This window comes from Ascaphus truei, chromosome 12 (genome assembly GCF_040206685.1).
Source record: "Ascaphus truei isolate aAscTru1 chromosome 12, aAscTru1.hap1, whole genome shotgun sequence".
NCBI classification, from domain to species: domain Eukaryota; kingdom Metazoa; phylum Chordata; class Amphibia; order Anura; family Ascaphidae; genus Ascaphus; species Ascaphus truei.
Window position 1 is genome coordinate 44,567,554 of NC_134494.1, and position 72,089 is coordinate 44,639,642.

The following is a 72,089-nucleotide window of genomic DNA, read 5'->3' on the forward strand; positions in this document are numbered from 1 at the left end:
CTTGCAGGACCCCCACTCACAGACAGCACTCACAACCCACGCGCCACCCGCCGCCTCACACCCTAGCAGGACCCCCACTCACAGACAGCACTCACAACCCACGCACCACCCGCCGCCTCACACCCTAGCAGGACCCCCACTCGCACACAGCACTCACAACCCACACGCCACCCGCCGCCTCACACCCTAGCAGGACACACGACTCAGATTTTTACATCACTTATGGCACCAAAATATACATTGTACTGTGGTGTGGTTACAATAAACCATTTTTATACAACATCGTATTACATTTTCTTCCATCTTTCTTTTCAATATTATTATCCAACCTTTACAACAAACAGTCACCTATTGTTCCACGATTTATAAATAATACTACCTATTACGCATTTACATCCCGGGCAACGCCGGGTCTCTCAGCTAGTATATATATATAAATGTAAATACAACTGTATGCTCATCTGCATGTCTTAGACAGGTCTGCAACCCCGCCTTTCCCCATTATCACCCAGCACACAGCACTTCCACTGCAGCAAGGGATTCTGGGAAATTACATGCAAATGAGCACACAGTGCCACTTTTTGCTTCAAAAACCATTTTTAACATGGTTCCCTATATATATATATATATATATATATATATATATATATATATATATATACACTGGCGACACACTTTATTCGAGCTCGGCTAGTCCCACGAATTCGGGTATACCCGGGTGTATTGAGGTTTGTGACTGTTTTCTGCCCGAGTGCATTGAGGTATTTTCCAGGCAGGGATTGAAGCATTTTATTCCCGCTGGCTGCAATACTGCACAGTATATATATATATACTGCATTACAATTCATGAATTTATGCCATCTGGTAGACACGCGAAGCATTGCAGCCTATTAAATCCTAATCATTATCATTTAACAGATCAGCCGCCCGTCAGCCAGGCATGAACCCAGGCTGGGAAGGCAAACGCAACGGGGCTTGTCAGAGGTGAGGAGCGGCGCATTCCAGGTATCTGCCAGGTACATACTGGGTATTTGCTCGAATAAAGTGTGTCGGTGCAATATATATATATATATATATATATATATATATATATATATATATATATATATATATATATATATATATATATATTGTGAGTGTGTGTATATATTTATATGTATGTGTGTAAATATTTATATGTATGTGTGTGTATATATATATATATATATGTGTATATATAGATATATAGATGTAGAGGTATCTGTATCGTGTTAGCCGAGCTTAATAATCAAAAATGAATAGACGATACTGTTCTGTGGCTAACAAAATGCTTTTATTTGAGCGAGCTTTCCAGATACACTGATTTTTGATTTAATTTATATATAGCAAAAAAAATCAGGGCACACAATAAAAGGAATAACCCCGAGGACAGGAGAGCGCGTCGCAGCGCCCGCCGCTGCGGAACTGTTACATACAAATGCAGAAAATCAGGCTCAGCAAAAAAAAGCACCAGGCGTGTCTTTAATGCCTCAACGTTTACAGACCGCACGGTGAGGACTTGTACACCCCAATACCTCCGTAGCCTAAAAAAACTGAATAGTAAAAATATAGGGCACCAAAAGAATGCATAGAGTGATGATTTCCCTCCCAACAAGATACAACTGGCAACAAGTGTGGAACGGCTGTGTGAGATTCTCTCTCTCATACAGTGTGTGTGTGTATATATTTATATACACACCCACACCCACCCACACCCACCCAGCCACACCCACACCCACCCACCCACACCCACCCACTTCAGTATCCGGTGATACCTTTTTTATTTGGACAAGCTTTCGAGAGTTCTCCTCTCTTCCTCAGGTCAGTAATACTGCTAAACCAGTAAACCAGTATTGCTGACCTGAGGAAGAGAGGAGAACTCTCGAAAGTTTGTCCTATGACATAAATTGTTAGTCCAAATAAAAAAGGTATCACCTAGTACTGCATAACTCATTTATTCTGCACTATCGCAACTGGACTAACAAAGCTATTTCCGTCACACACACACACACACACACACACCTCTCCCTATGCAAAACCTCCTTCACTGGAAAGGTTCTGGAGACGTAAGGACTCATTCCTATTCCCGATATTGCTGGGCATTGAGCAGATTCCTCCCCGCTCAGCTCTGGATGTGGGGTCTCCTCCCTCTTCAGGCAGCGGCTCCATCCTTGTATTATTTAGGAGACGCGTCTGTGCCTGTAGCTCCACAATAGAGGCTGTGAGAACAAAGCGGAAGACAGAAGCAGAAGCTGGAAATGGTGCAGATACCGGCACAGAGCAAGCATCCTCTCCCTGTGGAAACAGAACGTAACAATGAGACATTAAACCGTTAACAGCAGCTACTGACATTAGTGACATAACCCAACGGACAAAGAACAATCTGTAACATCTCCAGTGTAAGGCTACCAAGGTCGGCCAAGGTCACCCTTCAGTGCATGCTCATCTAGTCAAGGGCTTCACTGTGGCATTCAGGGCAGAGTGAGACCCTTTCTGTGTCTCTGTTACACGGAGTGCGAGGAAGGGGAAAGGGGGCGGAAAGGATGTCACAAATGGCATTAGAGATGTATTAGAAAATAATACAAAGGGATGCTTTATACGCAGCACAGCCTGGGACTGCGTTAGGGCATTTTTAGGGGACGTTTCCCAGTGTGAGCTTCCCTTCTGGTGACATTGTTTCCAGCATTAAAGCAGCATTCTGCTCTCCTCACCAGAACAAAACAATGTCTCCTTTCTTATTGCCTTTGCAAGGCCCTCTTGCTGCTGCATTTAGCAATCACTCCCTTTTTTTCATTTTGTAGCTGGATTCTGGAGATATTAGTTGCTGTCATTGTTCCTCCCTGGGAAGTTAAAATGGCCACCCCTATTCACACTCATTAAGAAAACAGAGGTTGCCCTGGTAACAGCCATCAGGGGGGGACAAAAGGTTCAAACCCAGCAACAAAATGAAACTTTAGAAATTATTTTAACTTAGAAACATCAGGAGAATGTGAACTATCAGGGGATGTTATTACCTCATTTTTGGGGGGCAGGACGGGGCCGCTGTTTTTAGGCAACATGTAGATTGTAAGCTCCTTAGGTCAGAGATCTCCTTGGTGGCAGAAGTGGGATAGTAATAGTGTGTACACGCTTACCGGTGTGCACAAGTATGTGTGTGGAAGGGGTTTCTAACTGGCCGCCCAGTTGCCTTATTCAGCGTCCCGCCAGGCACTAGTTGAGCAATCCCACCTCCAAACAGTCACACTACTCGCCAATTACCCTGCCATCACCAAGGTTAATTGAAGGACTTCAGGAGCCCCCAGAACAATATATAAGTTAAACAAAAACCCAATTTAGCTGAACGTGTTCGCAAATGATGGCAACCTCCTCAAAAGGTACTAGAATAGAGCGGAAAGACCAGACTCGTCACATTTTTAGTGTTATAAAAAGGCGTACGATACTTGTTATAGGGAAAAAAGTTACAAAAAGTACGTAAAGTATAGGATCAGAGAGTATATCAAATAAAAAGTATCAGGTTCTTCAATGGGTCATGAAGAGAAAATATGAGCTCTACACACACGTATGTCCCCCCCCAACTAGATTTTATTAGTAAATTTCAGATACAAACTCTTAAGAATTAAGGTCATTAATTTGTGAGAAAGATAACCATTGTCTGACAAGCCTTGTGAGGTTGGTTTACCCCTCTCTCTGTCACCCTCTCCCCTGAGAGAGACACCTTTACTACCTGCTGACAAGAGGTCCACCCAGATACTTTAGAATGATTTCATTTACAATTTAAGCCGATTTAAGTATACAATAATCCGTAACCCTCTCCCCATAATCGCCAGATTGATGGCCCCCGCACCCTTGCATTCGGGGGATTGTGACGATTGCATACAGACGTGTAGCACGAAGCATGTGCTGTACATGCAAAATCAGTAACATACATATATTACCAAAATGTAAACATGAATATACCCAGAGGGGCTATAGCACTCACTCCCCCCACCCCCCTACTTGCAGCCCCCATGCATACATATCACAGCTAACAACCCTCTTTATATACTTGAATGTGAACTCATGTATCTGATACTTATACACAGTATATTACTATTTGCCCATGTTTTACATGTATTTTTGCTAGTGACATATTTTTGATATGACCGAGGGTGGTACTGAACATGTATTGTCTTATAGAACATCACTCTGTAATGATGCAGATACAATGTCCTACAAATGACCTCCAGGATGTCTGGATTTGATGGAGGCACAGCCTGCCTTTCAGGCCTGGCCCACCAGCTAAGTATCTTTCCCCTTGACACCTCTGAATCTATTTAAAGCCATACACGGTCCACCATTGCCAGTTTAATATAAACAGTGATACATGTAACGAGTTCCTAACAGAAATGCAGAATAAATTTCCCTCATTGTTGGAGTACCTCCCAACCCATAAAATAGTACCGTTTTACAGCACACATCTGCACTGCTAGGAAACACACACAATAAACAGGCCTCTTAGAGAAAAGGTTAACCTCTCGTTTGCTACACTGCCCACGAGTTGTAACTCTTACCTGGGATTATCGTGACAGGGGGCCTTCATGTCGTGAGCTGAAGCGTCCAGGTGCTGGGGCGTCAGGGGGGGTTTGTCTTCCCTGCAGGCAAAATATATAACAGCATCAGTGAGCATCTCAGGGGAAGAATACAGACAAGCACTGACAATATATGTTATAGCAACATCATAGCACATCAACATTACGGCCCACAGGTGGCTGCTACCTGTTCCTGCCAATTTCACACGGGGCCTTTATTTTCCTGTACTCCTAGTGCTAAATACGGCTTCCATATTTTATGTATACAAATGTTTTCCCAGGAAGTAATACATCTCGTTTTCACGTATATCCTGGGCACAGAGTTATAACAATACATGGTTACATTAAATGAGCAGGGTATACATTATATATAAGACATTGCATGCACAGTTACAGATAATATATTATAGGCGTATGTAACAGTTACAGACCAGATTAACATGTGAGACAGCTTTAGTTATGAAAGAACTTAGACTGGTGGCGGCTGTGAGAGTCTCCGGTAGCCTGTTTGGGCTGTAAGGGGTCTTTCAGTGCCGGAAGGTGATCTATTGCAAAATATATGGCCTTTTATCTCTTTTTGCATGAGCCTTATTCAATATGCTGAAATCCAGTCAGTGATAGGGCGATTGAAAAAGGGGTTAAAAATGAAGCAGTCCCCCGCTCTCAGAGGTTTCCTTCTCGCTGATACATATTGGTGCACGGAGTGCTGTATTTTGCACACACCGTGGTGTATTAGTGCACGGAGTGCTGTATTTTGCACACGGTGGTGTATTAGTGCACGGTGTGCTGTATTTTGTGCACACCGTGGTGTATTAGTGCACTGAGTGCTTTATTTTGCACGTGTGGTGATGTATTAGTGCACGGAGTGCTGTATTTTGCACACACGGTGGTGTATTAGTGCACTGAGTGCTTTATATTGCACGTGTGGTGATGTATTAGTGCGCTGAGTGCTTTATTTTGCACGTGTGGTGATGTATTAGTGCACGGAGGGGTGTATTTTGCACACACGGTGGTGTATTAGTGCACTGAGTGTTTTATATTGCACGTGTGGTGATGTATTAGTGCGCTGAGTGCTTTATTTTGCACGTGTGGTGATGTATTAGTGCACGGAGGGGTGTATTTTGCACACACAGTGGTGTATTAGTGCACTGAGTGCTTTATTTTGCACGTGTGGTGATGTATTAGTGCACAGAGAGCTGTATTTTGCACACACGGTGGTGGATTAGTGCACGGAGTGCTGTATTTTGCACACCCTGTGGGTGTATTTGTGCACGGATTGCTGTATTTTGCACACATGGTGGTGTATTAGTGCTGTATTTGGCACGCGCGGTGATGTACTGGTGCAGAGTGCACGTGTGGTGCTGTATTTGTGCATAGAGTGCTGTATTTTGCACGCACAGTGATGTATATGTGCACGCGCAGTGACGTTCTCGCACATTTCTCGCGCGCTCGGACTAGTGAGCCTTCCAATGCTTCTTCTCACACCCACAGAAATAAAGTGTATATAACAAGCGGAGTCATTCGTTACCAGGAAGAATTCAGTAGGAAGTTGGGGTCACACACAGTCAAATCCACCACTTGGATTTTGGGGGGGTTTACCCTTTGCTGTAAGTGGGGCATATGATGCATTGTATGTTGCAGATCCTTCTGGCAGCAGAGGGGTTAAGCTCCTTATTTAACCTACAAGCATATTCTGTAGGAGGAACCTGCCGTGCCCTGGAAATGCCCTTATTTAGATGCCTGGGAGACCATCATTTCTACCCAAACATCTGCTGTGTATTCTTTTTGACAAACTAATTAATCTTCTGTCCCTGCGACTAAGAATGTTCCTGTGAACATTTCCATCATCTCCGTCCTCCCTCTGCCTTTCATCTCTGAGCTGCGGCCTGTGAAGGGACAATACCCCCCAGCACACGCTCAGGGAGCCCTAAATGAACCCTGGGGGGAGAGGAGAGACATGTGGGATGTGCGATGAGCCAGCTCCACGGCGAGGCGTTTGCCAGTGCGGTGAGGAAAGTCCCACGGCTTATCCAGCATACTCCACTACACTCAAGGGCGCTGCTTCTTATTGGGATGTAACGGTCAGCTGGAGCCAAGGTCAACTGATGTGGGAACAGCTGTCACCAGTCCATTTTGGGTTCATATGTCATGCACTAATGGTTTGTTGTAGTCTTACTTACAGCCTAATATATATATATATGTCTGTCCCAAATCCATCCAACCCGCTGCTGCCAGACTCATCTACTGTACCCCACTCACCGCGACACCTCTGCGGCTTCACTACGCAGATCCCTACACTGGCTTCCCGCAGCCCCTAGAATCAAATGTAAAACCCTTATTTTGAATGACAAAGCTCTCAATGACGCTGCCCCCCCCTTACATCTCAGCCCTCATCCCCAAATATACCCCTAGACGCCCCCTATGTTCTGTCCATGACATCCGCCTCTCCTCCTGCCTTATTACTTCCCCTCACTCCCGCGCTGCCCGCTGCCTGGGATTCCCTGCCACGGCTGGACCTTACCCCGTCCTGAGGCGCACTCCGTCCCACAATGAGCGGCCACTTTACCTTGTGTTCCAACATTTCCCCTTATCCCCTCTAGAGTGTAAGCTCCCAGGATCAGGGCTCTCATTAGCTTCTGTATCGGTTTGTCCTTTGTGGCGATGTCATTCTGTGTATGTAACATACATAACTCTGCCCCCCCTTTGTACCGCGCTGCAGGCACGTTGGTGCTTTGTACACACAGAAGTACTATATCCCTTAATCTCTTCCTATTCATCCATATTTCAAACTGAAACTCCCCTGTGTAATCTGCCGGTAGCTTTAGAAATATATTGTGGTTATTTTTAATGCGCTCGGCTGTTATTCCGCTGTGCTGCGCAGTGTGGGGTGCACCCCTGTATAGGGTGCGCCCATGTATAGGGTGCGCCCCTGTATAGAGCAGCCTCCCTCGCTGGCAGCAGCTGCACTGGATTTTGCTCACTTTGGGATATCGGGGAGGGAATTACAGGGAATTGTTAATGGAGAAACGAAAACATGAGACTCCTTTCATTTGCTCACAACGTCTCTCTGTGTAAGATGTGCAAGATAAAGCTGCACGCAGGCACAGTGTACGGGGCGCAGCGTACGGGGCACAGCGTACGGGGCGCAGCGTACGGGGCGCAGCGTACGGGGCGCAGCGTACGGGGCGCAGCGTGCGGGGCGCAGCGTGCGGGGCGCAGCGTGCGGGGCGCAGCGTGCGGGGCGCAGCGTGCGGGGCGCAGCGTGCGGGGCGCAGCATACGGGCGCAGCATACGGCGCAGCGTGCGGGGCACAGCGTACGGGGCACAGGGCGCAGCATACGGCACAGCGTGCGGGGCACAGCGTACGGGGCAGCATACGGCACAGCGTGCGGGGCGCAGCGTGCGGGGCGCAGCGTGCGGGGCGCAGCGTACGGGGCGCAGCATACGGGGCACAGCATACGGGGCACAGCATACGGGGCACAGGGCGCAGCATACGGGCGCAGCATACGGGGCACAGCGTACGGGGCACAGGGCGCAACATACGGGGCACAGGGCGCAGCATACGGGCGCAGCATACGGGGCACAGCGTACGGGGCACAGGGCGCAGCATACGGGCGCAGCATACGGGCGCAGCGTACGGGGCACAGCGTACGGGGCACAGCATACGGGGCACAGCATACGGGGCACAGGGCGCAGCATACGGGGCACAGCGTACGGGGCACAGGGCGCAACGTACGGGGCACAGCGTACGGGGCACAGGGCGCAGCATGCGGGCGCAGCATACGGGGCAGCATACGGGGCACAGCATACGGCGCAGCGTGCGGGGCACAGCATACGGCGCAGCGTACGGGGCACAGGGCGCAGTATACAGGGCACAGCGTACGGGGCACAGCGTACGGGGCAGCATACGGCGCAGCGTGCGGGGCGCAGCGTACAGGGCACAGCGTACGGGGCACAGCGTACGGGGCACAGCGTACGGGGCACAGCGTACGGGGCACAGCGTACGGGGCACAGCAATACGCAGACACGGAGCTTACTTCCAAGAGGTAGAACTGTGAAGTCTTCGGGGTTTATTCTATTTTATTCCCTATTCTCCTCAGGTTATTTTGTGCTCACTGGGACCTCACAGACTACAACATGTAATGCTTTACAAAGTAAAATATAGAAATTCACCCACTGAAACATACTTCTCTGTATAATGGTGCAGAGTATCTCTATATATTCCTAGCAGTTACATTTAATATGTGTCGTAGGTGCAAAGTGCATAGTGTTGATTCGACGTGGGGCCCTAAGACCCCCAATTATTAGTAAAACCCGCGGAGCGACTCCCTGTGATATAAGTGTTCCTGCTGCTTTATCATTGTTATTTTATTTCGCGATAAAGAGGATTATCAGCAGTACACGGGGGGCCCAATCATGGTTTGTGGGCTACTCCCTAATGGCGTTGCTTATCTATGTAGGATCTGTCATCTGACTGCTATGGGAGGGGCGGCTATCTCTAACAAGAGACAGATGCTGTTGGGGAGTGTCTGGTAATACTCAGCACTGCTCTGCACTGCACTATAAGGCCTGGGACATAGTGGAATCAGCGTTGCTGAGGCGGGCTGAGGCGCGCTGAACAGATGCACAAAGCCCCTGCATCTGTAATCAGCGCGGCTATAGTTTCTCCCTCCGCATGCGCGCTGATGCGTGCGGAGGCTGAGAAACTTCCCCGAGACAGGCACGTTTGAAATTTGCTGCTCGGGGAAGCGGAGGAGCGGTCACGTAACCGCTCCCATCCAATGGGGCTGCATCCGGCCCGGCATTTTAACTACAGAGCCACCAGACCAGACAGAGGCAGCACAGAGGTGTGTGTGTATACGTATGTGTGTGTGTATACACGTTTGTGTGTGTATGTGTGTGTATGTGTGTGTATGTGTGTGTATGTGTGTGTATATATTTATCAAAGTTGCACAATGTTAATAAATAATTTATTCTCACAACATGTCTTTTTAATTTTTTAAATATTATATAATACACACACACACACACACACACACGTTCCCCAGTGACACACACACACACACACACACACACACACACACACACACACACACTGACAGCTACCAAGTGACACACACACACACTGACAGCTACCAAGTGACACACACACACAGTGATACCCGCCTCCCAAGCGCGCTTGCTGTCTCCTCTGCCAGGACAGCAAAAAGCTCCTGGTAGAGCGAGCGGCAGCAATTTAACAGCGAGCAGCAGCACCTAAGCGCTTACTATGTCCCAGGCCTAATCCTTTTCCGCGTTGGGTTGAATATTTCCACTGAAGTAATATTGCAGAAACTGTGAAAGTCGTTTCAGTGCGTGATTGTGAGAATGAAAAGCCAATTGTAACCCTTTCGAGGCCTGCAAAGCATTGCAGAGTGATGGCGCCTTGGCACTGCAGGGGTTACTGCCCCCCAGTTCTCAGGCGGCCTGATGTCAGCAGGTTCCCATCCTGTGATCACTGTGGTATTCAGATTAAAGTCAGACAGAGCCTGACCTGCAGGAACAGCAGCAGCTTGAGGCTGTCAGATGGCGCTTAACCTATTCTGCGTTACTTCAAAATGACAGTTCCAGCGGCCCGGCCAGTGGCAGACACACGCGCTGAAGCATGTTCTGGTAGTAATGTCTTTGAAGTGGGTGAGGCATGCGTGTATCCCAGTGCCTGCTCACATTATCTCTCTGGGCTTCAGGCAGCAAAGGCAGACTGTAAGCTCGCGGGCGGGGGGGGGGGGGGGGCGGAGGGGGGGCACTTGTGTTTGGAAGGGACCTCTGCACTTCACATAATGAAAACGTTTAGTGAGGGGAGGGGCTCAAGGGTCACCAACAAGTCAGGTTTTCAGGATATCCCTGCTTCAGCACATGTGGCTCAAACAAAAAACAACCTCATGGACGGAGGTGACCCCCCCTCGTTTAGTGGCTCCGTTCAGGACATCTCACAGGGGAAGAGAAGTGTTCAAATCTTTTATACGTAATTTTACACAAGATAAAGGGGGAACAGATCCACGCTCATCTCGTGCACCACATTGCAGTGATACTTAGTATCACTTTTTATTACAGCATTTGTTCACTTTAAAGCCTCCAATGCATTTCAAAGCAACATGGGGGGGGGGGTTTGCGTGAAGAGAAATGCGCTGCATGTCCCTTTGGCAGTGCAGGTGTTAAATAAGATGTCCTCTTTCTGTAAACTCCCCCCCCCCCCCCTCCACATTACGTGTACAGTGTCCTCGTGAAATGGAGGATTTACAGAAACCTATGTAACCAGGACTGGTTTTCTGGCTACCAGTCTGCCCTCACTGGTAGTAATCGCTGGTAAGAGCAGGCCTGTCAGTATTTATCATGGGTTTTCCCCTCTCCCTGCAGTACCCTTGAGTGACAGGGGGAGGAGGTGAAACTAGGCCTGAGTATATCCAATCCTGGATCAGACCTGGTGCCCTCCTCCATGCTGTACTTAAGGGTGATTGCCGCCCAAATTCAGGCGTGCCTCTCCCCACTTGAGAGAGGAAAGTCTCACAGCAGAGAGCCTGAGCATTGGGCCTTCTCTGGTCCTCTTCCCCTCGGGGGAGAGTGAGTGTGGACCTTACCTCTGCCTCTGCTAGAGGGGCAGGGAAGAGCAAAGACCGCTGTGCAGGCCCTTGACCCGTAGTGGTTCTCCAGGGACCATGCTACAGCTGGGAAGCCGACCCAATAAAACCGTTCCTGTTTATATACCTCCTGCCTGGTGTGTGATCTTACTGGGGAAGGAGAGGGAGTATTTCTATTGTAGGAGATCGCCTCCATACATCTGGAGCCTGCGGCAGATGGAGGCGCTGCACTGCTAGAGAACCCTGTGGGGTACGTACCCCAGAAACCGGTCCTGTGTCCCCACAACCATCGGTAGACGACTCAGCTCTCCTGTTACCAACAGGTAGCAGGCACCACACACGAGGTGATGGCCGAATCTCCCACCGGGTGTGGAAACACCGTTACATCTACAAAACACACCGTGTGATTTTCTGCTGCTTTCAGTGACCAGGCGATGAGAGGAATGAACAGAAAAAAACAAGAAAGAGGCAGAAAGATTAAAAATAAGCGCACACTGGAGGAAAAAAATCAATGTTAAAAAAGGCAAAGTGTTATTAAACAAAGGCAGGCAAAAAGCTGAAAGGAGGCCCATCCATCAAAGTGGGACCCAGCGTGGAGAAGCACAGAGCTGTGTCTCTGACAATTGCCAGTCAATTCTCATTTATTGATGCAGAAGAGAGATGTTATTTAAAAAAAACACAACCTTCCCTTGCAGTGTTTTGTCAAGTGCTATTCTCGTGAAAAATACTGTCTGTAACCCTTTCTGCACCACAACACAGAGTATGTAGCGTGCAGGCCAACCGTCAGGGACCTCACAATAAGGGACGGGGGGAGGGGGGGGGGGAAATACTGCTCGAATTACAAAATGCAGACTTGTAACCGACTACAAATCAAATTCATGATCCCAGCCATTTTTAAGAATCCCCCCCAAAAACTGAAATGGCTGGTGGATTTAACAGGAACACAATCAGGATTTAAATTAAATGTGATGTGTAAAGTATCTATCTATATCTATATATATATCCACACAGCTAAGTGGAAATTGTAACAGAAGAGGTTACTCAGTTGTACAGTTTACGTTCAATACCTTCAATTTATCTTGCTAAATGGTACTGTCACCTAGAACAGTAAAAGGATCCTTTGTTTATGGGGAAAGATTATGGCATCTATTTATCAAACCCACAAAAACTTCAGCTTGATGCATGTTGCACCAAAGAGATTTACAACGAAGGCCCCAACACCATCACACATTGCGCATCACACACTGCGCATCACACATTGCGCATCACACATTGCGCATCGAGCCCACACTCACACATTGCGCATCACACATTGCACATCGAGCCCACACTCACACATTGCGCATCACACATTGCGCATCACACATTGCGCATCGAGCCCACACTCACACATTGCGCATCACACATTGCGCATCGAGCCCACACTCACACATTGCGCATCACACATTGCGCATCACACATTGCGCATCGAGCCCACACTCACAAACACTGAATATTCGCTTGCTGCATGGCACCCGGCGCCAAATGATGCCGCAGGGTCATGTGACGTCACCCAACCCCATTACGTCACCCCTGTATTAACCCATATAACCGCTCCCTATAACCCCTCATTTTGTCCCATATAGCCACTCCCTATTTCTCCTCCTATTATCCATATAACCTCTCCCTATAACTCCTCCAATTGCCCCATATGTCCCCTCCCATTGCCCCATATAACTACTCCTTATAACTCCATATAACCGCTCCCTATAACTCCTCCTATTGCCCCATATACCCCTACCTATAACTCCTCCTATTGCTCAATAGAACCACACACTATAATTCCTCCTATTACCCCATATAATCACTTCCAATAACTCCTTCTATTACTCCATATAACCGCTACTTATAACTCCTCCTAATGCTCCATATAACCTCTCCCTATAACTCCTCCTATTGCCCCATATACCCTCTCCCTATAACTCCTCCTATTACCCTATGTACCCCTCCTTATACCTTTATCTATACCCCGCTGCTGTCTGTTGGTCGACTGCAAAAAATCTGACACAGACCCTCATTCTCTCCCGTCTCGACTACTGTAACCTCCTGCTGTCCGGCCTTCCCGCCTCTCACCTGTCTCCCCTACAATCTATCCTAAACGCTGCTGCCAGAATCACTCTACTCTTTCCTAAATCTGTCTCCGCATCTCCCCTCCTGAAATCGCTCTCCTGGCTTCCTACCAAATCCTGTATCTCGCACTCAATTCTCCTGCTCACTTTTAAAGCTTTACACTCTTCTGCCCCTCATTACATCTCAGCCCTAATTTCTCGCTATGCACCATCCCGACTCTTGCGTTCTGCTCAAGGATGTCTTCTCTCTACCCCCTTTGTATTTAAAGCCCTCTCCCGCCTTAAACCTTTTTCACTGACTGCCCCACACCTCTGGAATGCCCTTCCCCTCAATACCCGACTAGCACCCTCTCTATCCACCTTTAAGGCCCACCTTAAAACACACCTGCTTAACGAAGCATATGCGTAGCTCCATGACTGATACTATACACCTCATACATTAACCTTGGCCCCTTGCAGACGCACTTACCAGAACACCCTCCTACTGTCTCTTAGTTCTTCCTACTTACCAATTAGATTGTAAGCTCTGCGGAGCAGGGACTCCTTTTCCTAAATGTTACTTTTATGTCTGAAGCGCTTCTTCCCATTATGTGTTATTTATATTATTTGTTATTTATATGATTATCACGTGTATTACTGCTGTGAAGCGCGATGTACATTAATGGCGCTATATAAATAAAGACATACATAAATAGAAATCTGTTAATCACAAAGTGCTTTTGGTTTAAATCTCCGCACCTTTTAAGATAATTTGCCAGACCCATGCATATAAAGCATTGGGACAATTACCTTTTCATCCCAACGCCACTCACACATTTAATGATCTCTCTACTCACCCTTCAAATCTGAGTGTCATCCCTGGGCAAATCCCCACCTCCCTTCCCGACAGGCACCAGTGTTACACCATAAAACAGACATAGCAGTGACCATAGCAGTGTCTGTAAACCCTACTTGGTGTGGCTGTATGTTTATTGTATGCGAATATACTAGTGATAGCATTATTACTGTATGAGAATATACTAGTGATGGCGTTATTACTGTATGAGAATATACTAGTGATGGCATTATTACTGTGTGAGAATATACTAGTGATGGCATTATTACTGTGTGAGAATATACTAGTGATGGCATTATTACTGTATGAGAATATACTAGTGATGGCATTATTACTGTGTGAGAATGTACCAGTGATGGCATTATTACTGTATGAGAATATACTAGTGATGGCATTATTACTGTGTGAGAATATACTAGTGATGGCATTATTACTGTATGAGAATATACTAGTGATGGCATTATTACTGTATGAGAATATACTAGTGATAGCATTATTACTGTATGAGAATATACTAGTGATGGCATTATTACTGTATGAGAATATATACTGATGGCATTATTACTGTGTGAGAATATACCAGTGATGGCATTATTACTGTGTGAGAATATACTAGTGATGGCATTATTACTGTGTGCGAATATACTAGTGATGGCATTATTACTGTGTGAGAATATACTAGTGATGGTATTATTACTGTATGAGAATATACTAGTGATGGCGTTATTACTGTGTGAGAATATACCAGTGATGGCATTATTACTGTATGAGAATATACTAGTGATGGCATTATTACTGTGTGAGAATATACTAGTGATGGCATTATTACTGTGTGAGAATATACTAGTGATGGCATTATTACTGTATGAGAATATACTAGTGATGGCATTATTACTGTGTGAGAATATACCAGTGATGGCATTATTACTGTATGAGAGTATACTAGTGATGGCATTATTACTGTATGAGAATATACTAGTGATAGCATTATTACTGTATGAGAATATACTAGTGATGGCATTATTACTGTGTGAGAATATACCAGTGATGGCATTATTACTGTGTGAGAGTATACAAGTGATGGCATTATTACTGTATGAGAATATACTAGTGATAGCATTATTACTGTATGAGAATATACTAGTGATGGCATTATTACTGTATGAGAATATACTAGTGATGGCATTATTACTGTATGAGAATATACTAGTGATGGCATTATTACTGTGTGAGAATATACTAGTGATGGCATTATTACTGTATGAGAATATATACTGATGGCATTATTACTGTATGAGAATATATACTGATGGCGTTTTGACTGTGTGAGAATATACTAGTGATGGCATTATTACTGTATGAGAATATACTAGTGATAGCATTATTACTGTATGAGAATATACTAGTGATGGCATTATTACTGTGTGACAATATACCAGTGATGGCATTATTACTGTATGAGAGTATACTAGTGATGGCATTATTACTGTATGAGAATATACCAGTGATGGCATTATTACTGTGTGAGAATATACCAGTGATGGCATTATTACTGTATGAGAGTATACTAGTGATGGCATTATTACTGTATGAGAATATACTAGTGATAGCATTATTACTGTATGAGAATATACCAGTGATGGCATTATTACTGTGTGAGAATATACCAGTGATGGCATTATTACTGTATGAGAGTATACCAGTGATGGCATTATTACTGTATGAGAATATACTAGTGATAGCATTATTACTGTATGAGAATATACTAGTGATGGCATTATTACTGTATGAGAATATACTAGTGATGGCATTATTACTGTATGAGAATATACTAGTGATGGCATTATTACTGTGTGAGAATATACTAGTGATGGCATTATTACTGTATGAGAATATATACTGATGGCATTATTACTGTATGAGAATATATACTGATGGCGTTTTGACTGTGTGAGAATATACTAGTGATGGCATTATTACTGTGTGAGAATATACTAGTGATGGCATTATTACTGTATGAGAATATACTAGTGATGGCATTATTACTGTATGAGAATATACTAGTGATGGCATTATTACTGTGTGAGAATATACCAGTGATGACATTATTACTGTATGAGAATATACTAGTGATGGCATTATTACTGTATGAGAGTATACCAGTGATGGCATTATTACTGTATGAGAGTATACCAGTGATGGCATTATTACTGTATGAGAATATACTAGTGATGGCATTATTACTGTGTGAGAATATACTAGTGATGGCATTATTACTGTGTGAGAATATACTAGTGATGGCATTATTACTGTGTGAGAATATACTAGTGATGGCATTATTACTGTATGAGAATATACTAGTGATGGCATTATTACTGTATGAGAATATACTAGTGATGGCATTATTACTGTGTGAGAATAAACTAGTGATGGCATTATTACTGTATGCGAATATACTAGTGATGGCATTATTACTGTATGCGAATATACTAGTGATGGCATTATTACTGTATGAGAATATACTAGTGATGGCATTATTACTGTATGAGAATATACTAGTGATGGCATTATTACTGTGTGAGAATATACTAGTGATGGCATTATTACTGTATGAGAATATACTAGTGATGGCATTATTACTGTGTGAGAATATACTAGTGATGGCATTATTACTGTGTGAGAATATACTAGTGATGGCATTATTACTGTGTGAGAATATACTAGTGATGGCATTATTACTGTGTGAGAATATACTAGTGATGGCATTATTACTGTGTGAGAATATACTAGTGATGGCATTATTACTGTATGAGAATATATACTGATGGCATTATTACTGTATGAGAATATATACTGATGGCGTTATTACTGTGTGAGAATATACTAGTGATGGCATTATTACTGTGTGCGAATATACTAGTGATGGCATTATTACTATATGAGAATATACTACTGATGGCATTATTACTGTATGAGAATATACTAGTGATGGCATTATTACTGTATGAGAATATATACTGATGGCATTATTACTGTATGAGAATATATACTGATGGCGTTATTACTGTGTGAGAATATACTAGTGATGGCATTATTACTGTGTGCGAATATACTAGTGATGGCATTATTACTGTGTGAGAATATACTAGTGATGGTATTATTACTGTATGAGAATATACTAGTGATGGCATTATTACTGTATGAGAATATATACTGATGGCATTATTACTGTATGAGAATATATACTGATGGCGTTATTACTGTGTGAGAATATACTAGTGATGGCATTATTACTGTGTGCGAATATACTAGTGATGGCATTATTACTGTGTGAGAATATACTAGTGATGGTATTATTACTGTATGAGAATATACTAGTGATGGCGTTATTACTGTGTGAGAATATACCAGTGATGGCATTATTACTGTATGAGAATATACTAGTGATGGCATTATTACTGTATGAGAATATACTAGTGATGGCATTATTACTGTGTGAGAATATACCAGTGATGGCATTATTACTGTGTGAGAGTATACTAGTGATGGCATTATTACTGTATGAGAATATACTAGTGATAGCATTATTACTGTATGAGAATATACTAGTGATGGCATTTTTACTGTGTGAGAATATACTAGTGATGGCATTATTACTGTATGAGAATATACTAGTGATGGCATTATTACTGTGTGAGAATATACCAGTGATGGCATTATTACTGTGTGAGAGTATACCAGTGATGGCATTATTACTGTATGAGAGTATACCAGTGATGGCATTATTACTGTATGAGAGTATACCAGTGATGGCATTATTACTGTATGAGAATATACCAGTGATAGCATTATTACTGTGTGAGAATATACCAGTGATGGCATTATTACTGTGTGAGAATATACCAGTGATGGCATTATTACTGTGTGAGAGTATACCAGTGATGGCATTATTACTGTGTGAGAGTATACCAGTGATGGCATTATTACTGTATGAGAGTATACCAGTGATGGCATTATTACTGTATGAGAATATACCAGTGATGGCATTATTACTGTATGAGAATATACCAGTGATGGCATTATTACTGTATGAGAATATACTAGTGATGGCATTATTACTGTATGAGAATATACCAGTGATGGCATTATTACTGTATGAGAATATACTAGTGATGGCATTATTACTGTATGAGAATATACTAGTGATGGCATTATTACTGTATGAGAATATACTAGTGATGGCATTATTACTGTATGAGAATATACTAGTGATGGCATTATTACTGTATGAGAATATACTAGTGATGGCATTATTACTGTATGAGAATATACTAGTGATGGCATTATTACTGTATGAGAATATACTAGTGATGGCATTATTACTGGGTGAGAATATACTAGTGATGGCATTATTACTGTATGAGAATATACTAGTGATGGCATTATTACTGTGTGAGAATATACTAGTGATGGCATTATTACTGTATGAGAATATACTAGTGATGGCATTATTACTGTATGAGAATATACTAGTGATGGCATTATTACTGTGTGAGAATATACTAGTGATGGCATTATTACTGTATGAGAATATACTAGTGATGGCATTATTACTGGGTGAGAATATACTAGTGATGGCATTATTACTGTATGAGAATATACTAGTGATGGCATTATTACTGTATGAGAATATACTAGTGATGGCATTATTACTGTATGAGAATATACTAGTGATGGCGTTATTACTGTGTGAGAATATACTAGTGATGGCGTTATTACTGTGTGAGAATATACCAGTGATGGCATTATTACTGTATGAGAATATACGAGTGATGGCATTATTACTGTGTGAGAATATACTAGTGATGGCGTTATTACTGTGTGAGAATATACTAGTGATGGCATTATTACTGTATGAGAATATACTAGTGATGGCATTATTACTGTATGAGAATATACCAGTGATGGCATTATTACTGTGTGAGAATATACTAGTGATGGCATTATTACTGTATGAGAATATACTAGTGATGGCATTATTACTGTATGAGAATATACTAGTGATGGCATTATTACTGTGTGAGAATATACTAGTGATGGCATTATTACTGTGTGAGAATATACTAGTGATGGCATTATTACTGTGTGAGAATATACTAGTGATGGCATTATTACTGTATGAGAATATACCAGTGATGGCATTATTACTGTATGAGAATATACTAGTGATGGCATTATTACTGTGTGAGAATATACTAGTGATGGCATTATTACTGTATGAGAATATACTAGTGATGGCATTATTACTGTATGAGAATATACTAGTGATGGCATTATTACTGTATGAGAATATACTAGTGATGGCATTATTACTGTGTGAGAATATACTAGTGATGGCATTATTACTGGGTGACAGTGTCCGGCTGGCAGGAGCCGCTCTTGGTCGGACTCAGACTTATAGGTATTGAGCTCTGTGCTCACTCATCAGTCCGCCCTACAGTACGCACACACAGTACACACACACAGTACACACACACAGTACACACACACAGACACTGTACATACATACACCGCACACACAGTACATACACACAGTGCACACACAGTGCACACACAGTGCACACACAGTGCACACACAGTACATACGCACACACACACCGTACACACACAGTGTCATTTGTTTGAATTTATCATGCTCTTTTAAAAGAGACAGAAGCCCGTCGGACAATTCGGAGCCAGGGGAGATTAAATGGGCCGATCCTCTTACAACATTCGCCTCAGTGTAATAATGGCAGTGACATGCTTTTTTTCTACATTTCTTTATTATCTGCGAGCAGATAACTACACGGCAGTGAGCACGGAGCCGGCCGACGAGGGAGAAGATGGTGAAAAGAATTCATTTGTGCCGCTACCGGCACTGTAATGTGTGTGTGTGTGTGTGTGTGTGTGCGTGTGCGTGTGTGTGCGTGTGCGTGTGTGACAAAGTTAAATAAATAAAAAAATTATTGTGCAACTTTTTTTTATTTAAAAAATATTATTGAATTCATTATTAACTCACACAATCTTCACACACACACACACACACACACACACACACACACACACACACACACACACACACACACACACTACCTTCGCTCACAGCATACACACAAAAAGCGTGCGTCACGTGCACATACGTTCGCACAGGTGCGCGCCCGCACCTACTACAGGACAAGCCTAACTCTATCCCAAGACCTGTGCAGCAGTGCGGTGGACACCCAGTCTGGCTATCTAAATGGGCCCATAACCTCTTTAAATGTAGGCAGTGACATGTTTAAGGGGCAATCCCTCCTAGGACCAAAGTGAAGCAGTCCCAGTGACATGTTCAGGGGTCTCCTGAAATCTGACACCTACAAGTATATTTAATTTACTTATTAAAGTGAGACTTGGTTTCCTCCAGCTGCTCCCATGTGTGTGATGTCACTGTGTGATGTCACTGTGTGATGAGCAGTCCCCAGCTCCCCTTATCTTTATTGGCTCTCTGATAAGGACAGGGGGGGATAAGGATAAAGAAAATGCTTCATTGACAAACCCCCCTCCCCCATTCAGAGCCCCACAGAGATGCAACTGTCCGCCTGGGTGGGATTGTACTTTCACGGCACAATCTGGGTGACTGATGTCTTTATCTAACCCAACGCCTATAAATAATTGTAAATCACTTTTAGTTCATTTGTGAACCAGCTCACTCGGAAGCGGTTTCCTGCGGCCTCTCCCTTTTGTCTAAGCCAGAGTTTGCCCCTGGGAAAGAATAGACTGGACGTGGCCCCGAGAGATGGAATCTGCCGGTCCTTTCCAGAGAAATAGAAACAGCCACATATTTTCTAACACGGACATCTGTGTCATGGAGATAATGACATTTTGACATTCCTTACAACATGGGGTCTCTGGGGCACTGTGTGGGGTTTGCACCTTGACCTATCTGTGCCGGACACTGTCAGTAACACTCCCTTTCTGTCCAGATAAAGCACAGTGTAATGAGAGGGGTCCCTGCCCTGAAGAGCTCACACTCTAAACACGTTATAGTGAGGAGGAGATCCCCTTATTGCTATTACTAGGTCACCAGATTATGTCCCAGCGGTCCTGTCTAGACGCCATGCGCAGGTTCATAAGCAATGTGTTTATTAAGCTCACCCGCCGGATAAACGAGTCGTTAGCTTCGCTGTAATAAAAGTGATTGTAACCCGGGGGGGGGCGGCTCAAAGCTTTCCCCGGGGCCCAGGACTACAACCCCCCCCCCCCCTGTGAGATCATCCCTCTTTCTCTCACACACCCTCGCTCTCACACCCCTCTATTACCCACCAATCCACCATGTATTTCTTTCCACACATTTTTCTCTCCCCTGCCCATCTTACACTTTACCTCTCTCTCTCCCTTTCTGTCCCCCTCTCATTCTCTACCCCCTCCTCACATAACACTTTATTCAATTCCCCCCCCCACACACACACACACAATACCCCCCTACACACACACACATATAACACACACACGCAATACCCCTCCACACACACGCAATACCCCTCCACACACACACACGCAATACCCCTCCACACACACACACAATACCCCTCCACACACACGCAATACCCCTCCACACACACACGCAATACCCCTCCACACACACACACACGCAATACCCCTCCACACACACACACACGCAATACCCCTCCACACACACACACACGCAATACCCCTCCACACACACACACACGCAATACCCCTCCACACACACACGCAATACCCCTCCACACACACACACACGCAATACCCCTCCACACACACACACACGCAATACCCCTCCACACACACACACACGCAATACCCCTCCACACACACACACACGCAATACCCCTCCACACACACACACACGCAATACCCCTCCACACACACACACACGCAATACCCCTCCACACACACACACACACACACGCAATACCCCTCCACACACACACACAAACCCCCCTACACACCATGGTTGTCACCTTCTACTGAACGCCAATTCTGAGAAAAAAATAAAAAATCCCCTTACATGGCGGCGTATCCCACCATCCTGCTGCAACTCCCCCTCCAACTGCAGTCAACATGGCTGCGCGGCGTCAAATGATACCGTGTTGCCATGGCAACTGGACGCCATGCGGCGTCGCGTAGCCATGGGAACATCATGTTGCGTAGCTTCACGACGCCACGTGGCGTCCGGTTGCCATTGCAACGCGGCATCATTTTACGCTGTGCAGCCATGTTTACTGCAGTAAGAGGGGGAATTGCAGGAAAATAACGGAGAATGACGGAGACGCTGCCGCACCCCGCTGCCACCCGCCGCACCCCGCCGCCCCCGCCGCACCCCGCCGCACCCCGGAGATTGACAACGGCAGCCCGAAACCCGGAGTCTCTGGGTCAAACCCGGAGAGGTGGCAACCCTCCTACACACACACACACACACACACAATACCCCCTACATACACAAACACACACACACACACACAATACCCTGTACATACACAAACACACACACACACAATGCCCCCTACACACACACACACAATACCCCCTACATACACAAACACACACACACACAATACCCTGTACATACACAAACACACACACACACACACATTGCCCCCTACACACACACAATACCCCCTACATACACAAACACACACACACACACACACACACACACAATACCCCCTACATACACAAACACACACACACACACACACACATAATACCCCCTATATACACAAACACACACACACACACACACACAATACCCCCTATATACACAAACACACACACACACACACAATGCCCCCTACACACACACACACACACACAGACACACACACACACACACAATACCCCCTACATACACAAACACAATACCCCCTACATACACAAACACATACACAATGCCCCCTACACACACACACACACACACACACACAATACCCCCTACACACACACACACACACACAGACACACACACAATACCCCCTACATACACAAACACATACACAATGCCCCCTACACACACACACACACACACACAATACCCCCTACACACACACACACACACACACACACACACAATGCCCCCTACACACACACACACACACACACACAATACCCCCTACATACACAAACACACACACAATTCCCCCTACACACACACACACAATACCCCCTACATACACAAACACACACACAATGCCCCCTACACACACACAATACCCCCTACATACACAAACACACACACACACACACAATGCCCTCCACACACACACACACACACACACACACACACACACACACACACACACACACACACACACACACACACACACACTACCCCCTACATACACACACAAACACACACACACAATGCCCCTACACACACACACAATGCCCCCTACACACACAAACACACACACAATGCCCCCTACACACACACACACACACACACACACACACACAATACCCCCTACACACACACACACACACACACACACAATACCCCCTACGCACACACACACACACACACACACACACACACAATACCCCCTATATACACAAACACACACACACAATGCCCCCTACACACACACACACACACACACACACACACACACACACACACACACACACAATGCCCCCTACACACACACACACACACACACAAATACCCCCTACATACAAACACACACACACACACACACACACAATGCCCCCTACACACACACACACACACACACACACACAATACCCCCCCCCCCCACACACACACACACACACACACACACACACAATACCCCCTACATACACAAACACACACACACACACACACACACAATGCCCCCTACACACACACACACACACACACAATACCCCCTACATACACAAACACACACACACACACACAATGCCCCCTACACACACACAATACCCCCTACATACACAAACACACACACACACACACAATACCTCCTACATACACAATAACACACACAATGCCCCCTACACACACACACACACACACACACACAATACCCCCTACACACACACAAACACACACACACACAATACCCCCTACATACACAAACACACACAATTCCCCCTACACACACAATACCCCCTACATACACAAACACACACACAATGCCCCCTACACACACACACACACAATACCCCCTACATACACAAACACACAATGCCCCCTACAAACGCACACACACACACACACACACACACACACACACACACACACACTACCCCTTACATACACAAACACACACACAATGCCCCTACACACACACACAATGCCCCCTACACACACACACACACAATGCCCCCTACACACACACACACACACAATACCCCCTACGCACACACACACACACACACACACGCACAATACCCCCCTAAGCACACACACAATACCCTCCCTACGCACATAAACATCAATATCCCTACACACACAGACAATACCCCCACAAAATGCACCTAACACACGCACACACACACCTTGCGAGTGGGGCTCCGGTGTCGTGCGTGGATGCGGCAGTTGGGCCCGACTTCCGGCGCTGACCAGAGTTATAGAGAGGCAGGCCCGGTGGGGAGAGGGGCTCTCTGACAGGGCCCAACTTCCAGCACCAGCCACCGGACAGTTGTCTTGGCTCTGCCACCCCTGTCAGCAGCCCTGCTGAGGGGTGAGGGGTGCAGATAGAAGGGTGCTAGGTGCTCAGGCCCAGATTCACTGAAGGGTGCTAAAGTTTAGCACGCCTTAGCTCCCTTTAGGGAATCTGGTCCGCGGTGAAGGACCATTTACAAACCTACACTTTGCGGCTAGGGCCGGGGTTTGTAACGGTGCAATCCCACGGAGCTGGCTAAAAGGCAATATTCTGTAAAGAATGGAACTGGTGCACTTACAGACATGGAACCAGGTGATAAAAATAACTTTACTGCTTCAGAAATGGAACATAACTATATGTTCTCCGTGGTCTCTGACTGGGGAAGTGTTTGTACGTCTTTTATTACCTTAATCCCACCCTGTCCTCATCAGAAAACCAATAAAGAGAAGGGGGATGGGGACCAGCCAGATGTGACCCCTTAAAACAGGTCAATGCTATAAGTAAACTTTGACCCCAAGAGGGTCTGCCCCATTGAGAGATATTAGCGTTACATCAGTAGATAGCAGAGAGGTAGCGTATGTTGTCCGAGAGCCTTCTCCATAAGGACCGGACCCTGTTTAAGCGCATTACAGACGCGCGTCTCTGCTCTTTGTCAGAGAGAGAAGTATCACAGTGAAAGCCCCGCGATATAATCCACCTCTAACGAGCAGGGAAATTACTTGTCCAGCAGCAATTCCCAAGTAATTAGCAGAACGTGCTAGAAATATGGAGGGTCCCTGTGTGAGTGCAGGCTGAGTGTGCAGGCTGTGAGTGTGCGCGGACTGAGAGTGGTACTGCCCCCGGGAGGGGGGGTAACCTGTGCTGTATCTGAACGGCACCTGCCCCTGGGAGGGGAGGGGGGGTAACCTGTGCTGTATCTGGGCGATACCTGCCCGTGGGAGGGGGGGGGGAGGAGGGTAACCTGTGCTGTATCTGGGCGATACCTGCCCGTGGGAGGGGGGGGGGGGGGAGGAGGGTAACCTGTGCTATATTTGCAAGTTTACCAGTCATGGGATATAATCAAACAGCCCCATCTGCATCAAGTCATAGCACATGCATCACTTAGATTGTAAGCTCTCCGGGGCAGGGATTTCCTTTCCTATTGTCGGACGTTGCTGCACTTACTGTATTATAATTCCCTGTACTGTATGGTCTCTTTTGTAAAGCGCTGAGTACACTGTGGCGCTATATAAAACGTATACATGCATCCGTGTTACTGCGCTCAGTCTGTGCGGAGACCCTTATTGAATATGTGGCTTCCCAGGACTGGAGAAGATTATTGCTCCATTTGTATCAATCTTTTTCTAGGAAGCGACTTGATGGTTTACTGAATAGGACATATATAGGGGATTTTACCCTACACATTCTGCGGGGATCATATTGACCCAGATCACAACACTCTGATGTCCGGGCTGCATTAACCTCTTTGGTGCCAGATGGTTACCTAACATTTTGATTAGTGAGCAATCTAAAATAGAGACTGCAAAATTGATTTCTTTTACAGAAAGGTTCCCTATTTTTCACAATACGACCTGTTATTTCCCCCCCTACCTGCGCCTCCAGATTTGGGGTCACACATGCCTGGCGGGTCACTTGGAAGCCTGCGCTTGGTGCGGTCTTGCCCTCACAGTTGCTGCGGTTACAAATATAGCCGGGAGATTCCTGGACCTTGGACAGTTGGGACTTTGGTCTCCCCCAGGAGTATATGGTGGCTGGTGAAAGAGGAGGAGGAGGCACCCACGCGTGTGATGACAGATACGCCTGTGATCCGGTTTCCAAGACCCTGTGCCTAAACGTATCACTCATCGCTGGTCAGAGGCGCGTGTCCCACTGGAGATTTCAGTCGACAAGTTCAGTGATGAGGAGTTTTAAACCTACTTACACATCCTGAACACGTACAAAGACACAGCGTGTGCGCTACAGAAGCAAAGAGCAGCCAGGGGCACATGAACTGCTCCCTTACTGGTGGCCAGCAAGGGGTCTCGATGCAGCCTCGAACGCTCAGTAACTAGTATGAAATATAATTAATAGGAACAAAGTACAATTTCTCACCGTAAAACTCACTGGCATGTTAATGTATATATGGTAGAGATGTTATAAATGCTGAATACACACTCAATTCTCCTCCTCACGTTTAAAGCCTTACACTCTTCTGCCCCTCCTTACATCTCAGCCCTAATTTCTCGCTATACACCTGCCCGACACTTGCGTTCGGCTCAAGGATGTCTTCTCTCTACCCATTTTGTATCTAAAGCCCTCTCCTGCCTTAAAACCTTTCTCACTGACTGCCCCGCACCTCTGGAATGCCCTTCCCCTCAATACCCGACTAGCACCCTCTCTATCCACCTTAAGGCTAAGTCCCCGCTAGCGCTGATCGGGCTGAGCGAGCGGCGCTTGCGGAGGAGACTTACATATATAGATATATGCAAGTCCCCGCTCACGCGGTGCGCGCAGCGCTCGTGCACACACGCTCAGCAGCAATCGGCGCTTAGCAAAACAAAAAAATCTATACTTACCGCGCGCTCAGCTGGCCCGCATTTGACGCAGCTCTAAAGTAGGGAGGGGGGTGCGGGCGACGCAGCAGGGAAGACAGGGAGGCGCAGCACAAAAAGTTTGCGCTCCCCTGCTCTGGAACAGGATTACACATTTTCTGTGTCCTTTTGCAGCTTTCACGTAAACTGTCTCCATAGTTATTAAGCTGCATGTTTTTCTCCTGTTCCAGCAGCTAGCTGCCTGTGTGAAATGCAACATTATTGCTACACATGCCCTTTACACAGCCCTAGTTGGTTGCCCTGGCTACCTTCCAATCTTGATAGCCAGGAGTTTGGTTCAGTCCTGCTCGCTCCCCTGTCTTTCTGGCAGTTACATTGGTCCTTAGACTGTTCCTGCCTGCCACAGGAAAGTGTCTTTCTTTCCCTACAAGCTGGCTTTGTGAGTATATTCTCCCTCCATTACACCCCTGCAAGGCCATCCTTTTTTACCTTCCCCCCATGTACCAAGGCACCTTCATCTAGAGAAGCTCTCTCTCGCTACATACCACCATCAGCAAGTACCTTTTATATTTCTGTTGACTCCCCTAATAAAGTTGAAGAAAATAGAAGGACTTTGTGTGCTTTCAAAAGGGGACGACTTAAACCACTGGAGTCATTCACATCCTACATGTGACCCCGGTTCCAGAAGATACACCCACAAAACGGACACACTGCAGACACACACACACCAACAAAACAGTCTCTGCTGCCACCTCTACACCCACACCCCAACAAAAACACACCCTGCAGCCGTCCTCCATCCTCTACACCAGCGGTGCGCAAACTGGGGGCGCGGGGTTTACAGAGGTCCCCAAACGCTTCCCGAATACATTTAAATTAATGCCGGAGGAGCTGCAAGACCTCCGTATACTTCTACTTACCTTGTTTCAGACGCTCCTGGTCACGCGTCGGCGCGGGGTCATGTGACATTGCGTTGCCAGGACGTCTGAAGCAAGGTAAGCAGGGACACACACACAAACAGACTCTCTTGCCCTCACTTCACACACACAGAGACACACAACTTTCCCCTCACTCTCCTGTGCGGAGCTCTCTGCAGGCAGGGTGGGGGAGGAGTCAGTGCCTGGCTGCAGGTGGCAGGGTGGGGGGAGGAGTCAGTGCCTGGCTGCAGGTGGCAGGGAGGGGGAGGAGACAGTGCCTGGTTGCAGGCAGGGTGGGGGAGGAGTCAGTATCTGGTTGCAGGCAGGGTGGGGGAGGAGTCGGTGCCTGGCTGCAGGGAGGGGGAGGAGTCAGTGCCTGGTTGCAGGCAGGGTGGGGGGGAGGAGTCAGTGCCTGGCTGCAGGCAGGGTGGGGGAGGAGTCAGTGCCTGGCTGCAGGCAGGGTGGGGGAGGAGTCAGTGCCTGGCTGCAGGGAGGGGAGGAGTCAGTGCCTGGCTGCAGGGAGGGGAGGAGTCAGTGCCTGGCTGCAGGGAGGGGAGGAGTCAGTGCCTGGCTGCAGGGAGGGGAGGAGTCAGTGCCTGGCTGCAGGCAGGGTGGGGGAGGAGTCAGTGCCTGGCTGCAGGGAGGGGGGAGGAGTCAGTGCCTGGCTGCAGGGAGGGGGAGGAGTCAGTGCCTGGCTGCAGGGAGGGGGAGGAGTCAGTGCCTGGCTGCAGGGAGGGGGGAGGAGTCAGTGCTTGGCTGCAGGCAGGGTGGGGGAGGAGCCAGTGTCTGGCTGCAGGGAGGGGGAGGAGTCAGTGCCTGGCTGCAGGGAGGGGGAGGAGTCAGTGCCTGGCTGCAGGCAGGGTGGGGAGGAGTCAGTGCCTGGCTGCAGGGAGGGGGAGGAGTCAGTGCCTGGCTGCAGGCAGGGAGGGGGAGGAGTCAGTGCCTGGCTGCAGGCAGGGAGGGGGAGGAGTCAGTGCCTGGCTGCAGGGAGGGGGAGGAGTCAGTGCCTGGCTGCAGGCAGGGTGGGGGAGGAGTCAATGTTGCAATAAAGTCATTCAATATTACACCTTCCCCAGCTTTAAACATTTGTTATTACATTCAAATAGCAAATAGTGGGAACAATTAAATGACACGGGGTCGTGCGTTACACACGGTATACGTTACACGGGGGCGTGCGACACATGGGGTATACGTTACACAAACTACACACACTGCCGTGGAGTGGAATGGAATAACACTGCAGTAGGAGCAGCACTGCCCCTCAGTCCACACAAATCAGGACAAAATAATGCAAATGCACAGTATGTTTTTACCTGGACTCCTCTTCTGGGTTCTGTGAAGAAAAAGAAAAAAAACACTTAGCACCAAGTCAGAATCAGTCTCAGCGCCCAACACCCTGCGCCCAGCATCCAACACCCTGCGCCTAGCATCCCACACCCTGCGCCCAGCATCCCACACCCTGCGCCCAGCATCCAACACCCTGCGCCTAGCATCCCACACCCTGCGCCTAGCATCCGACACCCTGCGCCTAGCATCCGACACCCTGCGCCTAGCACCCGACACCCTGCGCCTAGCATCCGACACCCTGCGCCTAGCATCCGACGCCCTGCGCCCAGCATCCGACACCCTGCGCCCAGCATCCCACACCCTGCGCCCAGCATCCCACACCCTGCGCCCAGCATCCGACGCCCTGCGCCCAGCATCCGACGCCCTGCGCCCAGCATCCGACACCCTGCGCCCAGCATCCCACACCCTGCGCCCAGCATCCCACACCCTGCGCCCAGCATCCCACACCCTGCGCCTAGCATCCCACACCCTGCGCCTAGCATCCCACACCCTGCGCCCAGCATCCGACGCCCTGCGCCTAGCATCCAACACCCTGCGCCTAGCATCCCACACCCTGCGCCTAGCATCCCACACCCTGCGCCTAGCATCCAACACCCTGCGCCTAGCATCCCACACCCTGCGCCTAGCATCCAACACCCTGCGCCTAGCATCCCACACCCTGCGCCTAGCATCCAACACCCTGCCCCTAGCATCCAACACCCTGCGCCTAGCATCCGACGCCCTGCGCCCAGCATCCCACACCCTGCGCCTAGCATCCCACACCCTGCGCCTAGCATCCCACACCCTGCGCCTAGCATCCAACACCCTGCGCCTAGCATCCAACATCCTGCGCCTAGCATCCCACACCCTGCGCCTAGCATCCCACACCCTGCGCCTAGCATCCGACACCCTGCGCCTAGCATCCCACACCCTGCGCCTAGCATCCCACACCCTGCGCCTAGCATCCCACACCCTGCGCCTAGCATCCCACACCCTGCGCCTAGCATCCCACACCCTGCGCCTAGCATCCCACACCCTGCGCCTAGCATCCCACACCCTGCGCCTAGCATCCCACACCCTGCGCCTAGCATCCCACACCCTGCGCCTAGCATCCCACACCCTGCGCCTAGCATCCCACACCCTGCGCCTAGCATCCGACACCCTGCGTCCAGCATCCGACACCCTGCGTCCAGCATCCGACACCCTGCGCCCAGCATCCCACACCCTGCGCCTAGCATCCAACACCCTGCGCCTAGCATCCAACACCCTGCGCCTAGCATCCCACACCCTGCGCCTAGCATCCCACACCCTGCGCCTAGCATCCCACACCCTGCGCCTAGCATCCCACACCCTGCGCCTAGCATCCCACACCCTGCGCCTAGCATCCCACACCCTGCGCCTAGCATCCCACACCCTGCGCCTAGCATCCCACACCCTGCGCCTAGCATCCCACACCCTGCGCCTAGCATCCCACACCCTGCGCCTAGCATCCCACACCCTGCGCCTAGCATCCCACACCCTGCGCCTAGCATCCCACACCCTGCGCCTAGCATCCCACACCCTGCGCCTAGCATCCCACACCCTGCGCCTAGCATCCCACACCCTGCGCCTAGCATCCCACACCCTGCGCCTAGCATCCCACACCCTGCGCCTAGCATCCCACACCCTGCGCCTAGCATCCCACACCCTGCGCCTAGCATCCCACACCCTGCGCCTAGCACCCAACACCCTGCGCCTAGCATCCCACACCCTGCGCCTAGCATCCCACACCCTGCGCCTAGCATCCCACACCCTGCGCCTAGCATCCCACACCCTGCGCCTAGCATCCCACACCCTGCGCCTAGCATCCCACACCCTGCGCCTAGCATCCCACACCCTGCGCCTAGCATCCCACACCCTGCGCCCAGCATCCCACACCCTGCGCCCAGCATCCCACACCCTGCTCCCAGCATCCCACATCCTGCTCCCAGCATCCCACATCCTGCTCCCAGCATCCCACACCCTGCGCCCAGCATCCCACACCCTGCGCCCAGCATCCGACACCCTGCGCCTAGATCCGACACCCTGCGCCCAGCATCCGACACCCTGCGCCTAGCATCCCACACCCTGCGCCTAGCATCCCACACCCTGCGCCTAGCATCCAACACCCTGCGCCCAGCATCCCACACCCTGCGCCTAGCATCCCACACCCTGCGCCTAGCATCCCACACCCTGCGCCTAGCATCCCACACCCTGCGCCTAGCATCCCACACCCTGCGCCTAGCATCCAACACCCTGCGCCCAGCATCCCACACCCTGCGCCCAGCATCCCACACCCTGCGCCTAGCATCCCACACCCTGCGCCTAGCATCCCACACCCTGCGCCCAGCATCCCACACCCTGCGCCCAGCATCCCACACCCTGCGCCTAGCATCCGACACCCTGCTCCCAGCATCCCACACCCTGCGCCTAGCATCCCACACCCTGCGCCTAGCATCCCACACCCTGCGCCTAGCATCCGACACCCTGCGCCTAGCATCCGACACCCTGCGCCTAGCATCCGACACCCTGCGCCTAGCATCCGACATCCTGCGCCCAGCATCCGACACCCTGCGCCCAGCATCCGACACCCTGCGCCCAGCATCCCACACCCTGCGCCTAGCATCCCACACCCTGCGCCCAGCATCCCACACCCTGCGCCCAGCATCCCACACCCTGCGCCCAGCATCCCACACCCTGCGCCCAGCATCCCACACCCTGCGCCCAGCATCCCACACCCTGCGCCCAGCATCCCACACCCTGCGCCTAGCATCCCACACCCTGCGCCCAGCATCCGACACCCTGCGCCCAGCATCCGACACCCTGCGCCCAGCATCCGACACCCTGCGCCCAGCATCCGACACCCTGCGCCCAGCATCCGACACCCTGCGCCCAGCATCCGACACCCTGCGCCTAGCATCCGACACCCTGCGCCTAGCATCCGACACCCTGCGCCTAGCATCCGACACCCTGCGCCTAGCATCCGACACCCTGCGCCTAGCATCCGACACCCTGCGCCTAGCATCCGACACCCTGCGCCTAGCATCCGACACCCTGCGCCCAGCATCCCACACCCTGCGCCTAGCATCCGACACCCTGCGCCCAGCATCCGACACCCTGCGCCTAGCATCCCACACCCTGCGCCCAGCATCCCACACCCTGCGCCCAGCATCCAACACCCTGCGCCTAGCATCCCACACCCTGCGCCTAGCATCCCACACCCTGCGCCCAGCATCCCACACCCTGCGCCCAGCATCCAACACCCTGCGCCCAGCATCCAACACCCTGCGCCCAGCATCCCACACCCTGCGCCCAGCATCCAACACCCTGCGCCCAGCATCCAACACCCTGCGCCCAGCATCCCACACCCTGCGCCCAGCATCCGACACCCTGCGCCTAGCATCCGACACCCTGCGCCCAGCATCCGACACCCTGCGCCCAGCATCCGACACCCTGCGCCTAGCATCCGACACCCTGCGCCTAGCATCCGACACCCTGCGCCTAGCATCCGACACCCTGCGCCTAGCATCCGACACCCTGCGCCTAGCATCCGACACCCTGCGCCTAGCATCCGACACCCTGCGCCTAGCATCCGACACCCTGCGCCTAGCATCCGACACCCTGCGCCTAGCATCCCACACCCTGCGCCCAGCATCCCACACCCTGCGCCCAGCATCCGACACCCTGCGCCCAGCATCCGACACCCTGCGCCTAGCATCCCACACCCTGCGCCTAGCATCCCACACCCTGCGCCTAGCATCCCACATCCTGCGCCTAGCATCCGACACCCTGCGCCCAGCATCCCACACCCTGCGCCTAGCATCCCACACCCTGCGCCTAGCATCCCACACCCTGCGCCTAGCATCCAACACCCTGCGCCTAGCATCCCACACCCTGCGCCTAGCACCCAACACCCTGCGCCTAGCATCCAACACCCTGCGCCTAGCATCCAACACCCTGCGCCTAGCATCCAACACCCTGTGCCTAGCATCCAACACCCTGCGCCCAGCATCCGACACCCTGCGCCTAGCATCCAACACCCTGCGCCTAGCATCCCACACCCTGCGCCTAGCATCCAACACCCTGCGCCCAGCATCCGACACCCTGCGCCCAGCATCCCACATCCTGCTCCCAGTATCCCACATCCTGCTCCCAGCATCCCACATCCTGCTCCCAGCATCCCACATCCTGCTCCGTGTCCCTCAACCTGCTTCCAGCGTCCAACACCTGGTGCCCAGCATCCCGCATCCTGTGTGCAGCGTCCTGTAACCTTCGCCCAGCGTTCAAAACACTGCGCCAAGCATCCAGCAACCTGCGGCCAGAGTCCCACACCCAGCATCCAACACCCTGCGCTCAGTATCCCGCAACTTGCGCCCAACGTCTCACATCCTGTGCCCATCAACTCCCGCCCAGCATCTATCAACCTGCGCCCAGCATCCAGCAACTTGTGCCTAACGTCCCACACCCTGTACCCATCGTCCAACACCCGGCGCCCAGCATCCCGCAACCTGCGTCCAACTTCCTGCATCCAGAGTACAACACCTGTGCCCAGTATCCAACCCCAGCATCCTGCTCCCAACACCCAATGTCTGGCAACCAGCGCCCCGCAGCCTGTATCCAAACCCCCAGCTCCCAGAACTCAGTATCCAAACCCCCAGCTCCCAGAACTCAGTATCCAACCCCCAGCTCCCAGAATTCAGTATCCAACCCCCAGCTCCCAGAACTCAGTATCCAACCCCCAACCCCCAGAACTCAGTATCCAACCCCCAGCTCCCAGAACTCAGTATCCAACCCCCAGAACTCAGTATCCAACCCCCAGAACTCAGTATCCAACCCCCAGCTCCCAGAACTCAGTATCCAACCCCCAACCCCCAGAACTCAGTATCCAACCCCCAACCCCCAGAACTCAGTATCCAACCCCCAGCTCCCAGAACTCAGTATCCAACCCCCAACCCCCAGAACTCAGTATCCAACCCCCAACCCCCAGAACTCAGTATCCAACCCCCAGCTCCCAGAACTCAGTATCCAACCCCCAACCCCCAGAACTCAGTATCCAACCCCCAGCTCCCAGAACTCAGTATCCAACCCCCAGCTCCCAGAACTCAGTATCCAACCCCCAGAACTCAGTATCCAACCCCCAGCTCCCAGAACTCAGTATCCAACCCCCAGCTCCCAGAACTCAGTATCCAACCCCCAGCTCCCAGAACTCAGTATCCAGCTCCCAGAACTCAGTATCCAACCCCCAACCCCCAGAACTCAGTATCCAACCCCCAGCTCCCAGAACTCAGTATCCAACCCCCAGCTCCCAGAACTCAGTATCCAACCCCCAACCCCCAGAACTCAGTATCCAACCCCCAGCTCCCAGAACTCAGTATCCAACCCCCAGCTCCCAGAACTCAGTATCCAACCCCCAGCTCCCAGAACTCAGTATCCAACCCCCAACCCCCAGAACTCAGTATCCAACCCCCAGCTCCCAGAACTCAGTATCCAACCCCCAGAACTCAGTATCCAACCCCAACCCCCAGAACTCAGTATCCAACCCCCAGCTCCCAGAATTCAGTATCCAACCCCCAGAACTCAGTATCCAACCCCCAACCCCCAGAACTCAGTATCCAACCCCCAGCTCCCAGAACTCAGTATCCAACCCCCAGAACTCAGTATCCAACCCCCAGAACTCAGTATCCAACCCCCAGCTCCCAGAACTCAGTATCCAACCCCCAACCCCCAGAACTCAGTATCCAACCCCCAGCTCCCAGAACTCAGTATCCAACCCCCAACCCCCAGAACTCAGTATCCAACCCCCAACCCCCAGAACTCAGTATCCAACCCCCAGCTCCCAGAACTCAGTATCCAACCCCCAACCCCCAGAACTCAGTATCCAACCCCCAGCTCTCAGAACTCAGTATCCAACCCCCAGCTCCCAGAACTCAGTATCCAACCCCCAGAACTCAGTATCCAACCCCCAGCTCCCAGAACTCAGTATCCAACCCCCAGCTCCCAGAATTCAGTATCCAACCCCCAGCTCCCAGAACTCAGTATCCAACCCCCAGCTCCCAGAACTCAGTATCCAACCCCCAGCTCCCAGAACTCAGTATCCAGCTCCCAGAACTCAGTATCCAACCCCCAACCCCCAGAACTCAGTATCCAACCCCCAGCTCCCAGAACTCAGTATCCAACCCCCAGCTCCCAGAACTCAGTATCCAACCCCCAGCTCCCAGAACGCAGCCACTACAAGTTTACAACTAATCAAACCAACAGTAATAAATTGGACCAAAGTGCACTAATGACAGTGATAGAGCGACATTCAGTATTAAAGGGGTCACATCTGTGCAATTGACACCTCTTTTACCCAAATCATTATTTAAAGTTACACAACAACACTGGGGTTCCCAGAACACAAAATACATTACTGCTATACGTTGGGTTTACTGTATGCAAAGTGTCAGTTGCCCTGGGTCCTAATCCACCTAGAGTCCTACTGCACCCCTTCCCCCCTCCCTCTTCCCTCTGCCCCATCCCATCCCTCTGCCCCCTCCCTCCATGTCACATCTACGAATAGCTGCTTTGTGCCGTCTGATCTTTTCGTTGACCAACTGGGTGGTCTCACCTACATACCCTAGTCCGCATGGGCATTTAATCAGATATACAACATCAGATATACATTGGTGCCTCCTCGTACTGCCCCCTCCCTCTTCTCTCTGCCCCTTCCCTGCCTCTGCCCCCTGCCTCTGCCTCCCCCCTGTGCCCCCCGCCTCCCCCCTCTGCCCCCTGCCTCCCCCCTCTGCCCCCTGCCTCCCCCCTCTGCCCCCCGCCTCCCCCCTCTGCCCCCCGCCTCCTCCCTCTGCCCCCCGCCTCCTCCCTCTGCCCCCCGCCTCCTCCCTCTGCCCCCCGCCTCCTCCCTCTGCCCCCCGCCTCCTCCCTCTGCCCTCTGCCCCCCGCCTCCTCCCTCTGCCCCTGGCATTAGGTCTTGCTTATATACCTCCGGTTTCTGCATCGCCACCTGGTTGAAGCTGTTGAGCTGCTGGGTGATCTCTGCCATCTCGGACATGAGTTTGCCCATGTGGACGTTGAGCTTCTCCAGGACCTCCGTGACGTTGGCAGAGGCCATGGCTTCCTGCAGGTCCACGTAATGCAGGGCCCTCTGTTCCTCCTCCAGCACCAGCTGCCTCATGTGATCAAACTCCTGTTGTATGAAGCCTTTTATCTCACCGCGGGAGACCTGAGGGAGACCAGGCACGGGAGGGTTAAACATGCTGCACCTTCTGCGCCAGAGCAATAACAGTGCGACTTCCCACTTCCAAGACTAGCACTTTATTCATTCATTAGGCAACTGAACAATGAAATGACCTGTGATAGAAAGATTGCACTGTTCGTCTACCATCTCTGCCCTTTGTGTCCGTCCTTCTCTGTCCCTCTCTGCCCCCCTTTCCCAGCAACCAAGGTCACACTGATGAGACCCAAAATGTTGAAGAAGCTGTCTGTGAGTAGGGTTACTGACTCTGCACTTCTTTAACTCAGGCTGTGTAATACCAGCAGGAACATGTTAAAATGGTTAAAAAGTCATCAATGATGCACTCGGAGTGCTAATTTCTTACACACACACAAACACACACACACACACCCGTTTACAGTCACAGCCCCGCCCCTGCAGCAAAGCCCCGCCCCTGCAGCAAGGCCCCACCCCCACAGATCAAGCAGAGAAAGCTGCAACCAGCAACAGATAGGCATCCAGCAGGGCCGCCCCTGCGCTCGCGGGCTCCCCCCCCCCCCTCGCATTGCGGGGTTTACCGGCATGATCGTTACGCCACTGGTCATTACCCAGAATCCCTGGCTGCAGCACTGTTTGCCTAGCGATAATGAGAAGGGCAGGGTTGCAGACCTGTCTGAGACCTGCAATATTACCCACTGGGGGGGGGGGGGGGGGTTATTTGCCGATTGACCTTAGAATGACATATTTGCTCACACCTCTCCGAGTTCAGGTCATAAAAGTGTCCGTGGTCAAGGGGAAGTGACAAACTTGTCTTAACTCTGTGCCCAGGACATACGTGAAAACGAGCGGTAACTCTCAATGTGTTACTTCCTGGTAACATATTGTATAAATAAATAATAAATAAATAAAACGGCTGAGAAGGACACACCCTTACAGGCCTGGTAAGGCCTCGTTCAGGGTGCCAGAGGCAGGAGTTGGAGGGCGGGCGTTCGCGTGTGCGGGCGGCAGTCTGCTGGGCGATGTGTGTTCATCCTCCCCAGCAGACGTTTTCAGGAGTTGAGGGGGCGGGGCTACAGACCTGAGGTTAGGGATCCAAGTTGCAGTCTTGAAATCATTCTCAAGAATGATTTCATTGGCTGCCGAGGTCCCAGTGACGCTGCTGCAGCTTCAAAAGACAACCTGGCTTGTTTATTGAAACAGTCGCCAGTGTCAACTCCGGGCTTCGGAGACAGGGCAGCTGCTACCCTGACAACCAGTATTCAATTTGAATACTTTGTGTCCCACGGCAGCTCGCACGGCAGCACGCCCTCCCTCCGAAGCCTGCACCCTGAACGAGGCCTTAGGCATCTGGAGTCTCCCACAGGTCAAAGAGCAAAAACATGCATCACACGTATCACAGGAGATTTCCATAACAATGCCTTGGTTTTCCTTAATAAACACTGGTTGTGTTTCCTCCACAATTTTGCAGCAATGTGAGTTCGGTTAGCAGCTCCCGGCTGTAACTCTCCCATCCCAATGTAAATTCTGGATTGAATCGGGGAGCCGTGTGGATATGAGTCTGTGTGGCGTACTAGTGAAGGGACCGGATCGGCGCCGATATAAGGCTCTGCCGGCGTCACCGCCGGAGTCTGTCACTTCCTGTAAGCATGACTGGGTCGGAGTCCTGCTCCCTGCCAGCGCACAGCCTGGGTGTCTGTGTTTTAATTAGCAGGTCACGGAAATCCTGCATGTCTAATTAAAACGAATGCCAGATGCTGACGGGAATCCGAACAGCATCAGCTCATTAGAGCCACAGGACTAATTCTGGTAATGAACACACTGGGGCCGTGTGTTAAAAGTCTCCCGGCTGCAGGAATGGGGCGAAAGTGAAACAAAGTAACGGCCCCATGTTTATTAACGTAAATAAATCCCACTGTGCTTGTTGTTTGATAAATCTGGTAATGTTTTTGCTCACGTTTTGCAGCCGGAAGACTTTACGTCATCCCCACTGTGCTGAGTAATAACACACAGCACACTGCGTATGTATCTGCTGCTAGTGAACTCGGCGCTGAACACTACTGGGTTTAACACTACTTAAATCCAGAGGGTTTAAGATTTGATCAAATTGAATAATAATTTTTAGAAAAAAAAAAAACACAAAAAGAAACATTGTGGATTCACAAATTAAAAACATTAGTACCCAGAGGGTTAAACATCAATATAGACCTGGGCTGTTTCCTTACATAATTTCAAAAATTATTCACGTCATCTGTAAAAATAAGTTTAAAAATATAAAAATTTTTAGAATTATGATATTCACAAATTTAATTATTAACTTATATATACATAAAATTCATAATATATATGTTATTCACATGCACTTGAGACGTAAATGTATGTAACTCTATAGTTAATATACACAATTCACATTTGTTTTACGTAATTACTCACATTATATTAATCACTATTTGGAAAATACTATTATCTAGAGGGATAAAACACAGATTTGTATTGGGTCTCTCTCTCTCTCTCTCTATATATATATATACTGTATATACACACACACACACAATTCCCGAATTATTTAGTTTTTCCATCTTTTGCAATAAAGGCAATATTAAGCTTTGATAAACAGATAGTTCGGGTCAATGCGATTGACATTAATTGAAGATGTTACATATAAATACGAATTTTACATCTATCATTATGTTCTCCCCTTAAAAAGAAGAATCGCTACTATTTAAAGATACTCTATTCTAGAATATTTTTTCCTAATAATTTTTGCTCCCCCATCTCTCATTAAGAAAAGATTATGTAAACATTTCTATTAGGGATCTGTTTCTCAGTTATTCAGATCAAAATTAACTGCGATCAAAATAATGATTTAATTAATCATTTTCCTAACAATGGCTTTTTGTATGGTATGTTTTTTTATAATTAGATATATGTTTGTCAATTTTTATATTATTATAGTTATAGCTGAAATGTGTTTTTTATTGGTCCAATATGTAACCCGATCCGAGTAATATGCTATAATTAAAGCAAATTGTATAGCAGTACTAGAGAGGAGGGGACATAAAAGGAGGGGACACAAGGACATACCACACTTACACCCTGACGAAGAAGGGATACCTTTGAAACGCGTAGGGTTGCCGGGAGGACCAATTTCGGTGGTACACCAAAAAAACGGAAGTGACATAGAACACCGGCTGGATTGGCAATGGATGTCGCAGACACCGGAGAAGGCTGCTAAACACCGCGAACAGGTCTGTCCTCATGTTTTTTACACCGTTCTGTGTAAATATTATCCTGAACCTGCACATAAAGCTGAGCTTGTGAAAAAGAAGGCTTTCTGAATCCTTCTCCAACATTGCGGAGGCGAATGCAGTTAAAGAAACCTTTACATTGCAGGCACGTAAAGGTAAGTGCATATCTCGCCACTCATCTGTGCACGCTGCATGCTGTGAACGGACTTCACTATTGTGTTCTTTTTTTTCTCTTATCTTCCCTTACAACGAGGCGCGCTGATTATTCTGAAAACTTTATCATTGCTGAGAATTGGGAACAATTCGACTCTTCAAGCTGCACCACATCATCCACATAAGTTTGGACTGTTTTATAGTTAGAGCGCTTCCTTTTTTTGCTTAAAAGGCTTACAAGTCTGTAATGCCCTGGTTGTGATCCAGCTCCTCTTTATATGAAGGCATATCTGCTTTACACCAATCGTGTGGTACTGAGCCTGAGTAAATGGAGTCCTTGCATAATAAATATCACAGTCTGGCTATGACTGAACTAAGCTGTTTAGGAAAACTTGGGTACATGCCACCTGGCCAGGTGCTTTATTTACATTCATTCATTTTATCAAGCTGCCTTTCCACTTCTTCCTGTGCCAACCAAAGGTTAGATAATGTTGTGGTTTTCTTTTGTTGGAATATTTTTGCTATTGTCTCCTCCTTAATACTGTATATACAGAGGCAAATAATTTGTTTCATATCTCTGCTTTCTCCTTCTCCCCAATCATTTGCCTGCCTGGGTCATACTGAAAGTATTCTCTTATCTAAATCTTTTTTGCTATTAATATACTTGAAGAACTTAAGATTCATTTTAATTTCCATTGCCATACTTCCTTTGTTATTCATTTTTGCTAATCTGATTGCCCTTTTGTTAAATTTCCTATAATCCTGAAATGATGCCTCTGTCCCTTCTGACTTCAACAATATAAATGCTTGTCTTCCCATTCCTTCCCTTCTTTATTTAGCCACATTTTCCTGGGTTTACATTCTAAATGTTAAAGAGAACTATCCCACGGGCAGTACAAAGGACTCTGGGGGCATCCCATAAGGTTGGGGGAAAGGAGATTTCACCAGCAATAAAGGAAAGGGTTCTTTACAGTAAGGGCAGTTACAGTGTGGGATTCATTACCCATGGAGACTGTGATGGCAGATACAACAGATTTGTTAAAAAAAGGTTGGACATCTTTTCAGAAAGGAAAGGTTTACAGGGATATACCAAATAAGTAAACATGGGAAGGCTGTTGATCCGGGAGTAATCTGATTGCCAATTCTTGGAGTCAGGAAGGAATTTATTTTTCCCCTTATGAGATATCATTGGATGATATTTCAGTTTTTTTTTTTACCTTCCTCTGGATCAATATACTGTAAATACGGATATAGGATAAGTATCTGTCATCTAAATTTAACATAGGTTGAACTCGCTGCACATGTATTTTTTCAAGCTACTATTTATTTCTTTATTTATAAAATATGTTACCAGGAAGTAATACATTGAGAGTTACCTCTCGTTTTCAAGTATGTCCTGGGCACAGAGTAAAACAAATAATACATGGTTACAAATACAGTTACATAAATGAACAGGGTATACATTATATACAAGACATTGCATGCAGAGTAAAAGATAATATATATTATGAGCGTATGAAACAGTTATGTTACTATGTAACTGATAAGTGTATTCAGCGAAGAATATTTTAGAGACTGCCCATTTATCGTCTCTATTTTTTCCTGCAAGAACTTCTTGCCAATCTTTTTCCTTCTAGAATCTTCCTTGGTTCCTTTTTGAAATGAAGAGTGTTTGTTAAACCCATATACAATAATACCGTTTTTGATTAATTATTTCAATATGATCAGTGTCTCAAATGTTACCTCATATTTGAATATTTGTTATTAGATCGACATTGTTGGATATTACTGGGTCGAATAATGCCCCCCCCCCCCTCCCACCCCTCTTTCCCAGCTGGTGCCGCAATAATTTGGGTCATGTAATTAATTGTCTTTTAGCACACCCAAAAACCTGTTTCCTTTTGCTGTACTGCTAATCTCATTACGGCAGCCGATGTCCAGATAATTAAAATTACTCATAAATTTAAACATGACCTAGTTTTTCTGCCTATTCCATTTGCAAAAGTATTTTGGCTTCTTCTGTCTAGCAGATACAGGCATACCCCGGTTTAAGGACACTCACTTTAAGTACACTCGCGAGTAAGTACATCTCACTCAATAGGCAAACGGCAGCTCACGCATGCGCCTGTCAGCACGTCCTGAACAGCCATACCGGCTCCCTACCTGTACCGAAGCTGTGCGCAAGTGGGGAGACTATAGAGCCTGTTACACATGCGTTATTTACATCAGTTATGCACGTATATGACGATTGCAGTACAGTACATGCATCGATAAGTGGGGAACTTACTTTACATACATGCTACGGTCCCATTGCGTGCGTTAATGCGGGGTATGCCTGTATATTATACGCTCCGGTCCCATTGCGTACGTTAATGCGGGGTATGCCTGTATTTGGTGGTTTATAGCAGATCCCTACCAACTATTTTTATCGCCACTGCAAATTTGACTCCACAAGGTCTCTACATTTTCATAATTCCCTTCATTACCTTCTTCCCTTATGATAGATTTGAAATCTGGTGCGTATAACCTATAAACAGACTCCACCACCTCTTCTATCTGCTCGATCCTGCCGAAAAAGGTTAATAACCCTCTAAATAAACTGCCCGGTTATGAGTTTCATCCCACCGTATTTCAGTAATATCTATTATATCATATTGCTCCTTTCTGGCTATTATTTCAATTACCTGAATAATGCCATATTGGCTGTTGCATTGGGACTTCTTTGTTCCTTGTTATATATTTGAGGTCGCTCACCCAGAAGCGCTGCAGTTGGTGTGTGTGTGTTTGTGCCAGAATTCTTGCATTAGAAAGTGTACTTAAGGCTATGCAATTTGTTTAGATATTATACTATCCGTTAGCGTATCTGCTCCTGCCTTTCTCCTCAAAGGGATTTTAGCCTGTATGTCTTCTAGTATCTGTATTTAATATGAGTGCCTCCCTACTGAGCTAAACATTTCCCCCACATCCCCTCTCTCCCATGAACCATAGCTATTTCCAAATTCCTATCTATTCTGTCTAACCCAGTACTCCACCCCTCCCCCCCTCCCCACTAGCTCATAATGTCCACCAACCTTGTAATCTTCCATTCTCCTAGCACAGACATCTCTGAGCATCCCGAGTCCCTTCTGTGCTGGAGGAACTATTCAGCCCGTAGAGGGTACCGGTTCTCCTTCCGCACTTCAAGGCACCTCTTCCCCTCTCGCCGGGTCCCACATAAGGCGCGCGCGCCCCAACCGTCCCTTAATGCGCCCGCCTCCGGACTCCGCCCCAGTACTTTCGGCGCACAGCGCGCACACGCGGCACGCGATCGACGAGCTCAAGAGCCGCATCAGCACTCTGTGCCAGGACTCCTCCCCACAGCTGTGCCTCGCGTCGGAACAGCCAATCACAGCGACCGCTGCTGACGTGCCCTCACCTCTTGCATCTCATTGGCTGTCATTGCCTTCTTATGCTCAGCGCTCTCATCCATTCTTTGGCTGAGCATTATCCTATGTTCCCTTGCGTCCATCACTTCCTAGCCTCCGCAGTCTTGTCCTGCAGCTCTCCGTATACCGATCCAGCTTTGTTTTTAGACTCCGCGGTTCCGTACTACTGATCCCAGCTATCTCTGACAATCCGCACTTCTCCAACCAGTGACCTCGGCACTTGTACAACGACCACTCAACTCTCCAAACCGGACTACGGCTAATAGTACTTACAACGATCCGGCCCTCTCCAACCCAGACCCATGCAAGTATAACAACGATCCGTACTTCTCCAACCCCGACCCGGCTACCTCGACCAACCTACACTCCAGGCGCGTATTTGTGGCTGTGGGTGGTGTTTCTAGCCATTCCCACCTCAGTCCCGGGGTCCCGCCATGTTTGTGGTGAGCACAGCGTGACACCCCCACCCTAAGGGAGAATCACCGCTGTTACCTGGTGTTGGTGTTACCTGTATGGCTCACAGGAGACTGAGCATCCGCCGGCGGTTTGGGGATAATCAGGACAGGCTTTTAGGGCTCTTGACAGCTCTTCGCTCTGTGTTGCAGCGCCTCCATTCCCACAGGGCCTATAGGTATGGGTGCAGTCCCCTGTGGGAAACACTCTCACCTCCCTGAAGAAACTGCAGCCTCAGGCAGGAGTATAAAACAGGAACGGTTCTTTATTGCAGCAAGTACTGCAGTACACAGCATACATCACAGCATACTCTTTCCTTTGGTCCCTGGACTCAACCCCCAGGGCTTGAGGCCCCAAGGGTCTATCCCTGACTCCCATACTCCCTGGTGGAATATGGGGTAGCTGATCCCACTCCCCTGAGGGATGGGAAGGGAGGCAAACCAGAGCCCTGGCTCCAACTCTGCACAGACAGACTACATTTCAGAACTGCAATTCCTTTTTGTTACCAGGGGAGGGTCCTAGGTCTGAGCCCCTGATAGGGCAGTACCCAGGCCTTAGGCCCACCCCGCCCCCTGTCACTCAAGGGAGTTGTTTACTACAGCAAGGGCAGATTTAACCCTAACACTGCCTGCGCTGGTACCAGGACTTACGTGCTAGGCAGAGGAATTCGGTAGCCAGAGGTTACAGAGTAAGAAGTGATAACTAACAACTGAGTTCTCTGTTTCAATTCTTCTTTGTTTAACCACCTTCTGGTTTCAACTCCAAACTTGATACAACTACACATTAAACCGGCAGTTCCTTCTACTCATTTTAGCCCCATGTAGCTTGCTCTTTGGGGACTATTAGTTCTGTAAAGGGGTTAATGCCTGAAGGGGTTAATGGGGTATGATCACTTAGAGTTTGCCCCTCTCCTCAGTAATGTCATGATAGGAAGCATAGAGGGTATATATAGCTCCACCCTGTGTTCTAGGAGCTGGTTCTTCAGAATTCTGACTGGGGTCCTCACTGTGAGTCCTGTAAATAGGTTTGTGTATATATATAGTAGTGTGTATTAAGAAGTGTCCAGTCACCGGTTGTTGTTTTTAGTTAGGAATGTGCCCTGTAAGATAGCGCCTGTCAGAGGAATAGGGACCTTAGGTTGTGGGAGAGGAATACCACTGGTCCAGGTCTAGAAGGGTGGCCCCTACTGCAGTCTGACCGCCACTGTGCTCATCGAGTTACCGACACTGCAGCCGGTATTCATATATAACCCGCCCGTCCCGCAGGTTCTCACTGCAGCATATCCTCCCTGCAGGCGGTCCCCAAATTATCCTTTATAATGGGCCCTCATGTGATGTACCTCCCCAGCTTAGGAGTATGAGCTACTGGGTAATGAAGTATCGGAGTATATTGTCACAAGTTTTCTGTCAAGTACTGAGTACATCAGTACCTGTGGAGGGTTATTGACGGCTGTCGAATAAAGCACATTTTTATTTTATAAGAGTTCCTTTCTTTTTATATCTGCTTATTCACGCCCAGCCTGCACCCACCCAGCACCCTGCAAAGGCCTGAGATACTGAGCCCTGCCAGTGTATATACGTAGTTACACCCACACCCAGCCTGCACCTACCCAGCACCCTGCAAAGGCCTGAGATACTGAGCCCTGCCAGTGTATATACGTAGTTACACCCACGCCCAGCCTGCACATACCTGCACAGGCCTGAGAGAATAAGCACTGCCAATGTATATATGTAGTTATACCCACACCCACCCAGCACCCTGCAAAGACCTGAGAGACTGGGCACTGCCAATGTATATACGCAGTTGCACCCACCCAGCACCCTGCAAAGGCCTGAGATACTGGGCACTGCCACTGTATATACGTAGTTACACCCACACCCAGCACCCTGCAAAGGCCTGAGATACTGGGCCCTGCCACTGTATATACGTAGTTACACCCACACCGAGCCTGCACCCACCCAGCACCCTGCAAAGGCCTGAGATACTGGGCACTGCCACTGTATATACGTAGTTACACCCACACCCAGCACCCTGAAAAGGCCTGAGAGCCTGGGCATTGCCAATGTATATACGTAGTTACACCCACACCCAGCACCCTGAAAAGGCCTGAGAGCCTGGGCATTGCCAATGTATATACGTAGTTACACCCACACCCAGCACCCCGAAAAGGCCTGAGAGCCTGGGCATTGCCAATGTATATACGTAGTTACACCCACACCCAGCACCCCGAAAAGGCCTGAGAGCCTGGGCATTGCCAATGTATATACGTAGTTACACCCACACCCAGCACCCCGAAAAGGCCTGAGAGACTGGGCATTGCCAATGTATATACGTAGTTACACCCACACGGAGCCTGCACCCAACCAACACTCTGCAAAGGCCTGAGAGACTGAACCCTGTCACTGTGTATAGTTAATCTGATGTGACCTCCTTTAGAGTGGGGTACGGAGGGTTACACCCATTTGGGGTAACAAGGGGTGCCCCCGGAGTCACACGCCACTATTTTCAGCTCAGGGGACCCCACAGTACTTACAGGTGACGTTACTAAGTTTAAATGTTGCTCAGGGGAAACAAAATGGCTGCCAAATCTCAGTCCGATCGGAAGCTGCATCATCGGTTGTGGTCTCCTATTGGATGGCATTTAAAACCAAGAGGCAACACCCATAACGTCACCTATAAGAATGCAGCAACCGAGGGGTCCCAGACCTGAAAATCGTGAGGTTCAGCTCTAAAGAACCCCCCGGTTTCACCCCAGTAAAGTTGAGGTTAGTTAGGGTGGATGGCTCAGTTAGACAGCTCAAACAGTGCGCACACGCTGCCCTGCATGTCACAGCTTATATTGCCGCTGCTGAAAGCATACAGAAATACTCCATATAACTCTGTACAGCAGAGGGAAGATTGGTTTGGTTGGGTGTTGTATTGAGTTACCACTCCGCTGAGCCCAGCCAAGCTCACCGTCAGCTGCTAATCATGTGAAAGAAATATAGTGGGGTTACCGACCCTCACACAGCCGACAGGTCTGATTATCCCCTAACTCCCTGAGAGACGTGCAGAACTGGCATTTTCTCAGGCTTTTTGCCGTCAGAAGCAGAGCCTGACAAGATAAATGCTTCTCCCAGCCTCTCCCGCTGGGTCCCGCATGCCAGGGCGCGCACGCTGGCACCGGACCGCGGACGCTTACCAGTTTTAATCAGCGGGATGGCATCTGTGGTGGTGACATTTGCTACATTGGGTTATTATTTTGTTAGGCTCTGAAAATAACGAGGGTCATTTAGGGTTGCGAGCAGGGAGGGGGGTGACGCAGGCGGCACAAGGTTTTGGGAGGGGAGATCTGAGCTCACGATCACTACACGTGGGGAGTTTACCAGTCCTGCCCAATTGTATCTCTCTGGCCAGATGTGCGGGTGCCAGCTGGCGTCGTCTCCCGGACGCAAACCTGATGGAAGAGAGCAGGTCTGCGCACACGCCAATCTGTACCACCCCCAATCTGGTCCTTCCGTCTGCCATCGCCCCTTAACTGTTACATACGCCCATAATATATATAGGGGTGTGAAAAAGAAAGTACACCCTCTCTGAATTCCATGGTGTTACATATCAGGACATAATAACAATCACCTGTTCCTTAGCAGGTCTAAAAATGAGGTAAATACAACCTCAGATGAACAACAACACATGACATATTACACCATGTCATGATTTATCAACACAGATACAGCGCCGGGTACGCACAGGTACAGCGCCGGGTACGCACAGGTACAGCGCCGGGTACGCACAGGTACAGCGCCAGGTACGCACAGGTACAGCGCCGGGTACGCACAGGTACAGCGCCGGGTACAGCGCCGGGTACGCACAGGTACAGCGCCGGGTACGCACAGGTACAGCGCCGGGTACGCACAGGTACAGCGCCGGGTACGCACAGGTACAGCGCCGGGTACGCACAGGTACAGCGCCGGGTACGCACAGGTACAGCGCCGGCTACGCACAGGTACAGCGCCGGCTACGCACAGTTACAGCGCCGGGTACGCACAGGTACAGCGCCGGCTACGCACAGGTACAGCGCCGGCTACGCACAGGTACAGCGCCGGCTACGCACAGGTACAGCGCCGGCTACGCACAGGTACAGCGCCGGCTACGCACAGGTACAGCGCCGGGTACGCACAGGTACAGCGCCGGGTACGCACAGGTACAGCGCCGGCTACGCACAGGTACAGCGCCGGCTACGCACAGGTACAGCGCCGGCTACGCACAGGTACAGCGCCGGGTACGCACAGGTACAGCGCCGGGTACGCACAGGTACAACGCCGGGTACGCACAGGTACAGCGCCGGGTACGCACAGGTACAGCGCCGGGTACGCACAGGTACAGCGCCGGCTACGCACAGGTACAGCGCCGGCTACGCACAGGTACAGCGCCGGGTACACACAGATGTCTAAGGCTACATAAATTATTTAGCTCTGTATCAAGGCTCCTAGTCCGAGAGAGAAGTCACTAAAAAGATGATCAAGAATATACTGCTGGGATGATAAAAATGGCCGACATTTCCTGCAATGCCGTCTAACCAATTTGCTACCTAATGATTAAATATGTAGCAAGTCTGAGAAGTGAGAGCTGCAAGGGAGCAGCACTGACGGGGTTAATGTTCTGCCCCAGTTATCCACATGTGTAAGCCCCAATGAGGGAAGAAGCAGCGGCTTATCTGTAAGTATTAGGGGGGTATTAGCCTGGGCAGCCTGGGTTACACTGGGTACATTGTGAATGCTTTAATCTCTGGTGCCAGGGAAGGGGGGTCCCCTGTTCCCCAGTGGCAGAATTAAAGCAGTCCCACCGAAGCCAGTAATTAGAGAGAGAGGAATAGGAACACTGCTCTGGGCTGTGTCCACACCCTGCAAGCAAAGTGCGGCATTTATATTCCGCAAACTCACAAATCTCCATCTACTCCCAGGATTTACCACGCCAAATAACATCCAGGGGAATGATAGCTAGTGGGCACAGAGGCTGGAGGAGCAGGGGGGGAGAGGGAGGCTGGAGGAGCAGGGGGGAGAGGGAGGCTGGAGGAGCAGGGGGGGAGAGGGAGGCTGGAGGAGCAGGGGGGGAGAGGGAGGCTGGAGGAGCAGGGGGGAGAGGGAGGATAGAGGAGCAGGGGGGGAGAGTGAGGCTGGAGGAGCAGGGGGGGAGAGGGAGGCTGGAGGAGCAGGGGGGGAGAGGGAGGCTGGAGGAGCAGGGGGGGAGAGGGAGGCTGGAGGAGCAGGGGGGAGAGGGAGGCTGGAGGAGCAGGGGGGAGAGGGAGGCTGGAGGAGCAGGGGGGAGAGGGAGGCTGGAGGAGCAGGGGGGAGAGGGAGGCTGGAGGAGCAGGGGGGAGAGGGAGGCTGGAGGAGCAGGGAGGGAGAGGGAGGCTGGAGGAGCAGGGAGGGAGAGGGGGGCTGGAGGAGCAGGGGGAGAGGGAGGCTGGAGAAGCAGGAGGGAGAGGGAGGCTGGAGGAGCAGGGGGGAGAGGGAGGCTGGAGGAGCAGGGGGAGAGGGAGGCTGGAGAAGCAGGAGGGAGAGGGAGGCTGGAGGAGCAGGGGGAGAGGGAGGCTGGAGGAGCAGGGGGAGAGGGAGGCTGGAGGAGCAGGGGGAGAGGGAGGCTGGAGAAGCAGGAGGGAGAGGGAGGCTGGAGAAGCAGGAGGGAGAGGGAGGCTGGAGGAGCGAGAGGGAGGATAGTGGAGCAGGGGGAGAGGGAGGCTGGAGGAGCAGGGGGAGAGGGAGGCTGGAGAAGCAGGAGGGAGAGGGAGGCTGGAGAAGCAGGAGGGAGAGGGAGGCTGGAGGAGCGAGAGGGAGGATAGTGGAGCAGGGGGAGAGGGAGGCCGGAGGAGGTACAACGTGTGAAGCGTGGGATCAGGGTGGAACAGACAAATACACGGGATCTGAAGGACAGAACAAACAAAAAAGATGTAATCTGCTTGGATGTGGGTCAGGGGCTCACTTACCCCAGGGCGTGGGAGAGACGCTCACTTACCCCAGGGCGTGGGAGAGACGCTCACTTACTTTGTGGCTGGAACACTTGTCCTTTAACCTTTCCACCATCCCACTCATAGCCTGCTTCAGGTCGACAGGTCGTCTATTCTAGAGGAAGGGAGGGCAGAGGTCAACAGAGCAGTCTACAAAAGCACAAGGATCAGCACATAGCAGGGTGGGGACAATGTTAGGAGCAGCGAAGGGCCAAATATATAATAATAATCATAATAATAATGATGATGATGATGATGAGAGTTGTCCCTGTGTTTGTAGAGACCAAATAATTAATTGATTGAGGTGATCAGCGCAAGGTAGCTGGCTGATTCTGCTGCGTCCATAGCTCACACCAAATACAAACACATGGAGTCCTTTGTGCGCGTCCGTAGATCGCGCGGCCACGATGCGGGGCGAGACAAACTTGTTTAAATTTGCCGCACGCCGGCCGCGGTTCAGCCACTGAGGGCAAACCGCTCACGTTACGGCACGCCCTCGCCAACATCGCGCAACCCTGCAGGCCACGGATCTCAAGTACAGGTACGCGTGGCGTCACGCGCTCCGTCGCCTACTGTGGACACGGCCCTGTTAAGTTAACAATCTAGTAAGAGAGTATCTAGAAAGCCGTGATCGCCTGTCAGGAATACACTGACTCCGGGTAATTCAGAGAGGGGATTAGTGTGGTATATATATATATATATATATATATATATATATATAATATACTCACTCCCATCCTAGCAGCGGCAGGGGAAGCGTATAGGAGCACCTCCGAGTGACAGTCAGAGCGAGATTAGGATTCAAGTGAAGGTAGCGGCTGATAAAGTCTGAGCAGAGAGTCAGTTGGAAGCGGGAGCCGTATATAGCCCGTATATACCGGTCTTATTAACCCGGCTCCGTTCTAAGGTCACCAAACCTGACTCTTATAACCCCGGTCACTCGCTGTCTTTGGGCAGAAATACCTCCATCCCGCCAGATATTATAGCGGGTACACAGCGGTGTCCAACATCGGATCTTAGGGCTGTAGGGCGACCATGCAGCGCGCACCGCGTGGGTGCGCTGAATATATACGCACACTGCTCCGCACGGTACAGGTATACTGCTATATACACACACTGCTCCGCACAGTACAGGTATATTGCTATATACGCACACTGCTCCGCAGGGTACAGGTATACTGCTATATACACACACTGCTCCGCACGGTACAGGTATATTGCTATATACGCACACTGCTCCGCACGGTACAGGTATACTGCTATATACGCAGACTGCTCCGCACGGTACAGGTATACTGCTATATACGCACATTGCTCCGCACGGTACAGGTATACTGCTATATACGCACACTGCTCCGCACGGTACAGGTATACTGCTATATACGCACACTGCTCCGCACGGTACAGGTATACTGCTATATACGCACACTGCTCCGCACGGTACAGGTATACTGCTATATACGCACACTGCTCCGCACGGTACAGGTATACTGCTATATACGCACACTGCTCCGCACGGTACAGGTATACTGCTATATACGCACACTGCTCCGCACGGTACAGGTATACTGCTATATACGCACACTGCTCCGCACGGTACAGGTATACTGCTATATACGCACACTGCTCCGCACGGTACAGGTATACTGCTATATACGCACACTGCTCCGCACGGTACAGGTATATTACTATATACGCACACTGCTCCGCACGGTACAGGTATACTGCTATATACGCACACTGCTCCGCACGGTACAGGTATACTGCTATATACGCACACTGCTCCGCACGGTACAAGTATATTACTATATACACACACACTGCTCCGCACGGTACAGGTATAATGCTATATACGCACACTGCTCCGCACGGTACAGGTATACTGCTATATACGCACACTGCTCCGCACGGTACAGGTATACTGCTATATACGCACACTGCTCCGCACGGTACAGGTATATTACTATATACACACACACTGCTCCGCACGGTACAGGTATAATGCTATATACGCACACTGCTCCGCACGGTACAGGTATACTGCTATATACGCACACTGCTCCGCACGGTACAGGTATATTACTATATACACACACACTGCTCCGCACGGTACAGGTATATTACTATATACACACACACACACTGCTCCGCACGGTACAGGTATATTACTATATACGCACACTGCTCCGCACGGTACAGGTATATTGCTATATACGCACACTGCTCCGCACGGTACAGGTATACTGCTATATACGCACACTGCTCCGCACGGTACAGGTATATTGCTATATACGCACACTGCTCCGCACGGTACAGGTATACTGCTATATACGCACATTGCTCCGCACGGTACAGGTATACTGCTATATACGCACACTGCTCCGCACGGTACAGGTATACTGCTATATACACACACTGCTCCGCACGGTACAGGTATACTGCTATATACACACACTGCTCCGCACGGTACAGGTATACTGCTATATACGCACACTGCTCCGCACGGTACAGGTATACTGCTATATACGCACACTGCTCTGCACGGTACAGGTATACTGCTATATACGCACACTGCTCCGCACAGTACAGGTATACTGCTATATACGCACATTGCTCCGCACGGTACAGGTATACTGCTATATACGCACATTGCTCCGCACGGTACAGGTATACTGCTATATACGCACATTGCTCCGCACGGTACAGGTATACTGCTATATACGCACACTGCTCCGCACGGTACAGGTATACTGCTATATACACACACTGCTCCGCACGGTACAGGTATACTGCTATATACACACACTGCTCCGCACGGTACAGGTATATTACTATATACGCACACTGCTCCGCACGGTACAGGTATACTGCTATATACGCACATTGCTCCGCACGGTACAGGTATACTGCAATATACGCACACTGCTCCGCACGGTACAGGTATACTGCTATATACGCACACTGCTCCGCACGGTACAGGTATACTGCTATATACGCACACTGCTCCGCACGGTACAGGTATACTGCTATATACGCACACTGCTCCGCACGGTACAGGTATACTGCTATATACCCTTGGTCACACTGCCGGTCTCTCCTCCCTTTGGTCACACTGCCGGTCTCTCCTCCCCTTGGTCACACTGCCCGTCACTCCTCCCCTTGGTCACACTGCCGGTCTCTCCTCCCCTTGGTCACACTGCACGTCACTCCTCCCCTTGGTCACACTGCCGGTCACTCCTCCCCTTGGTCACACTGCACGTCACTCCTCCCCTTGGTCACACTGCCGGTCACTCCTCCCCTTGGTCACACTGCTCGTCACTCCTCCCCTTGGTCACACTGCCGGTCACTCCTCCCCTTGGTCACACTGCCGGTCTCTCCTCCCCTTGGTCACACTGCCCGTCACTCCTCCCCTTGGTCACACTGCCGGTCTCTCCTCCCCTTGGTCACACTGCACGTCACTCCTCCCCTTGGTCACACTGCCGGTCACTCCTCCCCTTGGTCACACTGCCCGTCACTCCTCCCCTTGGTCACACTGCCGGTCACTCCTCCCCTTGGTCACACTGCCCGTCACTCCTCCCCTTGGTCACACTGCCCGTCTCTCCTCCCCTTGGTCACACTGCCCGTCACTCCTCCCCTTGGTCACTCCGCTGGCGTGCCCGTCACTCCTCCCCTTGGTCACACTGCCCGTCACTCCTCCCCTTGGTCACACTGCTGGTCTCTCCTCCCCTTGGTCACACTGCCGGTCACTCCTCCCCTTGGTCACACTGCCCGTCTCTCCTCCCCTTGGTCACACTGCCCGTCTCTCCTCCCCTTGGTCACACTGCCCGTCACTCCTCCCCTTGGTCACACTGCCGGTCACTCCTCCCCTTGGTCACACTGCCCGTCACTCCTCCCCTTGGTCACACTGCTGGTCTCTCCTCCCCTTGGTCACACTGCCGGTCACTCCTCCCCTTGGTCACACTGCCCGTCTCTCCTCCCCTTGGTCACACTGCACGTCTCTCCTCCCCTTGGTCACACTGCCCGCCACTCCTCCCCTTGGTCACACTGCCCGTCACTCCTCCCCTTGGTCACACTGCCGGTCTCTCCTCCCCTTGGTCACACTGCCCGTCTCTCCTCCCCTTGGTCACACTGCCCGTCTCTCCTCCCCTTGGTCACACTGCCCGTCACTCCTCCCCTTGGTCACACTGCCCGTCACTCCTCCCCTTGGTCACTCCGCTGGCGTGCCCTTCACTCCTCCCCTTGGTCACTCCGCTGGCGTGCTGCACGCTTACCTTCATAGCCTTGTAGGCGTCCTGCAGGGTGATGAGTTCGTGGCCCTTGTGCACCCCAGTGACGGCGCACAGCACACAGATAATCTTCTTGTCCTCCTTGCAGTACAGAGTCAGCTCCTGGTTGTGTGTGGCGCACATCTTCTTATCGGACACCTGGCTCTCCGGCCCCGGCCCCTTCGCCCCCGCGGCGGCGGCAGGCTGCGGTGAGAAGCCCCTCACCCGGTGCCCGGCATGCCTGCTCCGGTGCTCCCCCACGTGCAGCCCGCAGAAGGAGAGCTCGCAGTCGTCACAGATTTCCACCGCTTCCCCGGCCTCGTCCGGCTCGCACGCGTCGCACGTGCCGTCGTGGGCAAGCAGCGGCACCTCGGCGGGGGGGTTACCGGCCATGCTCCGACCTCTGACCTCGTCACGCGAGCTCGGGATAAAGCGGCGGTCTCCTGCGCAGGGTCGCTCCGCCTCGCAGCCTGCGCCCTCTCCCTTTCTCTCCTTCCCCGGTGAATTTCTGGTTTTCCCACTTTCCTGCAGCTTCCAACTGTTCTCGTCAGTGCACTTCCTGGGCTGGCAGCTCGTTAGGTGTAATTAGCAGCTGTGTTGCCCTCCTGCCCCGTACCCGCCCCTCCTATTTAAGTCTCCGCAGCCATGGAGATCCAGTAACACAGATCAAGAAGCTTTCTAAAGTGCGCGACAATACGCTCAACAAGAGAACTTGGAGTGATGAGGCTCAAGCCTCGGCATCCAATGTCACCGCTGACAGATTTAATCTGTCAGTCAGAACAGGCAGGGATCCCTCTCTCAGGCTGAACGATTGGGACGCTCGTGTACGCCCCCCCCCCCCCCTCTGATCCGGATCTCTCTGCAGTTTCCCTGTTTTGCTTCCGGAGCCGGCAGCTCAGGAAGTGAATATTTGCAGCTCCAGTTTCCTGCTTACTGTGAGCACCGAGTTTGGTGGTGATAGGAGGATAATAATAATAATAATAATATGTTCTTGTATAGCGCTGCTAGTTTTACGTAGCGCTTTACAGAGACATTTTGCAGGCACAGGTCCCTGCCCCGTGGAGCTTACAATCTATGTGTTTGGTGCCTGAGGCACAGGGAGATAAAGTGACTTGTGCAAGGTCACAAGGAGCCGACACTCAAACTCAGTGCCAATCAGTATCTTTACTCACTGAGCCACTCCTTCTCTCGGGATATCCCAGCTTCAGCACAGGTGCTGAAGCAGGGACTGATTGTGCCACCTGTGCTGAAGCAGGAACTGATTGTGCCACCTGTGCTGAAGCAGGGATATCCTGAAAACCTGACCTGTTGGAGGGGTGGGGGAGGTCTTGATGACTGGAGTTGACCCCTCCCCCCCCCCTGCCCTAAAGTAACATTTTCACTTCTTTCAGTTTCAAATCTGCTAATTATTGTTCTTCCCCTTTATTTCTTTAAGCGAGCTCTGCTTATTTCCATCGCAAAACGAAACAGGAAAGGGGAAAGATGAACAATGTCCATGAGAGGTTAGGTCACGATTGCATAAACACGTCAAAGCGTTTGGTTACTACGAACACGTTAACAAGTGGTAAACATTGTTAACCCATGGAGAGAAGCAGATGGAACCGGCACTTTGCAATGTTGTATAACTGCGTTTGGTGACCCAAAACACCGTGAACACAACATAAAATACCTCAAATATGGTCATGTGAATATAAGTTAAACAAGAGGGACAAGTAGTCCCTGAATGGGCTTTAAGATCTGCACTTCTCTGGCTTGCCTGTGAAAACCAGTTTGATGCTGCAGGGAGGAAGCTTAAAATGAGAAATGCATTTGCGCTTCCACACCCAGAATCTTAATATGTGCAATGAGAACAATGTATGTCAGACGTGTGGGAGGGGAGAAATATGTGGATGTGGGGGGAACCTGCGTGAGACATGTGAGTGTGGGGGGAGCCTGTGTGGGTGTGGGGGGAGCCTGCGTGAGACGTGTGGGTGTGGGGGGGGGGGGGGTGAGACGTGTGGGTGTGTGGGGGGGAGGGAGCCTGCGTGAGACGTGGGGGGGGAGGAGCCTGTGTGAGACGTGTGGGTGTGGGGGAGCCTGTGTGGGTGTGGGGAGGGGGAGCCTGCGTGAGACGTGTGGGCGTGGGAGCCTGCGTGAGACGTGTGGGTGTGGGGGGGGGGAGCCTGCGTGAGACGTGTGGGTGTGGGGGGGGGGAGCCTGCGTGAGACGTGTGGGGGGGGGGAGGCGTGAGACGTGTGGGTGTGGGGGGGGGAGCCTGCGTGAGACGTGTGGGTGTGGGGGGGGGAGCCTGCGTGAGACGTGTGGGTGGGGGGGGGAGCCTGCGTGAGACGTGTGGGGGGTGAGCCTGCGTGAGACGTGTGGGTGTGGGGAGGCGTGAGACGTGTGGGTGTGGGGGGGGGGGGCGTGAGACGTGTGGGTGTGGGGGGGGGGAGCCGGCGTGAGACGTGTGGGGGGGGAGTCTGCGATAGACGTGTGGGTGGGGGGGAGCCTGCGTGAGACGTGTGGGGGGAGGAGCCTGCGTGAGACGTGTGGGTGTGGGGAGCCTGTGTGAGACATGTGGGTGTGGGGGGGGGAAGCCTGCGTGAGACGTGTGGGTGTGTGGGGGGGGAGCCTGCGTGAGACGTGTGGATGTGGGGGAGCTTGTGTGAGACGTGTGGGTGTGGGAGAAGCCTGCATGAGACGTGCGAGTGTGGGGACAGCCTGCGTGAGACGTGTGGGTGTGGGGGGAGCCTACGTGAGACGTGTGGATGTGGGGGGAGCCTGCGTGAGACGTGTGGGTGTGGGTGAGCCTGCGCGAGACGTGTGGATGTGGGGACAGCCTGCGTGAGACGTGGGGAGAGCCTGTGTGAGATGTGGGGAGAGCCTGCGTGAGACGTGTGGATGTGGGGGGTGGGGGGGAGAGCCTGCATGAGACGTGTGATGTGTTGGGGGAGCCTGCGTGAGATGTGTGGGTGTGGGGGAGCCTGCGTGAGGCATGTGGATGTGGGGGGAGCCTGTGTGAGGGTTGTGGGTGAGACATGTGGATGTGGGGGAGCCTGCGTGAGACGTGTGGATGTGGGTGGAGCCTGCATGAGATGTGTGGGTGTAGGGGGAGCCTGCATGAGATGTGTGGATGTGGGGGGAGCCTGCGTGAGATGTGTGGGGTTGGGGGAGCCTGTGTGAGATGTGGGGTCGGGGGAGCCTGCGTGAGACGTGTGGATGTGGGGGAGCCTGCGTGAGACGTGTGGATGTGGGGGGAGCCTGCATGAGATGTGTGGATGTGGGGGAGCCTGCGTGAGACGTGTGGGTGTGGGGGAGCCTGCGTGAGACGTGTGGATGTGGGTGGAGCCTGCATGAGATGTGTGGGTGTGGGGGGAGCCTGCATGAGATGTGTGGATGTGGGGGAGCCTGCGTGAGATGTGTGGGGTTGGGGGAGCCTGTGTGAGATGTGTGGGGTTGGGGGAGCCTGTGTGAGATGTGGGTGTGGGAGGAGCCTGTGTGAGATGTGGGTGTGGGAGGAGCCTGTGTGAGATGTGGGTGTGGGAGGAGCCTGCATGAGACGTGTAGATGTGGGAGGAGCCTGCGTGAGATGTGTGGGGTTGGGGGAGCCTGTGTGAGATGTGTGGATGTGGGTGGAGCCTGCATGAGATGTGTGGGGTTGGGGGAGCCTGTGTGAGATGTGTGGGGTTGGGGGAGCCTGTGTGAGATGTGGGTGTGGGAGGAGCCTGTGTGAGATGTGGGTGTGGGAGGAGCCTGCATGAGACGTGTAGATGTGGGAGGAGCCTGCGTGAGATGTGTGGGGTTGGGGGAGCCTGCGTGAGACGTGTGGATGTGGGTGGAGCCTGCATGAGATGTGTGGATGTGGGGGAGCCTGCGTGAGATGTGTGGGGTTGGGGGAGCCTGTGTGAGATGTGTGGGGTTGGGGGAGCCTGTGTGAGATGTGGGTGTGGGAGGAGCCTGTGTGAGATGTGGGTGTGGGAGGAGCCTGCATGAGACGTGTGGATGTGGGGGAGCCTGCGTGAGATGTGTAGGGTTGGGGGAGCCTGTGTGAGATGTGTGGGGTTGGGGGAGCCTGTGTGAGATGTGGGTGTGGGAGGAGCCTGTGTGAGATGTGGGTGTGGGAGGAGCCTGCATGAGACGTGTAGATGTGGGAGGAGCCTGCGTGAGACATGTGTCCTGGAACAGGATTGTTTGTCTCTGTCCCCCCCTTTGCAGCTCTCTCACATACAGCTTTCTATATTTCAGTTGCATGCTTCTCTGCTCTGAAAACACACAGTGCCTGTGTAACTGATACATTTTGTTACATGTCCCCTCTCCACACAGCCTGTAGCTGGTTGCCCTGGCAACCTACCAATTCTCCTTGCTGAGATTGGGTCATTCCAACTCTCCCCACCCCCCGCGTCCTTGCTGACAAGTTAGTTTGGTCCTGAGACTATTCCTGTCTCCCAGAAATCCCTCACTTCCTTTTCCATCCAAGCAGGCTGAGTGAGCACTTCTTCTGCTATTTACTCCCTTGCAAAGCAATTAGTTTGACCTTCCCTCTACTACAAGCACCTTCACTTAGAGAAGCGCTCTCTCCCCACACTGTAACATCTACAAAGCACCTTCACTTAGAGAAGCGCTCTCTCCCCACACTGTAACATCTACAAGCACCTTCACTTAGAGAAGCGCTCTCTCCCCACACTGTAACATCTACAAGCACCTTTTATTTCTGTGACTCCCTCAATAAAGTTAATGTAGCCATGTCCCCTTTGGCTCCCCGGTTCACCATTGAGAAGGCAGAGAGGCAGGAAGGCCCTCTAGAGGTCGTGCAGGCGCAGTTAAGCATAGCGAAGGCCATTACAGCTTCGCACAGGCGCAGTAAAGATAACGCAATGCTAAATAGGTCCTGAGTGGACTACAATTCCCAGCAGCCTCTGGGGACTGCCCTTTCACCCACATCACGTGCAGCCAGCCAGCAAATAGGGTTTGCAGCTTCTCATGTGGGAGAAGAATACAATGTTGCAGAGACCACCTAATCAGTTGGAGCTGGGAGAAGGAAGGGGGAGGAAGTGTGTAAGGAGCAAGTGGCTTCTTACACTAGGCCAGGTTACCCCCAGGCAGGCCCCACTCCCCACTATGTTAGTGGGTAAGTTCATAGGGAAGGCCCCTTAGATAGGGACCCTGCCCTTAGGTGAGTGTAAGTCTTGTCAGTGACACAGCTGCAGTGCTGTGTGCTCTGACAAGAAGAGACAGTGTTGTGTGCAGTGCAGCTAGAGTAGTTGTTTTGGCTGTGTCAGGGAAAGGCCCCTCATAGGAAGAAGGGGGGTTGCTTTCTAAGTTATACAATGTGTGTAATATCACCAGTGCCAGTTGCATGTGGTGAGCTGCCAGAGTCTGGGATCATAAAACATACAGAACACCTACAAGCTCAAATTGAACCCCCAAAATACCCACAACATATATATAAGCATATAAGTTTCACAGAGGAGTGCTACTGAGCATGGCAATTTATATTTAAAACCAGAGACATAACATAAAACACAGACAAAGCTCAGTGCACATCCAGAAAAACTTATATACGGTACAGTGCCTAAATATACATGTATAAATAACTAATAAATAAAATGGTCTTTTAGTTTAACATTTTGGCCAAATTGTTGTAAGCCCTTGAGCCAAACTTCACGGCAGACCACATCTCAAGGGTCCCTGCACTAATATAAATTCTTAATAACCTGTGCATTGCCAGGAAGAATTTATCATAAATCGTGTATATTTAGGCACTGTACCGTATATAAGTTTTTCTGGATGTGCACTGAGCTTTGTCTGTGTTTTATGTTATGTCTCTGGTTTTAGAGTCTGGGATCAGACAGAATCTAAAGCAAGTGATCTTCTGTATGCAGGGGCTAGGGTAGAGGTATACCCCCAGGGCCCAGTTAGTCCCCTGAAACACTAGAGGATACTGTATGTTATACGGACTGCCTTAAGACAGGGACTCCTTCACCATACTCAGAGAGGAAGAGACATGCTGCAGGACAGTGCCTGAATGCCCGTGCAGCCTGAGTGCAGAAAGAGTATCTGACTCCATAGCAGAGACTGTGGTAAAGGATCATTCTGGCTGGGGATCCCTCCCCTGTGGAGTCAGCGTGTGTATCCATTCCTGCAGAGAGCAGCGCAGTGCAGCGTGGGATCACTGTGCGGTGTTGCTGAGTTCCAAGGATTATCCTGATCCATATGATGTATTGATGTTATGCCAAGAGAGTTTCATTGAAGTTATCGTTCATGCTCAGTAAATACTGTTTATTCACATTGTGTGTATTTACTGTATAGTTGTTCTGGTGAGGGCACACTCCCACCACGTTGGGATCCCTCATCAGTGGAGGCGCTGCACCGAGTGTAAGTATATACCCCAGGTTCCCCGTGGCGGAAGCTCAGCCCTCCTGGTTGCCAAACAGGTACAGCACCGCACTGATAAGTAGTCAGATACACCTACCCACCCCAATCTCACTTAGGGTGGAGGAAAGAGGGCTACATTAAGAAAAGACAAAAGGACTTGTGCTTTCAAAAAGGGACGAGTTCAGCTACCTGGCTTCATTTATATCCTGCATATAACCCTCAGGCTGCAGAATAAGATGTGTGGATGTGGGGGGAGCCTGCGTGAGACTTGTGGATGGAGGGGGAGCCTGCGTGAGACTTGTGGATGGAGGGGGAGCCTGCGTGAGACGTGTGGATGTGGGGGGAGCCTGTGTGTGACGTGTGGATGGAGGGGGAGCCTGCGTGAGACGTGTGGATGTGGGGGGAGCCTGTGTGTGACGTGTGGATGTGGGGGGAGCCTGCATGAGACGTGTGGATGTGGGAGGAGCCTGTGTGGATGTGGGGGGAGTCTGCGTGTGTTGTGTGGATGTGGGGGGAGCCTGCGTGAGACGTGTGGGTGTGTGGGGGGGGGGAGCCTGCGTGAGACGTGTGGATGTGGGGGAGCCTGCGTGAGAAGTGTGGATGTGGGGGGAGCCTGCGTGAGACGTGTGGATGTGGGGGAGCCTGCGTGAGACGTGTGGATGTGGGGGAGCCTGCGTGAGACGTGTGGATGTGGGGGAACCTGCGTGAGACGTGTGGATGTGGGGGAGCTTGCGTGATACGTGTGGATGTGGGGGAGCCTGCGTGAGACGTGTGGATGTGGGGGAGCTTGTGTGATACGTGTGGATGGAGGGGAGCTTGCGTGATACGTGTGGATGTGGGGGGAGCCTGCGTGAGACGTGTGGATGTGGGGGCAGCCTGCGTGAGACGTGTGGATGTGGGTGGAGCCTGCGGGTTTATATCCTGAATATAACCCTCAGGCTTCAGAATAAGATGTGTGGATGTGGGGGAGCCTGCGTGAGACGTGTGGATGGAGGGGGAGCCTGCGTGAGACGTGTGGATGTGGGGGGAGCCTGTGTGTGACGTGTGGATGTGGGGGAGCCTGCGTGAGATGTGTGGATGTGGGGGGAGCCTGTGTGAGACGTGTGGATGTGGGGGAGCCTGCGTGAGACGTGTGGATGGAGGGGGAGCCTGCGTGAGACGTGTGGATGTGGGGGGAGCCTGTGTGTGACGTGTGGATGTGGGGGAGCCTGCGTGAGACGTGTGGATGTGGGGGGACCCTGTGTGAGACGTGTGGATGTGGGGGAGCCTGCGTGAGACGTGTGGATGGAGGGGGAGCCTGCGTGAGACGTGTGGATGTGGGGGGAGCCTGTGTGTGACGTGTGGATGTGGGGGGAGCCTGCATGAGACGTGTGGATGTGGGAGGAGCCTGTGTGGATGTGGGGGGAGTCTGCGTGTGTTGTGTGGATGTGGGGGGAGCCTGCGTGAGACGTGTGGGTGTGGGGGGGGGGAGCCTGCGTGAGACGTGTGGATGTGGGGGAGCCTGCGTGAGACGTGTGGATGTGGGGGGAGCCTGCGTGAGACGTGTGGATGTGGGGAAGCCTGCGTGAGACGTGTGGATGTGGGGGAGCCTGCGTGAGACGTGTGGATGTGGGGGAGCTTGCGTGAGACGTGTGGATGAGGGGAGCTTGCGTGATACGTGTGGATGTGGGGGGAGCCTGCGTGAGACGTGTGGATGTGGGGGAGCTTGCGTGATACGTGTGGATGTGGGGGAGCCTGCGTGAGACGTGTGGATGTGGGGGAGCTTGTGTGATACGTGTGGATGAAGGGGAGCTTGCGTGATACGTGTGGATGTGGGGGGAGCCTGCGTGAGACGTGTGGATGTGGGGGCAGCCTGCGTGAGACGTGTGGATGTGGGTGGAGCCTGTGTGAGACGTATGGATGTGGGGGAGCCTGCGTGAGACGTGTGGATGTGGGGGGGCCTGCGTGAGACGTGTGGATGTGGGGGGGCAGCCTGCGTGAGACGTGTGGATGTGGGGGGAGCCTGCGTGATACATGTGGATGTGGGGGGAGCCTGCGTGAGACGTGTGGATGTGGGGGGGCCTGCGTGAGACGTGTGGATGTGGGGGGGGAGGGGAGCCTGCGTGAGACGTGTGGATGGAGGGGAGCCTGCGTGAGACGTGTGGATGTGGGGGGAGCCTGTGTGTGACGTGTGGATGTGGGGGGAGCCTGCATGAGACGTGTGGATGTGGGAGGAGCCTGTGGGGGGAGTCTGCGTGTGTTGTGTGGATGTGGGGGGAGCCTGCGTGAGACGTGTGGGTGTGGGGGGGGGGAGTCTGCGTGAGACGTGTGGATGTGGGGGGAGCCTGCGTGAGACGTGTGGGTGTGGGGGGGGGGAGCCTGCGTGAGACGTGTGGATGTGGGGGAGCCTGCGTGAGATGTGTGGATGTGGGGGGAGCCTGCGTGAGACGTGTGGATGTGGGGGAGCCTGCGTGAGACGTGTGGATGTGGGGGAGCCTGCGTGAGACGTGTGGATGTGGGGGAGCTTGCGTGAGACGTGTGGATGGAGGGGAGCTTGCGTGATACGTGTGGATGTGGGGGGAGCCTGCGTGAGACGTGTGGATGTGGGGGAGCTTGCGTGATACGTGTGGATGTGGGGGAGCCTGCGTGAGATGTGTGGATGTGGGGGGAGCCTGTGTGAGACGTGTGGATGTGGGGGAGCCTGCGTGAGACGTGTGGATGGAGGGGGAGCCTGCGTGAGACGTGTGGATGTGGGGGGAGCCTGTGTGTGACGTGTGGATGTGGGGGAGCCTGCGTGAGACGTGTGGATGTGGGGGGACCCTGTGTGAGACGTGTGGATGTGGGGGAGCCTGCGTGAGACGTGTGGATGGAGGGGGAGCCTGCGTGAGACGTGTGGATGTGGGGGGAGCCTGTGTGTGACGTGTGGATGTGGGGGGAGCCTGCATGAGACGTGTGGATGTGGGAGGAGCCTGTGTGGATGTGGGGGGAGCCTGCGTGAGACGTGTGGGTGTGGGGGGGGGGGAGCCTGCGTGAGACGTGTGGATGTGGGGGAGCCTGCGTGAGACGTGTGGATGTGGGGGGAGCCTGCGTGAGACGTGTGGATGTGGGGGAGCCTGCGTGAGACGTGTGGATGTGGGGGAGCCTGCGTGAGACGTGTGGATGTGGGGGAGCTTGCATGAGACGTGTGGATGGAGGGGAGCTTGTGTGATACGTGTGGATGGAGGGGAGCTTGCGTGATACGTGTGGATGTGGGGGGAGCCTGCGTGAGACGTGTGGATGTGGGGGCAGCCTGCGTGAGACGTGTGGATGTGGGTGGAGCCTGCGTGAGACGTGTGGATGTGGGGGAGCCTGCGTGAGACGTGTGGATGTGGGGGGGCCTGCGTGAGACGTGTGGATGTGGGGGGGCAGCCTGCGTGAGACGTGTGGATGTGGGGGGAGCCTGCGTGATACATGTGGATGTGGGGGGAGCCTGTGTGAGACGTGTGGATGTGGGGGGGCCTGCGTGAGACGTGTGGATGTGGGGGGGGGGGAGGGGAGCCTGCGTGATACATGTGGATGGAGGGGAGCCTGCGTGAGACGTGTGGATGTGGGGGGAGCCTGCGTGAGACGTGTGGATGTGGGGGAGCCTGCGTGAGACGTGTGGATGTGGGGGAGCCTGCGTGAGACGTGTGGATGTGGGGGAGCTTGCGTGATACGTGTGGATGTGGGGGAGCCTGCGTGAGACGTGTGGATGTGGGGGAGCTTGCGTGATACGTGTGGATGTGGGGGAGCCTGCGTGAGACGTGTGGATGTGGGGGAGCCTGCGTGAGACGTGTGGGAGCTTGCGTGATGCGTGTGGATGGAGGGGAGCCTGCATGAGACGTGTGGATGTGGGGGGGCCTGCGTGAGACGTGTGGATGTGGGAGGAGCCTGCGTGAGACGTGTGGGAGGAGCCTGCGTGAGATGTGGATGTGGGAGGAGCCTGCGTGAGCCGTGTGGGAGGAGCCTGCGTGAGATGTGGATGTGGGAGGAGCCTGCGTGAGATGTGGATGTGGGAGGAGCCTGCGTGAGACGTGTGGATGTGGGAGGAGCCTGCGTGAGACGTGTGGGAGGAGCCTGCGTGAGACGTGTGGATGTGGGAGGAGCCTGCGTGAGACGTGTGGGAGGAGCCTGCGTGAGACATGTGGATGTGGGAGGAGCCTGCGTGAGACGTGTGGATGTGGGAGGAGCCTGCGTGAGACGTGTGGGAGGAGCCTGCGTGAGACGTGTGGATGTGGGAGGAGCCTGCGTGAGACGTGCGGATGTGGGAGGAGCCTGCGTGAGCCGTGTGGGAGGATTACTGTATGATTTGTGAATAAGGGAGAAATGTTTTCACATAAGAAATGAAATCCCTTCGCGCTTGTAATAAGTGAACTTTTCTCTTGTGAATAACAGGGAATAAAAGCCTTTCCCAGCCTGCGTCCGGACTCCGAAAGCTCACCGCGTGGCGCGCGTTACTCTTTATTGACTTCTGCTTTTCCCACAGCGGTAAACAAATAAGTAAAAAGTCAGCGGCCCTAAGAATGAGCCCCGTGTCGGAGTGTGGCTGGCGTGGAATTGGAGAACACTTCATATTGTTGCAACCTTATCTGAATAGTTCCACGTGTTACTTCAATCGTTCCAGCGGGAAGGGAAACCTCCAGTTCCTGTGCATCCCCTTCCCGCTGGGGCACTATAGGATGTGTTTTAGGGTGTATGGTGATCCCAAGCTGAGCGTTACACTTCTCACCCTTTTTACGAGCAAGAACATACAGGCAAAATGATGAAATGGTTTCCATTCCTCGCACAATCTGAGCAGCACAGTGTCATCGTGTGTTACTTTGTGAAGTGTTTGGACAAGTTCGGACACATCATGAAATTCCCAGGCCCGTGAGTCTGATCCGCCAGCAGAATCCCCAGCACCCCCCGGGGCCAGGAAACGGATAATGTAACAACGAGAAGCCGGGAATTCCCAGAGAATATCCAGAACACGGGGGAAGAAAATGCAATATCCCCACAGTTTAACCCGAGAAAACAGCCAGTATTTATAGAAGGGATAATGATAATATTGATTTATATCAATAGCAGGGAAGGCAATTTGTAAAAAGAAAAAGTACAGGATAGCACACCGAATGAGAATTGTTTGTAATGTCTCTCCCTGCTGCTAGTGTTACAATGTAACCCCTTCTCCTCCCTCCACACGGCTCATGGTTTCCACATGTCCACCACATTTGTCACTGTCCCTTTCATCCATTTATTGCCCTGTCTGTTTATTTACTTTCCCTGCCTTTCCTTTCCTACCTCATCTGCCTGAGATTGTCTCGGTTCTTACATCTGTGTTACGCTCCTGGGACAGTCTGTAAATCAGGACCGCGGACTTGAGGAAGAGCGGAGAACTTGTCTTGTAATATCTATTGTTGGTCTCTATCCACCTGTAAGACCCACCTTAAGGCCCCGTTCAGACTGCGCACTTTGCGACGTGCTCACGCGTTCGTCACCGACCCCCGGCGGCCAACAGTAGTGTTCAGTATTGAAACTACCATTGGCTGCCAAGTGCGGCGTCGACGCAGCTGCAGTCGCGGGAGTCTTTTCAATCTGTGATCTCCGGCTGCAGCAGCGCGACGTCAGTTTCAGCAGCCAATCACTGTCCAGACGTTTACATTGATTGGCTGCTGAAATTGTGGGGACGGCGGAAATAAATTAATAAAATAAAACTAGCTTCAGGGACACGGACACACACCCCGGTCCCCGATGCGCTCACCCCCAGTCCCCACTGCACACCCCGGTCCCCGATGCGCTCACCCCCAGTCCCCACTGCACACCCGTCCCCGCACGCCGCCCCGTGTCGGATCATTCCGCCTGCTGGGGATGATCACACATCGCCCAGCAGATGGAGGCGCGCCCACGCAGCGTCGCGAAGTGCGCTGTGTGAACAGGACCTAAGACACACCTGCTTAAAGAAGCATATGAGTAGCTCTGTGGCTGATACTATACACGATACATAAAGCTTGGCCCCCTGCAGGCGCACTTACCTGAACGCCCTCCTACTGCCTCTGTACGTTCTCCCCAACAATTAGATTGTAAGCTCTTCTGAGAAGGGACTCCTCTTCCACAATGTTACTTTTATGTCTGAAGCACTTATTCCCATGATGTATTATTTGTTATTTACATGATTGTCACGTGTATTACTGCTGTGAAGCGCTATGTACATTAATGGCGCTATATAAATAAAGACATACATACAATACAAAAGGTTTCACCTAATACTGAAGTACTTGTTTACTCTGCACTAACGCGGCTATTTCTACTTCATTCAAAATGTAAAAAGTACAGTCATTGATTGCGTAGGCCCCATATTTACAGCGTTGTGCCATGTCACAGGAAGTCGCTTTGCTGACCATTCAGAGGAACGGCCTGTAATGTGTGGGGCAGTTATAGGAGGCGGTACCTGGGGCAGTTATAGGAGGCAGTACCTGGGGCATTTTAATAGGATATATCATATTGTGCATCTGGGAACCGTTTTCATTTGTCTTAAAGTGAAACATTTCCACCAAGTCTGTATTGGAGTAAATGCTGTAATAATCTGCATCAAGTTACCCAGTTACAAAGAATAATTATTCTTTCCGGCAATTTTCAGGATCTTGATACACGGCTCAGATTGAATCTCAGAACAGCCTGTATATTATATATATCCCAGTGTGTAAATAACAGAACCTGTCATGAAATTAGAATTTGGTATTTGTGCCAACTGGATAAACTCACACACGGCACATACAGCCCACACAGCACATACAGCGCAAACACAGCACACACGGCCCGCACACAGCACATACAGAACTCGCCTCCCGCGAGCCTCCAAGCCAGAAGCTAAACGCACAGAGAATGTGAGGAATTCAGACATTTTTCACTGGAGGGAAGATCAAAGCTCTCCTGGAATGTGCACCTTTCAGACAGTCTTACTGTGCAAATATCATATATATATATATATATATATATATATATATATATATATATATATAAATAATAGGAATGAAGTAGACATAGCCATGTTAGTCAAGTTGTGATAGTGCAGAATAAATGAGTACTTCAGTATTAGGTGGCATATATATAGATACATAGATAGATAGATAGATAGATAGATAGATAGATAGATAGATAGAAGGGGCGCAAGATAAGCTTCTATGGCATATTTGTGGTTTCCGGGGTAAGTCAGTGTAAGGCTCGTCTGTAGGGTGTTTTCTACTTCTGCGGGGGATGTTCTCTGGCGTGTCAGCGTCGGTGAATGCCCTCCGTCGTCCGGTATCCAGAGTCAGTGTATGATGATGTCACCTCCTCAACCCTGCTATCGGCCAGCGCAGGTTTGCACAGCTCTGCACAGTTCTGCTAAGTCTTTGCCAGGTCTGCCTGCTTCCTCACACTCTCACCTCGTGATGATGAGGCACACGACATTGCTGGAGGAACAGATGAAGGTTCACCTGTTCCTCCAGCAATGTCGTGTACCTCATCACGTGCATGAAAAGCCCTGGGGGCTGCTACTACATAGGTGTGACGGGACAGGGGCTAAACAAGAGGAAGAATCTGCATCGCCACAGCATCACACACGGAACAAGAGACAGTCCTGTTGGCAAACATTTCTCTGACTGGCCATAAGATGAACGATCTGAAGGTGGCCATACTCAAGGTAATCTCAGAACACCGAAAGAGAGACTGTTGCATGAATACAAATGTATGCAACTGTTCGGGACACTTAGCGGTGGCCTAAACCGAGACCGCAGCTTCATGAGTCACTACTGACACGAGAACTCTCTTCCCATGAGTGCTAAAGGCCATGTCTATACATACTGCGCTATATGAATGCACACGATTTGCTGAGTTACACTAGAAGTGAGGGAGGAGTTACAGAATGTCACAGATTATAATAAGATGCAGCAAACTCTGCGTATCAAGCATCACTTTTGTATTTGCGTAAAATAAATCTGTTCTGCCCAACAATTTGCATCAATGTAAAAACTCTTTGATACATTTGAAGCAAAAACAAAAATAGAGCGATGCGTCAAATCAAACTTTTATCCGCACTTTCTTTACGTTGATACATTTCATCCATTGTAATCACTCACAGAGCCCATACATTATAATTAGAGGCGGTCCTCGCTTATCCGACGGAATGCGTCCCGCAAACCGCCGTCGGTTAACGGACCATCGGATTGCGGGTCCCACGTTCATCACATCAGTGACCATCGGCTAAGTGGGTCCGACGTCAGATAATGCATCCAGCGGACTGCACTACGCGGCGTTGGATAAGGCATCCGTTGGAAACCGGGACGTCGGTAAGCGAGGACTCTGTATATAACCCTGATCAGGTAGAGAGCTCTGGTACAATATTATTAGCCTATTATTATAAGCACAAACCCCTCCCACTGCGCCTAATGTTCCCTTTCTCTTTTCCTTTTACACTACAAACTCATTGAAGCAGGACAGTTCTTACCCGCTGTACCAGTGCATGCTTCATCTCGTCAATCTTGTGTTATTGTATGCTGGCACCTTATAAAAAGAAATGAGAATCTAACCGTACGTGGACCTGATTTCTGATGCCTGAGGCACTAAATAACATTACAAACTCTGTACTAACACAGGAGGGGGCGGGAGTAGGGTGTAACACAGGAGGGAGCGGGAGTAGGGTGTAACACAGGAGGGGGCGGGAGTAGGGTGTAACACAGGAGGGGGCGGGAGTAGGGTGTAACAGGAGGGAGTGGGAGTAGGGTGTAACAGGTGGGAGCGGGAGTAGGGTGTAACTCAGGAGGGGGCGGGAGTAGGGTGTAACACAGGAGGGAGAGGGAGGAGGGTGTAACACAGGAGGGGCGGGAGTAGGGTGTAACACAGGAGGGGGCGGGAGTAGGGTGTAACACAGGAGGGAGAGGGAGGAGGGTGTAAAACAGGAGGGGCGGGAGTAGGGTGTAACAGGAGGGAGCGGGAGGAGGGTGTAACACAGGAGGGGCGGGAGTAGGGTGTAACACAGGAGGGGGCGGGAGTAGGGTGTAACAGGAGGGAGCGGGAGTAGGGTGTAACTCAGGAGGGAGCGGGAGTAGGGTGTAACTCAGGAGGAAGCGGGAGTAGGGTGCAACACAGGAGGGAGCGGGAGGAGGGTGTAACACAGGACGGGGCGGGAGTAGGGTGTAACACAGGAGGGGGCGGGAGTAGGGTGTAACACAGGAGGGAGAGGGAGGAGGGTGTAACACAGGAGGGAGCGAGAGAAGGGTGTAACACAGGAGGGAGCGGGAGGGTGTAACAGGAGGGAGCGGGAGGAGGGTGTAACAGGAGGGAGCGGGAGTAGGGTGTAACAGGAGGGAGCGGGAGTAGGGTGTAACACAGGAGGGAGCGGGAGGAGGGTGAAACACAGGAGGGAGCGGGAGAAGGGTGTAACAGAGGAGGGAGCGGGAGGAGGGTGTAACACGAGGGAGCGGGAGTAGGGTGTAACACAGGAGGGAGCGGGAGTAGGGTGTAACACAGGAGGGAGCGGGAGTAGGGTGTAACAGGAGGGATCGGGAGGAGGGTGTAACACAGGAGGGAGCGGGAGTAGGGTGTAACACAGGAGGGAGCAGGAGTAGGGTGTAACAGGAGGGAGCGGGAGTAGGGTGTAAGAGTAGGGTGTAACACAGGAGGGAGCGGGAGTAGGGTGTAACAGGAGGGAGCAGGAGGAGGGTGTAACAGGAGGGAGCGGGAGGAGGGTGTAACACAGGAGGGAGTAGGGTGTAACGCAGGAGGGAGCGGGAGTAGGGTGTAACACAGGAGGGGGCGGGAGTAGGGTGTAACACAGGAGGGGGCGGGAGGAGGGTGTAACACAGGAGGGGGCGGGAGGAGGGTGTAACACAGGAGGGAGTGGGAGTAGGGTGTAGCACAGGAGGGAGCGGGAGTAGGGTGTAACAGGAGGGAGCGGGAGAAGTGTGTAACACAGGAGGGAGAGGGAGTAGGGTGTAACACAGGAGGGAGAGGGAGGAGGGTGTAACACAGGAGGGAGAGGGAGGAGGGTGTAACACAGGAGGGGGCGGGAGTAGGGTGTAACACAGGAGGGAGCGGGAGTAGGGTGTAACACAGGAGGGAGCGGGAGGAGGGTGTAACAGGAGGGAGCGGGAGGAGGGTGTAACACAGGAGGGAGCAGGAGTAGGGTGTAACACAGGAGGGAGCGGGAGTAGGGTGTAACACAGGAGGGAGCAGGAGGAGGGTGTAACAGGAGGGAGCGGGAGTAGGGTGTAACACAGGAGGGAGCAGGAGGAGGGTGTAACAGGAGGGAGCGGGAGGAGGGTGTAACACAGGAGGGAGCGGGAGTAGGGTGTAACGCAGGAGGGAGCGGGAGTAGGGTGTAACACAGGAGGGGGCGGGAGTAGGTTGTAACACAGGAGGGGGCAGGAGGAGGGTGTAACACAGGAGGGAGTGGGAGTAGGGTGTAACACAGGAGGGAGCGGGAGTAGGGTGTAACACAGGAGGGAGCGGGAGTAGGGTGTAACACAGGAGGGAGTGGGAGCAGGGTGTAACAGGAGGGAGCGGGAGAAGTGTGTAACACAGGAGGGAGAGGGAGTAGGGTGTAACACAGGAGGGAGAGGGAGGAGGGTGTAACACAGGAGGGAGAGGGAGGAGGGTGTAACACAGGAGGGGGCGGGAGTAGGGTGTAACACAGGAGGGAGCGGGAGTAGGGTGTAACACAGGAGGGAGAGGGAGGAGGGTGTAACACAGGAGGGAGCGGGAGAAGGGTGTAACACAGGAGGGAGCGGGAGTAGGGTGTAACAGGAGGGAGCGGGATTAGGGTGTAACACAGGTGGGAGCGGGAGTAGGGTGTAACACAGGAGGGAGCGGGAGTAGAGTAACACAGTAGGGAGCGGGAGGAGGGTGTAACACAGGAGGGAGCGGGAGGAGGATGTAACACAGGAGGGAGCGGGAGTAGGGTGTAACAGGAGAGAGCGTGAGTAGGGTGTAACAGGAGGGAGCGGGAGTAGGGTGTAACACAGGAGGGGGCAGGAGTAGGGTGTAACACAGGAGGGAGCGGGAGTAGGGTGTAACACAGGAGGGAGCGGGAGTAGGGTGTAACACAGGAGGGAGCGGGAGTAGGGTGTAACACAGGAGGGAGCGGGAGTAGGGTGTAAGAGTAGGGTGTAACACAGGAGGGAGCGGGAGTAGGGTGTAAGAGTAGGGTGTAACACAGGAGGGAGCGGGAGTAGGGTGTAAGAGTAGGGTGTAACACAGGAGGGAGCGGGAGTAGGGTGTAACACAGGAGGGAGCGGGAGTAGGGTGTAAGAGTAGGGTGTAACACAGGAGGGAGCGGGAGTAGGGTGTAAGAGTAGGGTGTAACACAGGAGGGAGCGGGAGTAGGGTGTAAGAGTAGGGTGTAACACAGGAGGGAGCGGGAGTAGGGTGTAAGAGTAGGG

At 51.2% G+C, this 72,089-nt stretch overlaps 1 protein-coding gene across 2 annotated transcripts; it reads right to left on the reverse strand.

Moving 5' to 3' along the window:
* Positions 1 to 1,758: 1,758 nt before the first annotated feature.
* On the reverse strand, positions 1,759 to 55,179 carry TRIM44 (tripartite motif containing 44). 2 transcript variants are annotated; one of them, XM_075567560.1, is made up of 7 exons: positions 54,349 to 54,924; positions 50,115 to 50,192; positions 36,585 to 36,824; positions 29,575 to 29,594; positions 11,462 to 11,617; positions 4,569 to 4,649; positions 1,759 to 2,313 (listed from the first exon to the last, which is right to left on the reverse strand). In XM_075567560.1, the coding sequence occupies exons 1-7, from the start codon at positions 54,733 to 54,735 to the stop codon at positions 2,199 to 2,201; spliced, it is 1,077 nt and encodes a 358-aa protein (XP_075423675.1). In that variant the 5' UTR covers positions 54,736 to 54,924; the 3' UTR covers positions 1,759 to 2,198. The 2 variants fall into 2 exon arrangements, with proteins under 2 accessions (XP_075423675.1, XP_075423674.1); XM_075567559.1 differs by lacking the exon at positions 11,462 to 11,617 and having other exon boundaries at positions 1,763 to 2,313; positions 54,349 to 55,179.
* Positions 55,180 to 72,089: the final 16,910 nt, after the last annotated feature.

Coding starts and splice junctions, on each gene's coding strand:
- TRIM44 (XM_075567560.1), bottom strand. CDS start 54,735: ATGGCCGGTAACCCCCCCGCCGAGGTGCCGCTGCTTGCCCACGACGGC. Junction 50,193..54,348: donor ACGCCTACAAGGCTATGAAG/GTAAGCGTGCAG, acceptor CCCTTCCTCTAG/AATAGACGACCTGTCGACCT. Junction 2,314..4,568: donor CCCTGTCACGATAATCCCAG/GTAAGAGTTACA, acceptor CTGTTTCCACAG/GGAGAGGATGCTTGCTCTGT.